This window comes from Callorhinus ursinus, unplaced genomic scaffold (assembly GCF_003265705.2).
Source record: "Callorhinus ursinus isolate GAN/ISIS: 27379988/994484 unplaced genomic scaffold, GSC_fseal_2.0 scaffold21, whole genome shotgun sequence".
Taxonomy (NCBI): domain Eukaryota; kingdom Metazoa; phylum Chordata; class Mammalia; order Carnivora; family Otariidae; genus Callorhinus; species Callorhinus ursinus.
In genome coordinates, this window is record NW_027397083.1 from 24,694,385 (window position 1) to 24,766,473 (window position 72,089).

Consider the following 72,089-nt stretch of genomic DNA (forward strand, 5'->3'; position numbering starts at 1 on the left):
ACTGAGTCTACCAATTCCAAATGATTATATCAGAATCCTTACCAATCCTAATCAAGCCCCTGCATGATAAAACAGGAGCCCTAGCAATAGCTTCATAAGTATCCCAAATTCACTCTCAACTTTCTGAGATGCTCCTAAGACCCTGTCACAGAGGTGACCCTTTTTACTGCTCAGAGTGATGCACTGAGCTTTACTTACCAAAAAATTATCTTGGTGGTATTTCTGGTAGCTAGCATTTGATGTATTACAAGATAGATCATTTAAGGAAAATTGAAGCAATATAAATTTAAAGAATGTCCAATTGAAATATGTTCTTTAAGAGTGGATTGATGCATCTTCATTGAATATGTATATCCAGAAACAATTAAGAAATGTTGAATAAAATATCTTTTATAAAAGTACATTGCTTTGGTAAAATTTTGAATAAAACTTGGTCAGTCTTAGAGAAATATATTTAGTGTTTGTTTCTACATATTTATATAATTAAAACCACTTAAGTCTATTTATAGACCTTTTTTTTTAAAGATTTATTCATTTATTTTGAGAGAGTGAGAATGAGAGAGAGACAGAGACAGAGAGAGCACATGAGAGCGGGGAGGGTCAGAGGGAGAAGCAGGCTCCTCGCCGAGCAGGGAGCCCGATGCGGGACTCGATCCCGGGCCTCCAGGATCATGACCTGAGCCGAAGGCAGTCGCTTAACCAACTGAGCCACCCAGGCGCCCTATTTATAGACTTTTCAAAATTAACTTATTTTCACACATTTGGGTTCTACAAAGGCAAGAAAGTGGTTTTGTTAAATGATGATGAAAATTAGCTCATTTCAGTGATAATAAAATGAAGGGTCTATAAAATTTTAAGTGTACACATAAAAGCAGAGAAGAATATTTGTGCCTACTCAAAAGACTTACTTAATTGAAATGAAGAAATTAAAATGTAAATGAAAGACATTTTCAACACAAAATACCGCAAAAATAAACTGCGAAGATGCAAGATAGCTCTTGCTGTTCCTCCAATTACTTTACACATTTCTGTTTTCAACATTATATTAGGTTCTGAGACTGCAGCAGTAGATAATAGTGTGTTAGAGGAAGGGGAAGGGAGTGATAGCAACAAAGATTGTTCTCCCAATAGTAGTAACAGAGCATCAGCCTTAATGTGGTCATTTGTTCTGAGCCCAGAAATTGTTAGGCACACAGTTGCAGGAACGAGAACAAAAATATCAAGGGAAGTTGAGATGCCACAGTGACCACATTAACCCCAAATGTGTAAAAATGCCTATGCTGGCTTATTGGGCCATTAGAACCTACTGAGGGTTCTAAGTCACTGAAGGAAAAGGATTTCGAAGGTTTTTATTTTTCTCAAAATGTTTGTTTTAGAGTCTCTCTGTACACATTCTCGTGTGGCTCTACCTCAGGTATATTTCATTTTAAATGACATTGCATATCATTAAAACTATACAAAATGAGACTCTTGTAAATATTCTGTGAGTGGTTAAAATTATTTCAGGATATTAAACCCATGATTTTGTCAAGGAACTGAACTGGTTTTGTCATTAACATGATGAAGCCGTTGTCTTCATTTTATGAGAATTCAAATGAGTCCTAGGAAAGCAAAATTTTATCTCAGGCAAATAGGTGATTTATCTTCTTTGTACAATACAGTGAATGTCACTAAAGTTGAGAAATTGTTTGGCCTTTATTGAAGGAAAATAATTATACAGTGCAAAATTATACAAATTGTGAACTAAAACTTTCCCCTAGATTCGCTGATTAAGTTTAATTCACACAAGGGAAATACCAACAGACATGAGCATTTTATATAGATTATATTGAAATTTCCTTTAGCTACTTAATTTCTTTAAAAGATTTTATTTATCTATTTGAGAGAGAATGAGAGAGAGCATGAGAGAGAAGAGGGTCAGAGTGAGAGGCAGACTCCCTGCTGAGCAGGGAGCCCGATGTGGGACTCGATCCCGGGACTCCAGGATCATGACCCGAGCCGAAGGCAGTCGCTTAACCAACTGAGCCACCCAGGCGCCCTAGCTACTTAATTTTTAAAAAGCTGAACTATATGAAGACAAATTGACATTACATGCCTCCATTTCTCCTGAGGTCACTCAAGTTCTTATTTTTAGAATGCAAATTGCAGCATTTGAATTCTGCTAAAAATGATCTAATACTACCCAAAATTTCAGATGTGACAAATGTGAGAAATGAGTGAACTGAACAATATTTAACTAGGCCAACAAACCCCAGTGCTTAATTGCTAGTGCATTGTTATGTTAATGATGAATCAGAGACTTATCATGCAAATAATAAATCCCAGTAAAATCAGGTCACATCTGTAACTGATGATTTGATAACCTGCCATATTAAAACCATTTTCTCTAATTTAAAGTTATTTCAGTGAGCCTAAACTTAATGGAAGGAAAAATTGATATCTCACACATCATCTTCATTTCGAGACTATTAAAATTGTACACATTGCAAAGAATTTGGTCTCAAATATGCAAAATGGAAAATGAAGTAGTGAAATTGCGCTCGTTTAAAGACATGACTAAGGCTTGTAAAACCGGGAATTTAGAGACACCTGGTGCCCTATTTCTAGGATCATATAAAAGAATTTAGAGGACATACTTTTTTTTTAAATCTAACTAATCTATTCACTTCCTTTTGCTTGTGCTCTCACTGCTGCTTATAGAGCCAAGTCCACAGAGATACCAGAAAATTAATGGTACCGTTGGGATTATTTTAGCCCTTTGAGTCTCTTTACAGTTAACTTTCCACTAGGTCATGTAACCTCACATCTGGAGAAAGATTTATTAATTTATGCACTTTTGCCAATATCTATACTTTTTTTAAATTGTATATCATGGTCCATGATGTTCAGTTTCCTTCAGATCCCTTAGGTTAGTTCTCATTAGAAATAAAAGTAATTAATAAATACTTTTTCTCATGAAGGGCAGTATTACAAGGTTTCAGGGATACTGTAAAAATTACACAATTAAGATTAACCTTGGCAATTTGAAAAACAGGTTTCAAGAACATAATAAGCTGTATTGTAATGACGAACAAATATCCAAAAATAATGACAAAGCAAGACAAATGGTGAATATGGTAAGGTGCAAAAGTATTAAATAATGAGTGAAATTACTTCATTTCTCCGGGTCCTTATGTTTAAGATCATTCAGTTGTACTAAATGTTTCCTAGAATTCCCTTGGTATATTAATTGGTTTTCAATTTGTCCCCCCAAATTAAACTTTTAATGAGACCAGCATTAACTTTAGATACCAGATTTGCTGGCTTTGAGTAGTTGTGTGTTTCATGGCGTCACATGCTGCTCCCGCTGTTTATATCCATTTCCTTTATAATTCAAAGAAAAGTAAAGAAAAATTAAAGTAGCTTCAGTTTTCTGTTAAACTGGATTACCATGAGAATCTATTTAGCTTTTACTTATAAACAGTAAGAAACATACATACATTTCTCTGGATTTAACTTTTCTGAGAGAAAATCAGGCTCTCAGAAAATTGTTGTTGCCACAGATTTAATCCGTTCTTAATTCTCCTATCACAGATGTATTTGTGGGAAGGGAAGTTTACCCCTTGGAAAAATAGAGGTTGTATTCATAAGTGTGTCGTTGCATGAATAAAGTAAGAAAAAGGATCTTTGCTTTGAAAATCCAGGAGTTCGAAGCAAAGACCCACCTTTAAAAAGTCAAATTGTTGCATTTATGTATTATTCATTACCAAACATAAAGAGAACACTAAATGATTGTAATAAAAATAAGGATGTCATCCTCAGGGAGAGAACCAAGCTGCTTATTAGATGACAAACTTCAGATGTAACGGAATGATTTTGTATTTCTGATTATTGTGTATTTTTATAAGAGTCTTGCTGTGTAATTCTTTAAAAATATTTATAAAAACAAAATACTTTGGAACATCTTGGTGGAATAGGAAATAATGTCTTTTGGAAGTTCTAATTCTATGTCCTAAAATCCTTGATCAATATTGTATTTTTCCTGGTTTTGTTAAAACCAATCAACTTAATAATAGCATTTAATCAAATATTGCATTAAGTAGCAGTTATATTGTGGGTTACACTAAGATTATCACAAGATTAATCTGTTAAAAATAGACTAACATATTCTGGCTATCCCAATAAAAATGTCCCTTTGTCATATTCCAGATGCTATGATGGACAGAGGAATGACTCAAGGACTTAGTCTCAGTTATATATATATGTGTGTATATATACACATATATATACACACATATATATATATGTTAGTAGGTTTCTTATGCCATTTTCCTGTTTTTTCCAGCTTTATTGAGATATAATTGATATGCAACATTGTCCAATTTTAATATGTACAATGTAGTGATTTGATATATGTATATTTTGTGAAATGATTACCACAATAAGGTTAGTTGGGGGTACAGGTATGTCTCTTTCTCACTCTCACTCTGTCTGTCTCTCTCTCTCTCACATACACACACACACATACGCTGGAAAATAAAAATTTAAAATCTTTAAAGGGTCAGAAAATATGGGAAAATTATGATAAATACAAAGACATGTATGGGAACATGGAAATTTAATAATGACCAAATAGAGTTCCAGAAAGTAAAAGCAGAGACAATAGAAGTAAAGATGTTATTAATGAAATAATACAAGAAAGCTTTTAACATTAAGTAAGAAGAAAATAAACAATGCTTTAAAAACAGTAACTTGAGAAATCATTGTATGAGCATATTATTTAGAGATATTGAGTTAACTATCAAAGAAGCAGAGGAGTTAAAAATGGTTACCTGGGAAAGCATGATTATTGGTGCTAGCAGTGAAAGGTCATAGGGAGGGGTAGGGACAGTTGTTTATTATAAACTATAAAGTAGGTCAGAGAGGAAAACCTTCTTCTGCCCTATGTTCCTTTTAGCGGGGCTTAAAATCAAATTGACATGAGACAGATTAACAGGAGAAAATCAAATTCAATAGGCATATGAATGGGGAATCCACACAGACAGGAGATTCCAAAGACATGAGGTAACATGAAGCTTATTTGAGCGAAGGAGAGGGGAGGGGCCTGAGGATAGAAAAGGGAGAATGACCATTAGTAAGAAGGTGAGAGGAGATATTTGGAAAAACAAGGTTGTTCAATTATGCAGGTAAGTTCCTTAGGTAAAGGAGAGTCTCTGTTAATAGTTCTCTTCCTGGGACAGACTCTCCTTTCCACTGTAAATTTAGGCAGTTGAGTGGGAGGCAGAAAGCTTTTCCTACATGGGCTGGGTTTTTATTTCTTTTAACTAAAAATAATCATTTTGCCAAAATAGCCCATCTTGGGGCTGCCTGCCCTGGGCCCTTATAAGTATTAATGCTTTATTAATCATGTGCAATTTTGTGTCAACTTAAAAACAGTGAGCATAAAAAGCACATGTGAGAACCAGAAAGATGCCCGGTTATCCTGCATACTCCCCGACTTTTGCGACTGCTAATCCAGGAACTAGAGAAGGGGTTGTTCAATAACTGAAACACCTCATTTTTACTTCCTTCCTTTAAGTCAGTTAGAGAAAAGTGAGCATCTGCTTTGCCTGGGTTCAAACCTTACCTCTGCCATAAGCTAACATCATAGTTTTATATAAATTACTTGTCCTCTTTGAGAGGTGTTTGTTATGATATAAATGGAATATAATAATATTGATCTCTGGGGTTATCTTTAAATTTGGGGTCATGTAAATTTGGGGTGATGGTTAATTTTATGTATCAACCTGACTGAGCCATGGGTTGTCTAGATAGCTGGTTAAACATTATTCCTGGATGTGCCTAAGGGTTTGTTTCCAGAAGAGATTAACATTTGAACTGGTGGGCTGAGTAAGGTATTTGGCTCATCCAATCTAAATGGGCCGGATAGAACAAAAAGGAAGAGGAAAGCTGAATTGACTGCCTGACTCTTAGAGAAGACCATCACTAAGTGTTAATGCTTATTAATACTATAGTAACTAATATCACCATACTCTTTATTTATGAGGTCATTAAAGAGACCTACATTTATTTGTATTCAATGAGTCGAGTGCTCAGTGTACAGTCAGCCACAACAAATCTAAGATTTCAACGACCTAAGTGGTGTGCATCTAGAGAACTAGGCAAACCAAAATGTGGCTAAAATGTGAGACTCAGTATCCCTAAGGACCAAAAGGGAGACTATATGAAATTCTAAAGTACTAAAATTTTTCCTCTGTGCACCTCCCATGACCTTGACCATCATAGCTCTTTCTCCCCATCCTTCATGCATTTTATTGTAAGCCTGTCTTCCATACTTCTTTAGATGAACACAAACTGCTCAGTCAACAGCTACTAAACCAAGCATAATTCCTCCCTCCTCCCCAAATAGATCAACAATGAGGATTCAAAAGAATATCTGTCTGAAGAAGAAGGGCAAAATTTTTATGGAATATTGGCAAGTGGACCAATCAAACCTAGCTAGTTTTCAGAATAATTGGTCAAAATCTGTTGGGAGAAGAGGGAGGAATTACTTTTGGCTTGATTCTCATTAAACAGTTTTTCCAAATGTTCACTGGAAAAAAAGATTTTGCAGTTTTGTTAGTTGCTATTTTCTTATATAATTTATGGAGGTTTTCTTTTTCAAATATTTTAAAATATAAAGAAAGCATGATCCAAAACTACAATAATCTTCAAAGCTTAATAGCTACCTTCTTCAAAATCCTATCTCTTATGTATATTTATATTATGTCACATTCTAAATGTTCCTTTCTTTTTATTCATTCAGCAAACAATTACTGGAGATCTGTGACCCCAGCAAATGTAAAAAGTCATATTTACGGCTCTCTAGTGAGGACAAAAAGATGCAAACAATCAGTTTCTTTCTTTTCTTTTCTTTTTTTTTTTTTTGGCCAATAATCAATTTCAATCCAAGGTCTTGCAGGGTGGGTAAGATGGGATGTAGGATTCAGTCCATTTCACAGTGACCAAGTGACTTAGACTCTCAAGTTAAAAGTAAGCTGGGGTAGACCTAATTTAAGCAGCATAAGATTAGGTATTTAAATGAATCTACGTGTGTATGTTAAACACATGTACACAGGCAGACGCAAGCACACGCATATACATGTATATTTCTAGCTCTCCTTTCCTGTTGGGACTACTCTAACTGAAGTCATAATCGTTTCTCTGGCTACTAACTGTGGAAAATAAATTAAAGGCCATGATCAGCTGTTGCAGATATAAGCACAATAAATAAGAAGCTGATTGTAATGCAAATATCCTTGCAAAAAGGCTGAGAATAATAGATGGCAGCATGACCTCTAGGATTTATTTCTACTGAAGAGCAAATCCTAGTAGTGCTCTCCTGCCTACCCTCTTTTGTCATACTAAACGGGATTAACCAAATTTCATTAGTCAGATTATATCAAATTTAAGGAAAGGAAGGAGGGAACGAAGGAATGAAGGAAGGAACAAAGGAAGAAAAAGAATGTATTCAGCATTTTTAATGGACTCCGATTTTAAACAGGCCATTTATAAAACCAAATGCAAATGCATTTATATCTTAGGACGTGCATATGTGTATCTATCCTCATCAATCTGTTTTTGTATCCAATTAAATTACTTAGCTAGAAATGAAAGAATTCCAGGTTCTTTTTATTCTGGATCATTAATCACCTGTTCTTTTAACTTAAGGAAATGAGATAATTCATAAAGACCAAAGAAAAATCTATTTCTCACACATCTATCTTTTGCATTTAATAATAAAAACTTTTAAATTTATTATAGCTGGAAACTTTTCCATAATTGGACAATCTGTTTAAAATTATACATGTGTATTATAAAGAAATCTGTATATTTATGTTCTCTCTGTATACACACGCACACACAAATAAAGAAGGGAAAAAGAAAGCCTCATGAGGAAAAAGAGAAAGGCGGGAAGGAAGGGAGGAGAGATGAAAGAGGGGGAGAGACCAGGTGTTTGAGTAGTACTGCTGAATGGGAGAGCGTGGCCACTGGCAGGCATTTTAGAGCTCATCTCATTTTGTAGAAAAGAAAATTGAAACTTTGAAGCTCAAATAGTTTGTGCAAGTGTAACCCAACCAACATTAGTTGGCGCCTTGGTGAGTCACAGATACACCAGGTGGAGTTGTTGCACAAAGTAAACTTTATTTTCAGCAAATAAGGAGATCACAGGGAATAGCATTCAAAGCTGTGACTCCTCAGGTGGGGGTGAATGGGCACCTTTTGTTTAGGGTTAGGATGAATATTTGGGTAGGGAAGCCTTGTCATTGTATGTAGAGGCGGGCACAAGGTCACCCATATGCCTTGAGGAAACATGCCTATATACATATACTTACTATACATTGCATGTTATGTAAGTGAGGCCGAGGGTCCTCCCTGGGTGGAGATTTTAATATGCTAATGAGGTAAAGGTAATTGCCGGTCACTCCAGGGGTCACTCCATAGTCCAGTTGAGTGGGGGGGCCATTAGCCCAGGGGGTCTGGGTGGTCTGGGTGGTCTGGGCCCACAAGAAGTCTTGCTCGGGCAGTCTCTATCATCTGAGGGGGGGTTTTGGGTTTCATTTGCCTGAGTAAATGTAAGACAAAGGTCAGTGAGTACAAGCAGGTGGGCAGTAACAGTCAGGTGTTGGTGTCTGGCTGGTGACACAGGACATGCGGTGAGTGGGTGGCAGGCCAGATGCAGTAGGTTTCTTTGTTTTGAGCATCCTATTCTGCATTCATGGAAATCGAAGTGACATCCTTGTATGTGCATTGGTTTGTTTTCGGGAGCGCTACTATTTAATTCCTGTCTACCCAGTCTGTATTTATCAATGGCTTAAGTCATCGGCAGTAATGTCAATTTGTTATTCTTCCACAAAGTCGAATGCCACATAGCTGTAAGAGCCACATTCTGACTTCAATTGGGGAAAAAAAAGTTACTAAATTTCTGTAACTTTGAAAAAAGGCTTTATTAGGCATTTCCCAAATATAAATCTGATTTTTTTTTTAAGTATCATAAATGATCAGTTTTGTCATTTTACATGCTTTCTATTCTGGAATCCCACTTAATTTTTAAACGTTTCTTTGTTTTTAAGCTCTATCTCCCTTTCCAGGAGCATTCCTTTCATTCTAAAAAAGATATTAGGTCTCCAAGATGTTGGGCCATCTGCACAAGAAAACATTTGCAAGCTCTCCCTTCTTCCTGACCAGTAAACCTATCCCTTGGGCAAAATTGTTATTACTAATCCTATTAACAGCAAATGTATTAAATAAAAACATGTATATGGCAAATGACAGCAGCAATTCCTTGAACTCAGTTATATCCTTTTCCAGATGGACAGACAGCTAATAAATGGTCTGTTCTTATATTTATTACCCTACAAATCACAATGAACTCATAAATAATTTAAATTTAAAATTCTTGGTGTAATAGATAAAATTAACGTTGATTGGCCCATGTGTTACTAATGCTACTAATATTAATATGGGTACTACCCAATTCTACTACAAGAACAGAAATGATTAAAAAACAAAAGCAGGGCAGATTCAAAAGATTCAGTGCTATATTTTATGCATGAAATAAAATAATAAATAAGTTGACTAAAATTTTGAGTTCTATGACATAAAACATTTTGACTCGCTTTATAAAAACATTTCTGTACATCCAAAGCATTTACATTTGAAAAACATGTTACAGGTTTCTTTTTATCTGCCCCAGGAAACTTGTGTTTTTATTATTAGCTGACTAAAAAGCAAAGTGGGTAGTATATAGTACTTACTTTATTTTTATTTTTTTTAAAGATTTTATTTATTTATTCGTCAGAGAAATAGAGAGTACAAGCAGGGGGAGTGGCAGGCAGAGGGAGAGGGAGAAGCAGGCTTCCTGCTGAGCAGTGAGCCCGATGTGGGACTCGATCCCAGGACCCTGGGATCATGACCTGAGCCGAAGGCAGTTGCTTAACTGACTGAGCCACCCAGGCGCCCCATAGTACTTACTTTAAAAGGAAAATAAATCATTTGAAGAGCATATTGACAAACTCAAACTTAAATTCTTTTTTTTTTTTTAAAGATTTTATTTATTTGAGAGAGAGAGAGAATGAAAGATAGAGAGCACAAGAGGGGGGAGGGTCAGAGGGAGAAGCAGACTCCCCGCTGAACAGGGAGCCCAATGCGGGACTCGATCCCGGGACTCCAGGATCATGACCTGAGCCGAAGGCAGTCGCTTAACCGACTGAGCCACCCAGGCGCCCTCAAACTTAAATTCTAATATCTTTTGAGATATCAGTCATTTAAAATTTATATCTTCTTTTCTTACTCTTTCTGCTTTTAATTTTTGTGAAAATCATATGTGCCAAATAATGACAATATGATAATAGGGAGTTTCTTTATTAGAGTGTTATGTCCTCCTTAAATTCTTCAAAATCGTATTTTCACATTGAAAGCAGCTCCCCCACTATTTGTATGGCCAGTTGCATTAAATTCACATATAACTACTCAGTATTAAGCCCAAAATATTTCCTATCTACTGAGGAATATCACCTCTTGCATTCATGCAGTGATTATTGGATCTATGTTTCTAAAGCTGACTTTATTTTCAGACTTAGGAATATACGAAAATACTCAAGATATTTAGGGAAAGCAATAGCAAAGAACTTGTACTTCTTTAAACCACTGTGGCCCAAAATGGGGTTTCTTCGTAAAATCGGCCTCACTAGTGCATTCGTGTGTAGAGTACCTTATAAACAGAGCCGGAGACTGCTAGTATCATTGTAGTGAGAGACAATACAATCAAGACAGATTTAGTATACTATCAAGCCAGAAGACTACAATTTCATGAGAATGTTTCCTGCCTTGTTATAAAATCCATTAGGAGAAATGTACTATCAGACAATTTATTTAAAAACATGGTAGCTAATGTTTGCTGGGTCCATATCACATATCAGGTTCTGTGTTACTTTCTATAAGCACATCATTTACTCCTCTGGGAAAGCCTAGTATAGGAATTTGTCATTTTATTGGTGCGGAATTGAGGCTCAGAGAGATGACTTGACTTGATCATGGCCAACAGCAGAAGCCTTCCAAGAGTTAGGATTTGAACTCAGACCTGAGTGTTAACTGTGAGGCTATTATTTTAATCCTCCTCTATATACTTGATATTTCCATTTTCTCAAAACATTTTTTCAAATCATGTTGCTCAGAAAAGCACTAACAACTTTCAGAAGTGAGAGAGAGAAAAAAACAAAAGGACATTCAGTGGAAGATAAATACATAATTTAATTATTTCTTTACTGTTTAGAGAGTAAACAACATTGGCCCTCAAGTTCACTAATAATTGGGTAGAATTCAAACTCCTAATTCATGCATTCTAGTCTTTCAAGTATTAGTACTCCCATTCATAAAGGTTATTGCAGAAATCATCCATTATCTAATCCAAGTGGTGCTCAGATCTCAAGCATATTTCCTCCCTCTCTTTGCTCATTCAATTGGCACTTTAATGGTTCATGCCTCTTTCATTTTGTCTGTGAAAACTGGATGGAAGAGACTCAGAAAGATGCACATACAGAGAAAACACAACTTTTATGTTTTAATTTTGATTTTAATAAGAGTGCTATTGTATAGTTTTCAAATCAAAATAACATCACATCATTTGTAATAAAAATTAGTAAATTCTGGCCCAATATTTCCAGCCTGCAGTTCCCACCGGAATTTGTTTCTAAAATACTAATACTATCCATATACAGCAAAACCAAAGTGGAAATGGAGAGAGGATTTACCGACTACTCTCACACCATAAATAAATATATCAATAGATAAATAATTGAATGAACAAAGAAACAAAATACACAATCAAAAAGAAACACTCACACTATCCAATAACCAATTTGATTCTTGTATTATTTACTCAAATGTGTGTAACAAGTGATGCACTGTGGAGAAGTCAAATTTTCTATTCTCTTAACAGAGGGAATAAGAATATAAGCAAGTAAGTAAATGGACCAGATAATTTCAGCAAATATATGTTATGAGGAAAATAAGATGATTGGAAGAGGGAGAAATAACATTTGGTATAAAAGTAGATAACAACACTGGAGTTGGTCCTTTTTCTATTCCTGGTCCGTATGCCTCCATCTGGGCTGGTGGAGGTTAGAATATACTAGATGGATAAAATCCTAATAGCAATAATAATAATAATTCACCTCCTATGTATACATTTCAAAAATGTATCACCTCATACTTTGCTTGACCTCTGACTTCTTTCTCTCTTTCCCATCTTCCTGCTCTAACTAAACTGTATATACTGTTTTTTACAAACTGTTTCTCTCGAAATAACTAGTCTTGGAGATGTTAATAGAATGCTATGATTCAGTAATTCTGTGAAACATTACCTGGTAAATCTCTATCCTAGAGTTAACATTGTACAACCTCACATTATGGGCGTGAGAAATCCTTCAGGGAAGATGCCCGTTTATATTTGTCTAACTTAACATTTCCCAGACTCTTTGACTCAATCCCTGTCTTGATCCCTGTTAATACTGTTTTGAGTTGGAAGACATCAACACAAAGACATCATAGCTTATTTTGCTTTTTATGAACTTCATTCTTTATACAGAAAGAGAGTTGATGGCATGAAAATGTTCTAAAATATTTGTAATGTTAAGAAGAAAAGCCTTGGAAATCTAAACTTACAAAGTGGAAGTAAATACTAAAGTTGCTATCACTACTTAAGTTGAAATTTCACAGTGTTTTGATGCATAAGCTTAAAAGTTGCCAAGAGAGCAAGTATAGATGTAAATATGCCTATTGCCTTCCAAAGTGTTTAATAAAGTTCGTGACTATATATGGAAGGCTACAAAAAACGGTAGCTGAGCACTGCGTAAGGCAAATGAATTAGCAAAGCCATTACTCTTTTTTCAACTTACGCTCTTCTTTTTCGTTGTGACAATTTACTCGCTTCCCTGTGATCAGTCTGCAATTTTCAGTCAGTACAGAAAGCTGGGTGAAAAAAACAGCAAATCCAAGACATAATAACTCCAAGCTGTTTTAGCTACAGTGTTAGAAATGTTAAGTAATTATGAATTGAAATTATAAAATGTAAGTATGCTTTCATTAGCAATTATTTTTCAGGGCAAGGAAAACAATCCGCCAAATAAAAATACATTATTGTTTGAGGCAGTGGCAGTGTAAACAGCTCCTAGCTCCGTATACAAATACAGCATCTGTGTTCAACAAATGTGTTTGAGATTTTGAAGTGGTTTTCTAATTAATAGTTTTCTGTTTGTTATAATAGCCAGAGCTTAGTCTTTCAAAGTGGTGATAGCACAATTTCGCAAACTAGAATAGTTTTCAAAGTGGTAAAATTTCTGATTCTTCCACAGTGCTTAACTCACAGTGTTTATTGATTATGGCAGATAGATTTTAATTGGAACTTAGGGAAAAAAAATCTTCGTCTTCATATACAAACAAAACAAAACAAAAAAGAACGAAAACACCTCATAGCTTTGTATGAGTTTTAGTTAACATCTACACAGCAAGTCTTTAAGTTAATTTTCTTGATCCCATATTTTTGAAATGCCCATGTTCTAAGAATGATATTCAAACAGAAATCAACACTACATAATTGCTTGTCCCCCAAGAATAATAACATTTCCATAATATGCCTAAGTAAACTTTTATCTACAAATCAATGAAATGATCATCTATCAGTATTCTTTAGAATCTCTTCATTATAATGAGGTATTACAAAATTTTAAAAGCTTATTTAACTCTGAATTATATACCTAATCACATATGCCAGTAGGACAGTTTTATTTTATTTTTTGTAACAAAAAACTATAATTTTTTAATCTCAAATATCAGTGTTCAGAAAAATGATAAATATTGAAAATATTAACAGTCAGTATATCTATATTTTGATTATATTTTCAATGTGAGACTTTACATAGAGTGCTAAATTCAAATTATGTTTGGTTCTTTTTCTCAGAATTTTTTAATTCTAGAAAATATAAAAATTACTTCCCTATTTTGAGAAACTTATAGTGGAAAGAGATGAGTCTAAAGAGAATAAAATGCCTGAATTATAACTCCATGTCAGCTTTTTAATATGTGTGTGATTTTGTCAAGTTTATTATTTTCCTGTCATTTCTGTGTCTTCATTTGTGACATGAAGATAATAATTCTTACTTCAAAGGATATTTATGGGAAGAAGATAGGGTTGATACATAACATTGCAAGGCACTTAATACATAAGAGGTGCTCAGTTAACCCTAGCTTCCTTTCTCTTCAAATGTATAATTTTGTAAATGAACTGCTTACAATTATTTTTTTCACATCCCTTTTTGCATGTTAATAGCTGCTTTGATCTTATTACCCGTTCTGGACAGTTACTGCAACTGTAAAATTACAAACCACTTAATCAATTCAGATAATCATCTGGATGATTTATCTATAAGATGCTACCAAAAACTTAACTAAATTTGACTTGATTTTTTTTTTTTTTTCTTAGCTAAAGGGCTAAAACCCTCTAGATATGATCCAGGATTCCAACATCACTGACTTGGCATTTGGACGAGATGAGACTCTAGGGCAGAATGGGCTTGCCTTTAGAAAGCTTGCACTAGACAGAACTCCACAGAACCAGTCTGGCCAGGAATCTTAAGTAGCTTCCATTCTTTTACTGTCAACTCAAATCCCACTTTTTTGTTTGTTTGTTTGTTTGTTTTCAATCCTAGATGGTGACAAAGAGGATGGCCCTAATCTACCACCACACCCTCCCCAAATCCTTGGTTGGAGGATTGGTGAGTAGTAAGTCTGGAAAGGTAAGCAGTAGCCAGAACATTAAGAATATAAAGGGTCTTATTTGTTATATTAAACAACACAGACTTTATAACGAAGAACAACCATAGTAAGGGTTACGAGCAACAGAGTTACATAATCCACATTGCATTTCAGGAAGTCCACTTTTTCATAGAGTAAGGAAAATGGTTTGATAAGGGTAATACTGGAGGCAGTGAGAGGTTATCACACTAATCCAGGGATTAATACCAGTTGCCTGCACATAGTGGCACCATATACAGAAAAAAAAAAAAAAAGTGTCACCAATTGAGGTAGTTCAGGCCAAACAGATAAGTAATTGTCTACATGGGAGTTTTTGAAAATCCTTGGCTTTTTAAAGAAAAATTCCTTGTTCCTTAACTGCGTTCTTCTGTGGGAATGAAGACTTCCCTGGGGGTAGAGCAATTAAGTTGAGACCATGATGATATAGCCCATACATTTAAGATGGTCGATCCCAAAGATCCCAGATTCCTAATACCAGTGCTGAACTGCTCCATCAGGGCTGGCTGCCTACTTTATGACTTCCGGTTATGTGAGACCAACTAAACCCTCACTTGTCTAAGTCACTGCAATTAAGTTTTTGTTACTTGTCGGCGAAATACTTTGATATAATCATCTAGGTGTTTGATGGTACCATTCCTTGATATGAGGTAGACAGAAGAGGAGCAAGGCCTAGCTTCGCTCTTGTATGTTATACCAGAACGAGCCCAAATACACTTTCCATGGATGCGTAATTTAGAAAGAAGAGTAATCAATGGTTTTTCAGTGCTGAGTTGGTTCATATCAGATCAGAGAGCTTAGTGTTAAAATATTTAGAAGTTTTGTGCATTAGTAGTTAAATGCAGTCATCATTAAAACTTATATTTTATTAAATTATATTAAGTCAAGGTAATAAATACTCCAAATGCATTACCTTCTAATTACTTTACTATATTTTACTGCTCTCTCTTGCAGTTACGTACATCTGTTGAATCTACATGGTGGATATATATAATGTGTTGCTCTACACCTCTTTCCAGGTCTATTCGGTGATGCCATATTGCTCACTTGAAATTGGCCAGGGAGGGAGTATTTGCACCATGGAAATCAGAAGAAACTACAAATCAGGGCTTGATTTATTGCTTTTTTGATTGTCTCAATTTAAGCTATGAAATGTTAATAACAGATTAAGCTAAAAATTATGTTGCATCTGTTAACATTACATTATGAGTAGCAAAAAATATTGAGAAAATATTGCTTCAGAATTTGAACACTATTATCCAATTCAGCAAAGTCACTCACATCATTGGCAAATGGGTGAATTTGTGGCATACATCTTCATTATTTCTTCGTTGTTTTGCTTTCTTCCTATTTGTTAATCAGAACAAAAACTTTACAGACTGAAATTTGATAAGTGTTGCAATCCACCTAGATTTTACAATTTCCCTTTTGGCTAGACAGTGTTCAAAGAATGAAATGCCTTCAGAACTATATTCTGTAAACAATAAAATGGCCTTCATTTACATTTGACAGTGTTGGGTAGAAAGGCTGACCTGAAGGTTTACTCTCCTTGGAAGTGGAAACTCATCTTTCTAGAACATATTCTTTCCCTGCATATTGTTAGGTTCTGTGGATTATAGAGCCCATGATGAATTTTTAATGCGTGTGCCCTGAAATCAATAATTTAATCAATTCTATTTACCAGATACCAATCTTGTCTTGAACTCACCACCTTTTTTGTCTGAGCCTGCACTTTGTTTATAGCTTCAATCTTTCAATATCGTATTCTATTTCTGCTGTACAATGTGAGGTTCTGAGAAGAGTTTGCCGATTTTTTTTTAATCTTGAAAGTGATAATATTTTTAAAATTGAAAAGGTAACAGAAGAGGACAGTAGAGATAGCAAGAGAGTGGCAGAAAGCATATCAAAGAGGAAATTATAGTAAGTATGTTTTAAGAAATAAAATCTAAAAGATTTTCTCTTATTTCATATTTCTCAAGTTAAATACAGTCACCAAATGAATATCCAGTTAATAAAGTAAAGGTGCCACACAGATAACAAAACATTATTTTTTTCTTGCATTTAGAATAAATATGATGCATTATAGTTACCATGATCACCTTCTAAATTTTTCAACTTGATATAGGTTGATAGCAATATTAACTTTCTTTGTGTAGAACTTTTCCAACATTTCTGACTGTTGGTATTCTTCTAATTCTTTGACGTTTATATCAAATCTGTAAGAGTTTTTCTGACATTTCAAATCAGCATCACTTATTTTTACTTTCTTTCACATAGCAGTTTCTGGTCTCAATTTCTTGGTAAATCTTGCCTTGTGTAATATTTCATTATATGTTTATCTGTCATGCTCATCAAGTAAGATATTTCTTCAAGGCAAAGATCATGTTTTTCTTTTGTGCCATCCTTCTTTTTTAATGAGTTCACTGGCTTGGACAAAGCTTGTTCATCTTCATATAATCCACAACACTGCATTATGCACATGCATAGTAATAGCACTGACAACACGTGGATAGAAGGAAGTAAAGTGCTTAATACAATAATCTGATATAACAGACTTCTAGATTGTTGATGCTGGTGTAGCTAATTCAATTAACAAACATTTATTGGGCCGTTACCATGTACCAAAGTCTTACAAGACACTGAGGTTTAGATGATTAACAGGATTGACCTGGTTCTTGCTCTAATTGATTTTGGAGTCAAACTGCCAAGACTGACTATGCTATTTTTTTACTGTTGCTTCCATAACAAAGTACTGCAAACTTAGGAGCCTAAACAATACAAATGTATTATGTTACAGTTCTCTAGGTCAGAAGTCTGACATGAGTCCCACTGGGCTAAACCCAAGGTGTTGACAGGGCTGCATTTCTTTCTGGAAGCAAGCAATATTAGCAACCGAATATTGACAAAAACAAGGAAACATGCAAACATAAAGGGAAGGGATCATAAGAAGAAGGCCCTACATTGAGTAGCATTGTCTCAAAGGAATAGTACTTGAAAACTGAGAAGCAACCAGCCATACAAAAAGCAAGGAAAAGAGGGTTGAAGGCAGAAGGAACAGCACTGATAAAAAGGTATAGGAAACAAATTGTCTATGCTAGAAACTAAAGTAAGAAAGACCTCAGGTAGTAGGAGTTACAGATTTCTATTAACATCTTACTTCTTAGTATGGTAAACTTGATATGAACCAAGCTGCACATGTGTAAAGCATGTAATGTTCTAAGTGTTAGCATGTGAAAACCCTTGGGACCATGTCTATCACCTCTCATGTACCTTTGTAATTCCTGTCTTCCACAAACCTCCTTTATTCCCAGGCAGTCACCAATGTGCATCTATCATAAGAAATTGGTTTGCATTTTCTAGAATTCTACCTAAATGGAGTCATACACAAAGAAATGGAAAAACGTTCCATGCTCATGGATTGGAAAAACAAATATTATTAAAATGTCTATGCTACGTAGAGCAATCTACACATTCAATGCAAACCCTATCAAAATGCCATTAACTTTTTTCACAGAGCTGGAACAAATAATCCTAAAATTTGTGTAGAACCAGAAAAGACACTGAATAGTCAAAAGAATGTTGAAAAAGAAAACCATAGCTGGTGACATCACAATTCCAGACTTCAAGCTCTATTACAAAGCTGTAATCAAGACCGTATGGTACTGGCATGAAAACAGACACATAGATCAAGAGAGAAGAGAGAGCCCAGAAATGGACCTTCAACTCTATGGTCAACTAATCTTCGACAAAGCAGGAAAGAATATCCAATGGAAAAAAGACAGTATCTTCAACAAATGGTGTCGGGAAACCTGGACAGCCTCATGCAGAAGAATGAAACTGGATCATTGTCTTATACCATAAACAAAAATAGACTCAAAATGGATGAAAAACCTAAACGTGAGACAGGAATCCATCAAAATCCTAGAGGAGAACACAGGCGGCAACCTCTTCGACCTTGGCCACAACAACTTCTTACTAGACACATTGCCAAAGGCAAGGGAAACAAAGGCAAAAATGAACCATTCGCACTTCATCAAGATAAAAAGCTTTTGCACAGCAAAGGAAACAGTCAACAAAACCAAAAGACAACCGACAGAATGGGAGAAGATATTTGCAAATGACATGTCAGATAAAGGGCTAGTATCCAAAATCTATAAAGAACTTACCAAACTCAACACCCAGAGAGCAAATAATCCAATCAAGAAATGGATGAAATGGCAGAAAACATGAACATTTCTCCAAAGAAGACATACAAATGACCAACAGACACATGAAAAAGTGCTCTACATCACCAGGCATCAGGGAAATACAAATCAAAACCACAATGAGATACCTCCTCTGACACCAGTCAGAATGGCTAAAATTAACAAGTCAGGAAACAACAGATGTTGGTGAGGATGTGGAGAAAGGGGAACCCTCTGACACTGTTGGTGGGAATGCAACTGGTGTAGCCACTCTGGAAAACAGTATGGAGGTTCCTCAAAAAGTTGAAAATAGAGCTCCCTTACAACCCAGCAATTGCACTACTAGGTATTTATCCCAAAGATACAAATGTAGTGATCCAAAGGGGCACCTGCACCCCAATGTTTATAGCAGCAATGTCCACAATAGCCAAACTGGGGAAAGAGCCTAGATGTCCATCAACAGATGAATGGATAAAGTGTGTGTATGTATATATAGATATATAGAGATACACACACGCACACACAATGGAATACTACTCAGCCATCAAAAAAATGAAAACTTGTCATTTTTAATGACATGCGTGGCACTAGATGGTATCATGCTAAGCGAAGTAAGTCAATCAGAGAAAGACAATTATCATATGATCTCACTGATATGTGGAATTTAAGAAACAAAACAGAGGATCAGGGGCAACTGGGTGGCTCAGTCGGTTGAGCATCTGCCTTCGGCTTGGGTCATGATCCCAAGGTCCTGGGATCAAGTCCTGGGTCGGGCTCCCTGCTCAGTGGGGAGCCTGCTTCTCCCTCTCCTCCCTGCTTATGCTCCCTCTTGCTATCTCTGTCTCTCTCTCTCAAATAAATAAATCAAATATTAAACAAACAAACAAACAAACAAAACAAAAACAGAAGATCATAGGGGAAGGGAGGAAAAAATAATACAAGATGAAATTGGAGAGGGAGACAAACCATAAGAGACTCTTAATCATAGGAAACAAAACTGAGGGTTGCTGGATGGGAGGGAAATGGGGGGATGGGGTAACTGGGTGATAGACATTAAGGAGGGCACGTGATGTAATGAACACTGGGTATTATATAAGACTGATGAATCACTGACCTCTACCTCTGAAACCTATAATACATTATATGTTAATTGATTGAATTTAATTTTTTAAAATGGGGAAAAATTTAAAAATAAATAAAATGGGGAAAAAATCTGAGTTGAATCCTAGTGAGACTAACACAAAAGTAATCTTTACCATCCAACATTAAGAGTTGTGTTGAGAGAGTGATTTTTTGTTAAAGAAACTTGGTAGGTATGGTGTAGTGGGGGAATGGAGGAGGAAAAGCCTGTGTGCCAGAGTATTTAAAATTATCATACTTTTTGTGGTAGTTTTAAAATGTGTATTGCTATCCAGGGTATTCTTTGTTTTTATATAATTATAAAGTTTTTAGTTGTATTGTGATTCTTAAATAATGAGAAAAATTAAAAAAAATAAATGGAGTCATATACTACATACTAATTTTTTTTTGTCTGGCTTCTTTTATTCAACATAATTATTTTGAGATTCATTCATGTCACCATGTGAATCAACAGTTTATTCTTTTTTGTTGTTCAATAGTCCCTTGATGTATGAGTATACATTGTTTATTCATTCAGCTGTTGCTGGAATGGGGCAGTTCCAGTTTACGGCTATTACCAGTAAAGCTGCTCTGAGAAAGCAATGGAATGAGCAAGATATGAAAAACAAGTAGGAGTTAGATTTTTTGTCGATGGAATTTAAAATTTTTATGGAATATACAAGGGGACTTGTCAATCAGTTGACTAGATATACTTGTCAAAAGGACAAGGGTAATATTACAAACAAAAATTTGAAAATTATTGGCATTAAATGGCAGTTAAAATGGTAAGAATGACGATGTCACTCAGGGAGAGTATAATAAGAGTGACAAAAAAAAGTGACAAAGTCCCCCAGTACATTTCCAAGAAACATTAGGATTTATTTTATTTATTTATTTATTTGAGAGAGAGAATGAGATAGAGAGAGAGAGCATGAGAAGGGAGAGGGTCCAAGGGAGAAGCAGACTCCCTGCTGAGCAGGGAGCCCGATGCGGGACTCGATCCCGGGACTCCAGGATCATGACCTGAGCCGAAGGCAGTCGCTTAACCAACTGAGTCACCCAGGCGCCCGAAACATTAGGATTTAAATAATTAACAGAAAAATAGAGACTTATGAAAAGGAGTAACAAATTTTTAAAAATTAAATTCACTTAACATATAATGTATTATTGGTTTCAGAGGTAGAGGTCAGTGATTCATCAGTCTTATTTAATACCCAGTGTTCATTACATCACATGCCCTCCTTTTTAATATTTTTTTAGTGGTCTTGTTATTTTTATTCCTAGTTGTAGTATAAATGTTCCCACCGCTGTGTAAGGGAGATTTTGTTGTTTTCCATTATAGACTAATCTATTTTTTTTTTTGTAAATTCACCTTGCTCTCACATCTCTCTCTTTCTCATCTTTCTAATAATAGAGATTCTCAGGTTTTCAAAATACTGAATAACATTATTACCAAATAACGAAGTGCTGTCTTTTTGACTATGTAAAGTGATTATTTTATATCCTCTTCTTAAAATATTAGTTGACCAACACAAAGATGACTAATAATGCTAATTATAGGTATTCTTGTTTTATTCATGCTGTTAATAAAGATAACATTAGCATTTTATCGTTAAGTATGACACATGCCGAGAAGCTTAGCTTATGAAACGTATTCATGTTTATACTGGTCACCTCTGAGATAGATTGAATTATCGTTCTCAGGTAGTCAGTCACTGCCCTTCCTATGAAAGTACTGTATTTTCTTGCCCGCTGTAATTTGACTTGCAGTGCCTCCTTGTGGAAGGAGTTATATCCCTGCTCCTGGGACAGCAGTCTTGATCATGTGGCTTGCTCTGGTAAATAGAGCATAAGCAGAAACCATAGCTTACCATGTCCAAGTAGAACGTCAGGCCCCTGCAGGATTTGCCAACATGCATTTTTCCCTCTGACATAGGAACAGTGTATTCATGATTAGGGCTGCTTCTTCATCCTGCATGATTAAATGCAGAGGATACATGAAGCAAAGTTGAAAAGAGAAATCTAGAAGTTGAATCACTGTGCTATATACTTGAAACTAATGTAACATTGTGTATCAAGTATAAGTGGGCTCCCTGCTCGTCGGGGAGTCAGCTTCTCCCTCTGACCCTCTTCCCTCTCGTGTGCTCTGTCTCTCATTCTCTCTCTCTCAAATAAATAAATAAAATCTTTAGGAAAAAAAAATAAATAAATCAGAAGCCATTGAAGGCTTTTGAGCAGAATAGTGACAAAAATAAAAATAAATAAAAAGAAACAAAGAAACAAAGACAGAGAAAAGAAAAGAGAGAAGTTGAAACACAGCCAAGCCACAGTATAATGGAATTTGAGAAAGAAATATTCTTTCATTGCCACCGAGATTTCAGAGTTCTTTGTAGCTACAATATATATCTTAGTGGAAGTTGACTGCTACAACTACTATTTCCATTTTATTTAAATTTTCGTGAAGAATAACTGGCAAATTTCATCAATGTTTTTCTGTATTTGTTCGTGAATTATATATTTTCATTCAATTTATTGATTGAATAGTTATGTTGATAATAAGTTAAATTAACCTTCAGGTATGAAATGTGTTGGAAGGCTTTTCTACTTTTCCTTGGCCTAATTAAGTATTTTACTTAGAATTGATAGAAAACACTGTGAATCTGTCAAAACTAACCTCCTGAGAAGAGGATACTAGATTCTTTTTTTTTAAGATTTTATTTATTTATTTGACAGAGAGAGACACAGCGAGAGAGAGAACACAAGCAGGGGGAGTGGGAGAGGGAGAAGCAGGCTTCCCGCGGAGCAGGGAACCTGATTCAGGGCTCAATCCCAGGACCCTGGCATCATGACCTGAGCTGAAGGCAGACACTTAACGACTGAGCCACCCAGGTGCCCCAGAGGATGCTAGATTATTATCTCCTTCCAAATTCCTAAAAAATAATGAAAAAAAATAGAAATATCTTGAAAACAATAAATAGAACACAGCAATGGCAAGTGTCTTAGTCAGCTCAGGTTGCTCAAACAGATTATCATAAAGTGGTGGTTTACACAACAGAATTTTATTTTCTCACAGTTCTGGAGGCTGGCAATCTAAGATCAAGGTAGCAGCATGGTTGGATTCAGGTAACAATTCCTCCCCAGGCTTGTACATGGTTGACTTGTACTGTGTTCTCACTTAATGGAGAGAAAGAGAGAAAGAGAGTGAGAGAGAGAGAGGTCTTCCTCTTCTTATCGAGGCACTAATCCCATCATGAGAGCCCCACCTCATCACCTTATGTAACACTTCCCAAAGACTCCATCTCCAAATACTAATGATTAAATTAAAAAGGAAAGGAGGATTGTTGAAAAAATTTTATGAGTTCCAGGAATGTACCGTAAATGGAAGCACTAAATAGAATCAGAGGAACTAGGAGAGAATCAAGCAAGAAGGTGAATTTCTGGAGTCTCTTTCTAAGCAAGAGCAGAGAATAAGGGATCTCAGGCTAGAAAGGCAGTGTTGTGTTGCATTTGGCAACATTTGTGAGAATCAGGAAGATTCCACACTTTGAATACAGCACTGAACACAACCACTAGCTATTATGCACTTCTCCTTTCTTAGTCTGAAAATTAGATAGAATTCACAACATTAGATACTCTCCCTAAGAGCACACAACGAAGAATATTCAAACAATTGAGGAATCTCAACACATAAATAAGTAAGAAAAAAATCTCTGCAAAAGGTAAAATTGGTACCGAAAGAAACATTTAATGGCATGAGCAGTATTGGATTTTACCCCAACAATGGTAATAGTAGCAATAGTCATCATAGTAGTGATGGCTAAATTTTTTTTTTCCTGTGTTGGGCCCTTGCAAGTCCTTTACAGGTATTAATTTTATATGGATTATTTAATTATCCTAGAGAGGTAAGAGATATACCACATCCATGAAATCATCAGCAATGAGACAAAAAGTAAAAATTCCCAAAAGGAAAATTTTAACTTCAATTAATTTATTTATTTTAAAGATGTTATTTATTTGAGAGAGAGAGATAGGGAGAGAGAGCATGGGTGTGGTTGGGGAGGAGAGGGAGAAGCAGAGTCCCCAGTGTGCAGAGAGCCCAGTGTGGGGCTTGATCCTAGGACCCTGCGATCATGACCTGAGCCTAAGGCAGATGCTTAACCAACTGAGCCACCCAGGCACCCAGGAAAATTGTAATTTAAAATTAAAAAAAATGGAAACTCTCTGCATATATAAGCCGATTAGAGTGGACAAGATGAAGAACAAATGAGAGATCTAGAGCTTCCTGAGGATTGATACCAGAATGCACTAAAGGAGAAAGAAAGTAGAGTATCAAAGAAGGTTTAAGAACTATGGAGAATAGCTGCTTTTCTAGTTTAATGTGCTAAGCAAACCTCATGTTTACTATAACATTGTTGCTGGAAACTGAATCTCACTTGTGAATTTTTACATTTAAAAATTGCATTTATTTTACAGTCCCAGAAACTTTTGACATGTATGCCTGTGTACGGTATATGTTCGAGTACGGTCTCAATAAGAGTTTTAATTTCCTCTGAAAGTGATCTTTCAACTCTTCAAGCAGTCTTCTGTCAAAGAGACCCCTTGGTCTCTACGTACCTGCCAGTCTTTCGTCATCAGGGATGGAGTCTTTTCTGGGAATTTGTTGCTGTTGTTCATTGTTTTCTTGGGTTTTTGCCTAGTCCTGATTGTAAAGGATTTAGTATTCCCTCGACCTCAGAACAGATCAGGCCATGACGCGCTATGGCAAACCTGGAGGCAGTGGGTGACACAGCCATCTCTACTTCTGTGACTCATGAATGAGTTCTCAGAAAGGGATCAGACAGTTACACCATTATCCTTCCGCTTAGGAATGGAAAAGAGCTTCTTGGCACTCAGGTTTCTGGGAGTGCAAGCTACTATTTCTTTCCCAGTGTAGGGTCAGCAGCAACCTCTGACGCCAGTCCTTTGACTCATCACCCAGAGGGACTGGCAAAGGGGCAGAATTAAATACAGTCACCCTGGACATATTCTGGGGGTCAGCAGGTATAATCCCACTCTAAGGGACTGCCTTCTGAGGCCTCCTCAGGGATTTGCAGTTTTTATCTGAGACATAGCAGAAGCAAGATCAGTCCCCTGTGCTGCTGGCCTTTGGCTTGACCTAGACTTGCACCTCCTGTCACCCATGAGAACCCTCAGCCTCAAGTCCACTGATGCTTCCACGAGCTTCCCTTCTTCCAGGTGGTAGCTTTCCAGAGTGGGATTGAAAAGGGAGAGCAGAGATGTCATTTTAAAACCATTATCTTCCCAATCTTCCCTGAATTTTCTAGAAACTTTTTACAAGTGATTTATGTTTTTCTCCATCATATAAAAAATATTGTATGCACCCAATGTATCCTTTAGAAGGTTATCTTTCTCAGGGCGCCTGGGTAGCTCAGTCGGTTAAATGTCTGCCTTCAGCTCAGGTCATGATCCCGGGGTCCTGGGATGGAGCCTTGTGTCAGGCTCCCTGCTCAGTGGGGAGCCTGCTTCTCCCTCTGCCTCTTTATCTCCCCACCTCTCTCTCTCTCTCTGTCTCAAATAAATAAATAAAATCTTTAAAAAAGTTATCTTTCTCAATATTATCATTTTTACTATAGTGGTTATGATGAAAGCATCATTATGTAGATCTTCCCTAGAGTATTTGCCCCAGTCCAACTCAAGAGAAAATAGAAAATTCCTGACTATATTTTTAAATTAACTTCCTTTACCTGGCTTTAGTGTCTAGAAAGCAGTTGCCTGAAGTTCTTGAGAAGTGGAAGTGAGATAAATGAGTAAGAGCTAAAGAAATAATCTTAATTGGTTGCCTGGGTGGCTCAGTTGGTTAAGCGACTGCCTTCGGCTCAGGTCATGGTCCCGGAGTCCGGGGATCGAGTCCCACGTTGGGCTCCCTGCTCGGCGAGGAGCCTGCTTCTCCCTGTAACCCTCCCCTCTCTCATGTACTCTCCCTCTCTCTCATTCTCACTCTCTCAAAATAAATAAATTAATATTTAAAAAATAAAGAAATAATCTAATTAAAACTAAGGCTAACTGAAGTTGTTTATTTCTTAGATTTCTTACTATACAATGGCTTTTCATTGTGTTAAAATATATAACATACTCATGGGGATGGAAAGCTGATCGGTTCTTGCATTTTGTTCATAAAAACGGTAAAAGGGATATAGGATTTGAAGCAAAGATCCTAAACTACAAGACTAATCTCTATCATACCCTTGCAGTTTTACTGATAGTTTTCACATATTCTTCATTAAGCACGTAAGTGAACTAGTTAGGTTATATGACTTCATGTTACAATTTCTGTATTTCAGTGTAGGTAGTCTTTTTACTCATAGGCACCATTATTTTCCTATTCAATAGTTTATTTATTCTTTGAATTAGTTTCAGAAAATCAAATGCAATATTTTAGTTTTTGAATTTTTTATTGCAAGTAGTTATTGTATACCAAGAAGATTAAAATAATATGAAGTTTAATTTGTTTCAAAAATTCATGCTTTCAAAAAACAACTAAAACTTTTATAATGTCTTTACCTCTTCACTTTTTACTTGGAATTATTTCCAAGCATATTTTAAAAAATTATATTGACAGTCACATTAGTGATAAGGTGGTTCAGTGCTTCTTATAATTTATCATACATAAGGATCACCTAAGGATATTGATAATGTAGATTCTAATTCAGTAGGTCTGACATGGGCTTGAGATTCAGTGATTCTAACCAGGTCCCAGGAGATTCTTATTCTACTAATTGTCATATCATATAATGAATAACAAGGATTGATTTAGTTCAGTGATTCTCAACCTTGGCTATACACTCAGATTGCCAGGGGAATTTTTTAATTGGATCTTAGGTGCACAGGAATAAATTAAAAATAACCCTTGGTTCAAGACATGATAATATCATCAATCCAATCTTGGTTCATTATTATTATTTTATTCCTGAACTCAACACTCTACTTAAGGACTAAAACATTATTTATTATCTGTACTTATATATGTAGTGCCTCCTTTACCCAAATTCGTCAAAGTCCTCAAGCGAACCACCATTTTGAATTTTGTGCATATCGCTCTTCTGCTGTTTTTTTCTTTTTATACACACACACACACACACACACAAATATACACACACCCCTAAACATTAATTGTTTAATTTTACCGAGTTTAAACTTAAATGGGTAATCATATTAAATATCATCTCTAGGTTCTTGGATTTATTTATTCAATTTTCGGCTTTAAACTTTCACCCATGTTGTCATGTGTGACACTAGCTCATTCTTTTGTACGGCTGTATAATAATTACTATGTAAATATAACACAATTTGTTTGTCCCTTCTCTTGCTAGCTTGTAGATTGTGTCTGGACAGTTTTTGCTATTAAATTAGTTAAATATTAAATAAACTGCTATGAGTATTTTTTTAAATTTTTTAAAAAGATTTTATTTATTTGACACAGAGAGAGAGACAGCGAGAGAGGGAACACAAGCAGGGGAAGTGGGAGAGGGAGAAGCAGGCTTCCCGTGGAGCAGGGAGCCCGATGCGGGGTTCAATCCCAGGACCCTGGGATCATGACCTGAGCCGAAGGCAGATGCCCAACGACTGAGCCACCCAGGCACCCCTGCTATGAATAATGAAAACATCTATGTATACATTTCTTAGGAGTTGAATGGATAAATCTTAGAATGTATGCATGTTCAACTTTAAAAGGTAATGCCAAATTATTTTCCAAAGTGGATGATAAACTTATACTACAAACGAAAAGTATAACACAGTTGAACTATAGACTATTCAACACTCATTTTTTATATTATTTAATCCTAATTAATCCCATTGAGAAATTTAAAAGTTGAATCATTATGATCTCACTTAGCATTTCTCTAGCTTAGGGCGAGATTAAATATCTCATTTTGCGTTTCTTTAAAGATATGTTAATTTTATAACTGCTTTTGTTTGCACTTTTCTTATGAAGCTTTACCTCATATATTTGTGACATTAGTTCTTTGTAAATGATAGATGTAGCAAATACTTCTTGTTTATGGCTTGGATTTGTAGTTGCTTTAAGGTATCTTTTGAAAAAAATGTTCTTAACTTTAATGTAGTCAAACACATCAATAATTTTTATTAGCCCTTTTTCATCTTATTTAAGAAATTATTTTATTACTCATTTAAATTTCAATATCAATTTGTGAAGTTCTCCCAAAATGCCGTCGACATCTTTATTCAGATAGCATTCAGTCTATTAATTATTTGGGGGACAATTGATAATAATGATTGATTCAGTCAGATTAAACTAAGGTTTGCCTAAGAAGTAAGGATATCTACACCACAGTTTTCGTTCTTTGCTATAGACTCAGATAGCTCTTCAGAGCTACTGACCTCTGCCAGGGATTCAGGATTCCAGGCTGCATTGATCGTCTGTCACTTCAACCTCAGATGAGATTTCAAGGCTTGTCAGAGTAGGAAAATATAACTGAATCAAATGAGAATAGAAAATTGAACACCTCTGTTTGAGCATTTGTTCCCCAAAATGATACATGTCACTACTTGTCTTTCAGAATATCTGGTCACATGAATCTATCCACCTTTAAGGGGAAAGAAAAAATAGTATTCTGTATATCCAGTAACTGGCAGACAAAGGAAATATTAATGAGCACTAATATTATTTGATAACATGATATTACGATATAAATACATGTAGTTATGACCATTAATTTGATTTCCTTGAATGTCATTTAGTAAGTTAATTCAGAATTTCTGCAGATTTGGGCTAGGCATTGATATTCTTACAAAGCTCCCCATTGAAATGTATAATGAGAATTAAAAAATACTAGAGGAGATATGTAAGTAGGAGCTCCATGAACCCTCATCTCAGCAAAAAAAAAAAAAAAAAAAAAACCATAAATAATGAAAATTAAAACAAGGACAACAAAACCCACAACATTTAAAGTCTCTGAAAATTGCCCTATTTGTATACAGCAAATAAAGACACATTTATTCAAGAAAAATACTGAATCTCGTTAACAAGAGGATGTTATGGTATTTGAGCCCCAGCATGCTTTCTCTTCCCTGGCTCATTGTAATGTAGGTTCCGCTCTGAGCAGAAGTTGACAACGCCCTCTTCTTCTAGCTACTAGTCAGAAGCCATAGTAACTCCCCAGGAAGGACATCCTGCCATCATTTCTCATCCTCCCCTTCTTGTTTTAGAAGCTACATTTCAGGCAAGTAAGAGCAAGAGTTTGGGGGCTCCCTACCTCCATTCTGCCCCCACTGGTAGAGTGGAGGCTCTACCTTAGTCCACTGGGAATACTTGGGCCCCTATTGCCCTTTCTTCAGCTTGCTTATAGGGTGTAGGTCCCCCACCAAGAGCAGTAAGCCAAGAAAACCAGACACTACTGCTCCTGCCCAGGTCCCTGTTTTGTAAAGCAAGAGTATCAATACACAAGAAAAAGCCCACTGTCTCTGTCTCCAACTCCAGAGTAGTGACAGAGATTTGCCAGGAGGTGGAGGCTGACCTTACGGACAAAGAGAATCAAAGCTTTCCCCAGGGAATGGATTTTATTTGCAACAGAGTGTTGGAAATTGAAATCTAAAGCTGTTTTCAGAAACAGTGGCCATGCTGGAGTAAAGCCATTAAGAGGAAGTTGGTAGCTTCATGAAAAGGCATTAAACCCAACTAAATGATCAGTAGGACCAAGGAAAGAAACAACTAAGAACCCACCTCGAGTTTGAAAAACAAAAGACAAAAACAAGCAAACAAAAACAAAAAAGAATACCTAAATAACAGGTCTCAAAAATCATCACAGCAAAGCAGCCCAGATTTAATGGGATCAGAACGCAGAACCATTTATGCCTCCAGGGCACTGGAGAAACCAGTAGAACAATCAGCTGGCAGGGAGTGGAGGCTAACAGCTGGGAATAATACTAACAGAGGTAGACATCTTAATGAGGAGATCAGGGAAAGAGAATCAAAGGGAGGCCTGCTGAACCCACTTTTGTCCCAGGATGACTGTGTACACAACCAAGGCTGCACCCTCTGGGGAATGACCTCAGAGACTGCACAGTGTGTCGGGAACAGACTTCACTAAAATAGTCCAGCAAAGCCACGAATCAAATCGGCAAACAAACAAAAACAAGCCCAGAGGACAGGAGTATCTGTATCCAGAGTTGCTATAGTGTATTATGAAAAATGGCCAGGGTGGTCAAGTCCAAGGAAAAAAAACAGGCAAGAGAAAGCAGTGTTTCATCGAATAGAGATCAGAGAGGAATCCTTATGTGCATATGATGATGGAGCCACAAGTTCTAAGAACCTTGACCACTTAGCTGCCATAGTGGGGACACTTGCCCTATAGAGTCATCTGGACCCATAGAGGCCTTTACACACACCGAAAATAAATCCTTGTTTGCATTTGGTATTTTGTGCTTATTTAATATGGCATAACAGCCTATAATAATTAATGCAACACTGATTAAAATAGAGCAAGGAAAAAACCAAAAATATTTGATAACAAAAGTAGAAAATGTCTTACTCTCTTTTATATGATTAACATGAATGCATAGAAATTATGATTATGATCATCCAGAGGATTTAAATGTATACAGGAAAGTATTTAAATTCTTGTTCTGCTTAATAGTATTAAATTTGGGATTGTTTTCTTATTCCATTATTTGTTTGTGCATGAGAGACATTTCCCAAGGATACATGGTTTGTCAGTTTACTGACCCATCCATCATCTATAGGATCATCATAAGCAGCACCTGTGACTTCATTTAGTATACATTAAATCTGTTTATTTGTTATTGCATTCATTGATTTGATTAATTTGTTCATTTATTCATTTACTCATTCAACAGTCTTGATTGATCATCATCCATATCTCAGATGCCATGTAAGTCCTGAGAATAGAAATATAACAACAAATTAACTACTATTTATTGAATCCCTTCTTTGTATTTGATATAATTTGAATGTAATTATCACAAATTATAGAATCAACCGAATTACTGTTTTGATTTGTTGGGTAAGGAATCTAAGGCTCAAGAATTAAAGTGACTTGCATAAATTCACACAGCCAACAAAGGGCAGAAGTAATATTCAAAACATGTCTGAACCTAAATTCCATGCCCTTTTTTTATGCTTATAAAGTCATACAACGCTGATTGCAGAGGACAATGGTCCAGGATTGCACCTGTTGTCTTAGTACAATTAGTAGTAGCACTGCCTTTGATCAAAACTGGCCTGGTTTGGAAGATAAAATATGTGATCACCTGGCATGTTACACTATCACTGTCATTTGTCACAGGGTAAAAAAAGAGAGCTAAAAGAGTTTAGAGCTATTCTAAAGAGTTATTAAGTGTCAAAATGAATAGCAAGCTTGAGAGCTTCCTACCTCATCTTTGTACTTTGTAGCAAACCCTGTTAACCAAAAAAATCAATATAGGAAATTTAAAAAAATTTCCTGTGCAGAAATTCATTGACAAATAATATCCACAAAATCAAAAAATGAGCAATTTTGCTATTGAAAATACACACAGTCTGGTGTGTTAAATTATTTATGGTTTTCCCTATCTTATTTTTACACTGAATTATGCAGGAGTTCCCAGATGCTGAGGTCATATGGATAAGTAGAATGCATAGAATATTTACTGCAAAGAGGAATATTCCTGCTAAATAAACACAATCAGTCCTTGGACATGGCACTTGTGACTTTATGGGCCAATAAATGGATCAAGAATGCAGCAAAGTGGAATTTATTCACTGAATACAAAGATCACTCAGAGGGTCAGTTTTTTCGATTACACCTCAATTCCATAGTCCTACAAGATTAATTAGTGATTTATAGAGAAAAACAGACATGTACATAGTTGTATCACTGAGATATTGGAAGTTATTTCATTTGGAAGTAGATCCAATAGTTAGTCTTCCCCTTAGAAGATACACAGTGCAGGTTGTATTCCAGGAAAAAAAGTATCCTATTCTAGGAACCCATATTGTAATGACTTCTTTTTTTTTTTTTAAAGATTTTATTTATTTGAGAGAGAGAGAATGAGAGATAGAGAGCATGAGAGGGAAGAGGGTCAGAGGGAGAAGCAGACTCCCTGCTGAGCAGGGAGCCCGATGCGGGACTCGATCCCGGGACTCCAGGATCATGACCTGAGCCGAAGGCAGTTGCTTAACCAACTGAGCCACCCAGGCGCCCTATTGTAATGACTTCTAATCCCTTTCCTTTAAACAACACAAAATGCAAAAAACAAAAATAGAAAACACAAAAATAATAAGATCATACCAGATACTGATATCATGAGATAATATACTGAACACTGGTGAATTAACTACAATTTCCTACTTTGTAATTAAAAGAATTACATAATAGAGAATATGATAAAAGGTAGGGAAAACCTCTTAAGATAATTTTTTTTTAAATTTATATTTGATACATATGCCAATTCTCTTTATATCTAGCCTAAAGACACATATGAAAGAAAATTATATAACTTGATCTTTTAGAATTTATGATTACCTTTCTTAATAGTAATCACAATCTAAAAAATGTTCACAGTTCTTCTAGATAAATGAATAGATAAACAAATGAATGAAAGTCCGAATTCTCTAGTGTAAAAGCACAGACCAATCTGGGTTCTAATCTTTGATTTTCTTTTTTATTTTTTTGAAAGATTTTCTTTATTTATTTGACAGAGGGAGAGAGAGAGGGAGCGCAGAAGCAGGGGGACCAGCACGGAGAGGGTGAAGCAGGCTCCCTGCTGAGCAGAGAGCCCAACTTGGGGCTCATGACCTGAGCCCAAGGCAGATGCTTAACCAGCTGAGCCGCCCAGGCACCCCTTAATCTTTGATCTTCTAAATATTAGTTACATCACCTGGGGATTTTTTTGTTTAGTAGCTTAAACTATCAGTTTTTTTCATTTATAGAATGAGGATAATATTTTCCTTTCAGAGCTGTTCGAAACATGGAAGGTAATTCAAGTAAAATACTTAATACAATTCCTGGCACACAACAAATGCTAAATAAAATTTTTGTTTTATTATTAGTAAATTAATTTTTTGAGTAATGTCTGTGTCCAAGAAATGATATTAGACATTATAGGAAACTAATCAATAAAGCATGCATATATCATTTGGGTGTCAATTTGCCAGAGAGTTGATATAATGTTAATTTAATCCTTATAATTTCAAGGACTATCATAGCTGCCCAAATTAGGTTTCAGAGAAAGTTCTCCAGATTGTAATTATTAAGTATGGGAGGCATAATGTGAACCTAAATTAAGTTTGAAGTAATGGTCTTTCTTTTCAGTTTACCTTCTGCTGCCCATAGGGGAGACAAAGATTTAGACGACATTCAATGTGTCCTCAAGAGATTTTGAATTTAGTTAAGCTGAGAGACCATATACACAAAATATTATACTTACAACAAATGTAACCTGCTTCATAAAATCGATGAAAATAAAATGCTATAAGGAATTATAGCAAAAAATATTATAATGTTTGGTTGGAAGGGTGTTATTTATTAAAACACACTTTTTCAATTGCCTTCTATGTAAAAGAAACTCTGTTAGATTTTAGAAACCCATCAATAGGCCAAAATACTCATATGAAGCTGCATTCTACTGAACATAAGCATACTAATAAAAAAGATAACTTCAAGTTATGATAATTCTTATAGAGAGAGGGAACAAGGTGATATAAAAAGCAACTGTGTAAAATGACAGGGAGTTAGCAGCTTACTTTAAAAAGGGTGGAGGTCAAGAAACTGACTCTTAACTATAGAGAACAAACTGAGGGTTACCAGAGGGGAGGTCGGTGGGGGCATGGGTGAAACAGGTGATGGCGATTAAGGAGTGCACTTGTCGTGATGAGCACCCAGTGATGTACAGAATTGCTGAATCACTGTATTGTACACCTGAAACTAGTATTACACTGTATGTTAACTAACTGGACTTAAAATTAAAATTTAAAAAAGAATGAAAAGGGTGGTTGGAGAAGATCTCTCTGGAAGTGTATTAGAGCAAAGACTTAATAATGCATACACCTGGTGGAAGAGAATTCTAGGCAGAGGGAAAAGAAGTTCAAAAACCCTCATGAAAAAAAAAATCTATTTCAGAATAGAAAGAGACTGAGCATAATTTGACTGTAGCAAACATAGCGGAGGGAAGAGAGATGGCATGCTGAGCCATTTTTCCAAGACCTTCCCAGCCATTCTAAATTGAGGTATTAATCTATGAAATGGAAGGATAATAAGGTGGAGAAAAACAAGAGTTAGTCTGATGTTTAAAAAGTCAGGCTGGTTGTTGTATGAAGAATGGACTGGGGGTGTGTGTCAGAAAGTAATCCCCAAGTGAATGCTGTTTATGTCAAAGAGGAGAAACACGGTGGGGACTTGGACCTCAACACTATTGGAAATGGAGAGGGTTGGGTGGATCTGAGGTGGTTGGTGATATATTTTGGAGGTTAAATAACTATAGCACTTGCTGATGGACTCGTGGAAAGGGCCAAATGGAGGGATACTCAAATATGATACTTGGGGTTTACCTTGAGCATTTAAGTAGAGACTTTTAGCAGCTTCATGAGATACTTGACGTTTATTTTCAATCTAGAAAAGGGAATGTGGTCAAATGAGATGTTGCTATTGCAGCAGAAAGGACGGGATGAATTGAAGACATCTGGGCAAAAGGTGGAGGGTGTGGTTGAAAATTAAGCAAGACATTTTTCCATTAATCACTATAAAATGCCTTATGAGGAGGTAAATGGTAAATTTATTCACTCTTCTGGTACTAAAGGGTTAGTTCCCAGGGAGTTTTGTTTTTTGTTTTGTATTTTTTCATGAGAGCTCCTCACTTTCAAAAACAACCACAATCATCTATTTGCTCCATTGCTCAGATATTTGTCCATTAACACTAATACTTATAACAGTTATTGTTAACTCATAAGATGCCAATTACTGTACTAAGCACATTAAAACAATAAGCAAACAAGCTTACAAAATTAATAACCCAAGGTACATAGTAGAACTGATATATTTTTAAAAGATTTTACTTAAGGGGGCGCCTGGGTGGTTCAGATGGTTAAGTGTCTGCCTTTGGCTCAGGTCATGATCCCGGAGTCCTGGGATCGAGTCCCACATCGGGCTCCTGGCTCAGCGTGGAGCCCGCCTCTGCCTCTCCCCCTGCTCATGCTCTCTCTCTCTCTCTCTCTCTCTGTATCTCTGTGTCTGAAATGAAAAAATAAAATTAAAAAAAAAGATTTTACTTATTCATTTGAGACACAGAGATACAGAAAAAGAGAGAGAGAGCGAGCATGAGCTGGGTGAGAGGCAGAGGGAGAGGGAGAAGCAGGCTCCCTGCTGAGCCAGGAGCCGGACCTGGGGCTTGATCCCAGGACCCTGGGATCATGACCTGAGTCAAAGGCAAATGCTTAACCATCTGAGCCACCCAGGCACCCCTAGAACTGATATTTTGATCTTACAATCCAACTTTTTCATTACTGTATTTAATAAGAACAAAATACTGTATAGTCTATTGTTTGGAACAGACTGGCAGCAGGATTAAGAAAGTTAGGGCATCTTAGAAAAAAGACTGCTGAAAAAGATTCTAGTTATGATAACTAAGTGCAATCATGGGTAGGTTAATTAGCTCAGTTGTGCTGATTGTTTCACAAGGTTTATTTATACCAAAACTTCAAGTTTTTCACCTTAAATATACACAGTTTTTGTCAGTTACACCTCAGTAAAGCTGTATAGGAAAAAAAAAAAACTTTTTTTAAAAGATTTTATTTATTTATTTGACAGAGAGAGACACAGAGAGAGAGGGAACACAAGCAGGGGGAGTGGGAGGGAGAGACACAGGTTCCCATCGAGCAGGGAGCCTGATGAGGGGCTCAATCCCAGGACCCTGGGATCGTGACCTGAGCTGAAGAGAGACGCTTAACCAGCTGAGCCACCCAGGCGCCCCAAGGAAAAAAAAAGAAACTTAAAAAAAAAAGAAACTATGTGTATGTCTAGGAGAAAAATGAGGGGATGAACATACCGAGAAGGAGAGAAGTCTAAAGAAAACAGATATATGCCAGAAGACAAGATACAAGACTTGTACACAAGCAGGATTTGAGATTCAGCCCTGATTAATATCACGTCTTAGCATCATGACCCAGAATTTACTCAACCTCAGAAGGTGGTATCTAATCTCTAAGCCAAACTGAATGATTCTGGCTGGTTTACTATTCTAACCTTCATTTCAGTCTGAGGATTTGTATGCATATACCCTCTGCCTCTGTACACAGCTTTTCAAAGAAAAAGAAGCTTGTCTGTTAACAATGAAAAATAAGTGCATTACCATGAAGTCCTTTGAAGTTCAGGTTGAGCACCCCTCCAATGAGCTAGAGCTTTCCCGAAGCTATATAAATGTGAGACGCAAAGGGCTGGAACACCCAGCTGGGTGGCTTTGCCATGTAGTAAAGCGCAAGAAATCTCTCACATGCTAGGTAATTAATATAATCATTTTTTGTGTCCTTAAGGTGGAGAGGCATCCTGCTAATTGGTTATTTTGATGCAGGATGAACTGCTGCTTACATATGCACAAATGCAATTACAAAGAACATGTTTCGTTAGAATTTAACAGGAAGGACGATATACAAAAGAATCTCACAAAATAAAATCAAAACTATTGATTTTTTAAAAATCAACATTATTATTGATTTTATTGCTTTTCCCTTCTTCCTGGAAATTGATCCATTTGTTAATCATAACCAATACCAACACAAAAAATAGACTGATTTTTCAAAAGTCTTCTGATGTTGCTATTAGAGAAATTGGTATCTTGGGAATTATGAAACCTGATTTCTCACGCTAAATAAATTTGCAAACGAATTAAGTGACCATTTTAAGTTCTTTTCTCTTTCTGTGCCTCAATCATCATGTTTTTCTTCTTGTTTTTGTTCTTCTTGTTCTTCTTGTTCTTCTTTTTGTTCTTCTTGTTCTTCTTGTTCTTGTTCTTGTTCTTCTTCTTCTTGTTCTTGTTCTTTTTGTTCTTCTTCTCCTCCTCCTCCTCCTCCTTCTTTTCCTGGTGGCATAATGGAAAGAGTGAGAATCAGCTCTGGAAATCAGACTGCGATGTTTCTAAGAAGATATCAACAACATTTTCATCTGAACAGGTCCAAGGCCAGCAGAAAGCAACATCTCTAAGAGGATACAATCAAAACAACAACTCTTCCCGAGTAACTGCTGTTTCCTCACTTTCTTTCTTCCTCCTGAGCAACAATTACCGAACCAGCCCTGCTTCTTGACAGTACTCAATCCAGAGCTGGTCTCTGCTGCCCTACTCCCTCTTTAGAAGTATTAAGCCCCAACTCACACAGTAAAACCCAGTTTCTTCTACTGGAATACAATAATTCCTCTAAAATGTCTTGTTCTCCCTTGCGACAGTAAATTAATTGTGCCTCTCTGTCCCTGTCTCTGTCTCTCGCCTTCTCTCCCTTCCTTTCTTTCCTGCTTTCTTTTTTCTTTTTCCAGACATAGTCCTGGATACCATTGATCAACAGGCTTTAAAATATTCTATTCTAACAATTTTATTTGTATTGGCAGAGAAAAGCGAAAATTAATAAGTAAATAGTAATATTGCTACCAGCATGCTTTGAAAGATTATACAGGGTAATGATATTTCACTTTCCTGTTCTGACCAGAATAGCTTTAAAGAGAGAATGATCAGCAAACAGTGATTATTGCCTACTATAAAATATGCTTTGAAATTATGTTTGTCCCATCAGACACCATATTCACCTATATTCTTTCAATCTAACTGTTCCACCTCTTTTTCTCTTCCACTCCTTTTGCTCTATTATAGATTCAAAGGGGAATGTGATATTTTTTAAGAGACACAGGTGTATGTCCACATTAAATAACCATGATGGCATTGACCTGGTTTAATTATAGTGGCAAATAATCTATATCATATACACTTAGATTATAAAATTGTCATATAATATAATAAGACTGATTTGATGTTTGTCTTATAACAAATCTGTAGGCATATAACAAAAGTGAGTGGCAAAGTGCTGTAATATGCTTTACAGAATATTTCAAATACACTTATCATTGTATGATCAAAGTCAATGCATGTTATTACTAATGTTCCTTTACTACAGATTGCTTTCTTAATATCTATCTATCTATCATCTATCTATTTATCTATCATCTATCTATCTATTCTCTCTCCCTCTTACCTCTCTCAAATGCTGTTCCTCCAGAACTTTGATCTGACCCTCCAGTCCTTGATAGACAACCACCTTTGCCTGAGTCTCCTCTGTGATGAACGCTCCCCACATCTTCTTATCTGTGCTAAGACCTGACTTTCTCCCTAGGGCACAACTTCACATCAAGCTTTCTGTTAAGGAAACAGCCTCACTTCAGGGATCCCATTGGAGGTTTTGATTCTTTCTGACCTCACATTTTTTTTTTAAAGAAAAAAGGAGCTCTAACCCCTTTTATTTTCTCTAAGATCAAACAGAAAACAAACATCAACTCTGTTATACACTAACATTTTCAAAGTACATCATTTGTACAAGAGAAGGACTAAACAAAAATGTGTTTACAGAGATCCAAACGAAGTGAGGGCTGGCACCTCGACTCACACAGCCTTCCGATGGTACTCAGGAGGAGCCACTTCATAATCGCTGGCACTAAACCAGGTTGCCGAATCCTTTGCCAGGTATTTTAGGAAATCATGAAGATAATTTAGCAACAATGTAAGGCTTTTCTCATCCAGAAGAGTATAGACCAATATCTCTCCGATTCGTACAAATAATCTCAGTAGATGTGGTGCTCCATACACCTGGGACATGGGTGCACCTGGGTGATCCGGTAGGATCTCCGCATACTGTGGTCTCTCAAATTTGTAGAGTAGCTGAATGCCCAACATCACATTGAAGTATTCCTTTATTCCTGCCACAACCTCATTAATAGCATACTCCTTATTATCTGTGTTTCCTCGAGATTTCTTGTAATTTGCATAGTCCTCTAGAATGGAATCCACATTCTTCTTGGCAGGAAGATAAAAAAGCTGTTTTTGTTGGGTAATTAAGTCCCAATCATCGACAAGCCATGGTTTTAGCTCTTCAGGAATCTTCACTTTCACTTCAACTCTGTTCATGAATGTTTCCTCATTCTCCACAGTGGGATCCACGCGGGCCCTTTTCTTGTGAGGAGGCGGAGGGGTCTCACTGGTGCTGCCACCGTCCCCATCTCCAGGTGTTTTCTCTTTGTTCTTTTTGGTTTTCACTTCAACATTTTTCTGTCGCAGACCAGATGTCTTCTTTCCTGGGCCAACCCCTCTCATCTTCCCCTCTGCATACTGCTCCTGATTGGCTTTTTGGAGTTCTCGCTGCTTCTGCAGATTGGTATCCACGTATTTGAGTACTCTGCTTTCTGGAACCCATTCATCCCAATTTTTATTCCAGCCACTGTAATGTATAAAGTATTTCACTTGTTTGTCCTTTATGGCAACCTTTACACACTTTGCTTCATAAAGAAGAGGCCTAATCTAAATGTGGGGCTCCCAACTGCCACTTCTTAAATAGCACTGCTGTGTTTTTTAGCTGTCAATACAGAACGGAGCTGGGATGTGAATCCAGGTCTGCTTCATTCTGGAGATCAGCTTGTTAACCACCGTGTATGGCCCTTAGACAGGCTCAGTGTCACGGGCATATGACCTGAGCAACGGCACAAGCCCTCTGCTCAGAAGGGCGCAGCACTTGGCATAATGTTCTGTTGAAGCATTATTGATCGTTTCTGAACAAGGGTCTCACATTTTCATTTTGCACTGGGCCCCACAATGTAGGTGTCTGCTTCTAACTCAGGTGATGCTATAGTAAGACCGAACTGACTATGGTGCCTCACATTTTCATATAGGCCATTTCTATATGCTGTTTCTCAGTCTTTTAAAACTCACTCTACCTTACCTGCTCCCACCCCTCCTCTATGGAACGCATGGGTTCTCCAGGAATCCTGGTCTCGGGGAAGTTTTCTATACTGAGCTCCTATAGCCCCATGCACCTGCCCGTCAGATCACCAGCCATCCTAGCTAAAATTTATAGTGGAAAGTGTATTTCTGTGTTCTTATCACTGCCTCTAAACTATAATTCCCTCTAAAATAAAGATCATATCATATTTATCATTGTATTGAGAATGTGTAGCACATTAACTAATGAAGCAGCACTCAATTCATTTTATAAAAACAGATATGAACTATTTTAGAGCTTTGATTCTTCAGTTCTGGATTGTAACTTGCCTTAGGGATTACAAAGTTTCTTAAATTAATGATAGCCTTTGAAGATTGAATAAAAACTATTATACAGACATCTTGGTCTATGCTTTGCTGTGTCAAATGACATTGCTGCTCAATGAATTTCCATTGTTTGCAAAGTTCTCAAAGACATCTAAAGCAAATTTTAATGACATTTTAATATATTATTTAAATTCTAATAGAAATCAGAAATGTGAGTTTATAAGCAAGGAAAAGGATTCCAAGCAGGGAGAAAAATATGAGAAAAGTATGTGTCTTGTTTGATGAATATGAATGGTCTAGTTTGGCTAGGGACATCCTGTGTTGGTGAGACCATATAAAGGTTACTAATTACCTGGTAACATTAAGCCCCATAATTCTTCCCTCACAACTGACAGATGAGCTCCCTTCCAGTGTGTGTGGAAAGCGGCCAAAATACTCTTAATTGAAAAGGGGGCTGAATTTATTTTTTGTTAATTTTTTTGTCTTTTTTAAATTGAAAAATAATTGACATAAAATATTATATTAATTTCATGTGTATAACACAATTATTCGATATTTACATACATTACAAAATGGTCACCAGCATAAGTCCAGTTACCCTCTGTCCTCATACAAATTTATTATAGTATTATTGACTACATTTCCTATGTTGTACATTACATGCCAATGTCTTATTTATTTCATAATTGGAAGATTGTACCTCTTAATCCCCTTCAGGTATTTGACCCATCTCTCATCCCCCTTTACAACCATCAGTTTGCTCTCTGTATCTGTATGTTTTATTTGTTCCTTGTTTTGGGGTTTTTGTTTTCTTTCGTTTGTTTGTTTGTTTGTTTTTTTAGATTTCACATATAAGTGGAATCATAAAGTATTTGTCTTTGTCTGACTTACTTCACTTAGCATGACCTTCTAGGTCCATCTATGATGTTGCAAATGGCCAGATTTTTGTTCCTTTTTATGGCTGAGCAATATCCTTGTATATATGAGGATGTATGTGCTTACATCTTCTTTATCCATTCATCTGTCTACGGATACAAAAGTGCTTTTGTATCTTGGCTATTGTAGATAATGCTGCAATAAACATAGGGGTGCAGAGGTCTTTTCAAAGTAGTGTTTTCATTTTCTTCAGATAGACCTAGAAGTGGAATTGCTGGATCGTATGGGGGTTCTATTTTTAATTTTTTTGAGAAACCTCGATACTGTGTTCCATAGTGGCTGCCCCAATTTGCATTCCCCCCAACAGTGCAAGAATGTTCCCTTTTCTCTGTATCCTCGCCAATACTTGTTATTTATCTTTTTGATTCCAGCCATTCTGACAGGTGTAAGGTGATATTCCAATGTGGTTTTGATTTGCATTTCCCTGATGATTAGGGATGTTGAGCATCTTTTCATGTGTCTGTGGCCATCTGTATGTCTTCTTTGAAAAAATGTTTATTCAGGTCCTCTGTCCATTTTTTATTTTTTTTAAGCTTTATTTATTTAAAAGAAAGAGAGAAGGAGGAGGGACAGAGGGAGAGGTAGAGAGAATCTCAAACACACTCCATGCTGAGCACAGATCCTGATGTGGGGCTCAATCCCACGACCCTGAGCCGAAACCAAGAGTTGGACGCCCAATCAACTGAACCACTCAGGCACCCCTCTTCTGTCTGTTTTTAAATCAGATTGTTAGTTTTTTGATATTGAGTTGTAAAAGTTCTTTATATATTTTGGGTGTTAACCCAAAAACAGCATTAACTTTGGATATCCCAGCTTGCTGAACTTAGCTCCTCTGTCAGGGATTTAGCTGGAGTCTTTCCCTTTGGCTCATTAAGAAGGTTCCTGTGTGCTTGCATCTACCCCGGATCCCATTTTGTTTGAGATTATATAACTGTTCAACAGGATGACATGTTATTTATTCACCTGCCTAAGCTGTCTTTTTAATACTTTTTTTAAATGGAAGAAGAAAAATCATACCTAAGGTAAACAACAATCTATGTCCAGTGAAGATGTTTAGCAATTGCACAAGATAATACTTTATCTTTCATGGTGTGTTGTAAAGAAAATAAGAAAGTAAATGGTGGGGAAGTGATTTGGGATTGAGAATATTGTTTGTTTTACTTAGCACATAGTTGCATAGCCGATATGGTCTTTAACTTTTCCACACAGACCTGTTTAACCACTTCCTCATGATTCCATTATATTTCAATTGCTCAAAGATATATGTCACAGGAAAAAATAAGTATTTTTGATTTGGGGAGCTTTGGCCTTAATTAGTTTTCATTTGTTTTTCTGTTTGAGTGAAATTTGTGTCTGGAAAATTGATGAAAAGGTAAGAAAAAAAAACAACCCTCTTATCTCCCTCCCTCCTTTCTGTAAATATTTAGTATTTATATGTTGCTAGTCAGGCCACTGGAGAAACAGACTTAAATATAGTTTCCCTCACATTCTAGTAATTTGTAAATAAATTATCATAATTTAATGTGATAATTGTAATGGAAGAGTCACCTTCTAAAAGAAGGGGAATTTTCATTTCAGATAAAGACATTAGTTTACAAACATTGCATAAAAAATTATCTCAAAGATTAGCAGATCAAGACAATAAACATTTATTATCCAACCCAGTTTCTGAAGGTCAGGAATCCAGGAAGAGCTTAGTTGTATAGTTTTAGCTCAGTGTCTGTAAGCGAGGGCTACAATCATCTCAACACTTGGCTGGCTTCTTCCAAGCTTACTTATGTGGTTCTTGGCAGGCCTCAGTTCCTTACTGACTACTGGCAAGATGCTTCAGTAACCTGCCTTATGAACATCATCCACTATTGGAGCTATTCCAAACATGCCAGCTTCCTTTTCTCAGAGGAAGTGTTGAGAAAGAGACAGAGAGACGGGGAGAGAGAGAGAGAGAGAGAGAGAGACTAAGAGAGAAGCTTCAATCCCTTTTATAACTTAATAGCATAAATTCTATACCATCACTTTTGCCATATGCTACTGGTTACAGAGGACAACTTTAGTACAGTATGGGATGTGAATTCACAAGGATGTGAATACCAAAAGCAGGGATCATTGGAACCATTTTGGAGTCTGGCCATAATGATACACGTTCCTTTCACATTCAACACACACTCCCTTGCAATGCCCGAAATCTTGTCATTAAGTGACGCCTAAAACAAGGTTCAGATGAGACTCCTGGTATATAGCTCATCAAGTATGACTACTTCAGCATATGTCCCTTCAACTTGTGAAACTAACAAAAGTGATCTTCCACAGACACACTTAACATGTAATCATAGGACAGGCATAAAATAATTACCATAGCCATTACTGTTAAAAGGGGGAGAAAATGGGAGCTATCAAGGAGTCATTGGTCCATAGCAATTCTGAAATCAGTTTTGGCAAATGTTGGACATTTCTTGATTAGGTCTCAAGTACCAGGAAATATTCTTGATGACTCTTGGTGCTGCTTTCTGGATTCTTAATTCCACCCTAAATCATCCTTCTGTTTTTATGAAAGGTAATACATTCTTGCATCTGAGTAGATTTCCTCAGTTTGATTCCTGCCAGAAGTATTTTGGGAGTCTAAAGACCTCTTTTCTATTTTTTACTGTTTCTTTTCCTTTTCAGTCCAAGTTGGCAATGTTTCTGAATATATAAATTCTTTAAAAAGCTTTGTGGGTCCTCTGTAGATCATATCAAGGTGCACTCTATATGGAAAAAGCCAAACCATACATCATTTCAAGATGAGCTCTTCTTCACTTTTGGCTTCTGCTGAGAAGGTTGAGTGACAAAGTCCTGTGACTTTGTGAGAAGTTCTGTTGTTTGCTAGGCAGAAACTAAGAAACACACCCTTAATCTCTTTAGAAGACTTTTTGTCTAAAGCACTACGTTAGATCTTTCTGAGGATTGTATAGTCACATTGTATAAGAAATGATTGTATAGTCACATTGATATGACCTGCCATATCAGTAAGGTTTTCCAGTGGTCTGAAGCATAGGCAATTCATTTTTAGCTCATAGTTTTGTAGCCTTTTATGAAATTATACTTATTTCCTGGACAGGGACATGAACTTCATGTTTTACAAATAAATGAGTACTATTGTTGGAAAATATCCATATAAAATCAAGGCATTTTATTATACTCAAAAATAAAAAAAGTCCTCACAATTTTCTGCCCAATGACTTGGACTTTTTTTCTTCAGAACTTGCAATTAGATTTTGCATTTCCCATCTGTAAATCATATGCAAGATGATTAATAGTAGAAAGATATAAATTTTGAATATTAAAGCACTTTTTTAAAGCCTTGATGGTAAAAACATTGTAGATGTTGGACTCATAGAACTTCCCTTCTAGATAGACAATGATGGATTTATGAAAATGGAGCATAGATATACAAAAGGAAGGTCAGTATACAAAATAGCTGACGGTAAGAAATACAGTGTCTCAACTGATTTAACCTTTAGTACTCATTTGCTCTTTCCTTGTTTATATCATTTGGCTTTAGTCCCACATATACCACAATCAGTCTATCTCCTCCAGATTTTGTCATTTTTCACTCATTATTTAACTAATTATCCAACTGTTACCATATTTTTAAATCCACTCTGACTTCCTGAAACCAATGTGAGTATCTTCTTCACACTTTTACATCATTTTGAACCTCATGTCATGCCTGATTTGGGTTGTAGCCTTTTATCTTAATTCTAAGAGCATTCATTAATGTTACTTCACAGATCAGATAAAATAAAATAGGGTACTATAGGACCAATTGCCCATTCTACTCACAGACATGCATGGGGACTTTATTGCATTCATGATCTGAAATATCTTTCACTACTTACAACATTACCACCTAGCTCAAAATCAGCCTGGAGCCTTGTGCTTCCCAGAAGGAGTTCTGTTTTGCCCAGCTGCTCTCCAAATTAATCTGTCCATGACAAGGTTGCTTTGCTCAAGTTTTTCAGCTGAGTGAAAGAATATAGAGCTTTGTGACAAATTTTTTTAAAACAGGTAATTTTACATATACTTTGAGAGTCAACTGTATTTTTTTGTCCTTCACTTTGCCCATTTTTATGAGGAATGCTGAAGCTAACGACCAAATTTCTACCACAACATCTAGACATATTAGGACCCAATAGTTACTTTATGACTAGTAATCTAACTGAAATTTGATAAAATTGTATTGGAAAGGTGGAGAAATCACATTATTTTGTGAATCATTTCAAAGTGAGGCTAAGAACATAAAACAAGGCTTGCTCTTATATTAACACAGAGCTTCAAACTTGGGTGCTTGAAGTGTTTTAATAAAATATATGTTTGTCTTTTATGTAGGTCATATGATGGTCACCACGTGCTATTGGTTCTAGAGGAAAAATCAAGAGCTTAATTGGCAATGGACTAATTTTCCTGCATTGAGTTAAAAACAAACAAAAGTTCTCTTAGTGCATCATTACAGTTTATTTTCTTCATTACACAGAGCATATATGCCCTGTCTAACTTTGCTCTGCTCTGTCACTCCCCAGCTTGACAAGCTTCAGTGGCTCCACATTCTTACTGAGTTAAGGTATATGAACCTTAACATAATAAATTAATTCTCCCCTGCACTGTGGTGCACAGGTAGACTGCATTTCACACTCTTTTCCAATTTGGTATGGCCATGTGACTCAGTTTTAGCTTGATAGAATATGTGGGGGAGTGATAAAGCCCTGAATAACCACATGAAAGAGAATGGCTTTGACAATCTAAACTCTTCCAGAGGGTAGAAAAAAAGGAACATCTGAGAAGACATACAGAAGCATTGTAAATATAAGGAAGAACTCTGATCATGAAGTTTTTCCAAAAGTAGAAATGACTCCTCTATGGAGAAATTACCTTTTCATGTTGGAAAGTGTTCAGGCAAAATCTAAATGGCTATTCCTCAAATATATTAGGAGTCTCCTGCTTCCAGGGAAGGACAGTAACAAATTAACTCTAAGTTCTTTTATGGTTCTATCTTCTGATAGAACATATCTTTGTTCAAGGAAATTATCAATCTCCAGCAAATGCTACTCTCAGTCCTCTCCTCTAGCCAGAGCCTCTAGTTCATCCTCTGCTTTTGCTGGTTATGTGCCTCTTAGGCTATTCAACTCTCTAAGTAGTGTTTGATGATTTTGTATTGAGTGCTTCTTCTGATGTATTTGTGTAAAGCTTGTTGAAGAGTCATTGATCTCTGCAAAATGCCCCATTCATCCAGTACAGCTAAATATCTGACATATATGGTTCTCTATAAGACTTTCATTAAGTTTGAAGATGCTGGCCAATTCCATTCCTGGTGAGGGCCTGCTTCCTGGCTTGCAGACAGTAGCCTTCTACTGTATCCTCACACATTGAAGAGAGAGCTCTTACCCCACTTTCTCTTCTTATACAGGCCAGCATGAGGGCCCCATCTTCATGACTTCATCTAAACCTAATTATCTCCAAAGGTCCCATCTCCAAATAATGTCTCATTATGGGTTAGGGATTCAACATATGAATTTTGTGAGAATATAATTCAGTTCATAGAAGAAACCATACAAGACCAATCTATAAGCTTATTCCATAATGAAATTATCATCATAGCAACAATTAAACTGTTCCAAGCTTGTGCAGCCTAACTAGTCTGTCTGGTCTTAATTATTCCCAGGGTTACAATGAACAATGTCTACTCAAATAGAATTTCTGTTATTCCAAGAGAAGATTTAATCTTCAAATGATGCATATTAAAAATTATAGCATCTCTTGTAAACCTTGAAAATGTGAGAACAAAATTTCAAGTATTTTTACATGTCCTTCCCCATCTATACTCAACAAAGCATCCAAAATTATTCTATTAAAATTTAAATGTTATGACATCTCTGCTCTATACCTTCCAGAGGCTTCTTATCATCTATAGATTAAAATTAAAATTCTATACCATAACTTACAAATTCACTGTGATCAGATTCTGTCTATTTCTTTGTTTCCATTTTTTCCTACACTCCACCAAGGCTCTGAAGCCCACACTGGCCTCCTTACTGTTCCTCAAACATCCAACCATCTTATATTCCAGGGTCCTCATACTTTGTACTTCCTCTTTTGGGAAAGCTCTGTCCTCAAGCATTTCATTCAGAGCTAAGTCATAGTGTTCCCATTTGGAGGAAATGGTTACTAGCTGAATTCCAGCCAAACATAAAATCAAGCCTGTGCCTTGGATTCTAGAAAGGTGAAATGAATCTCATCTCTGTGGCTCTTAAGATCCTGACTTGCAAGTTCGAAGAGGACGGCAAACATATATGGTGAAATAGTTGCAAAAAGAAAAACCAAAGACATATTCAAAGTAGGAAGATCAGTTGTTTGAGTCCTGAGATGGAGAGAGGGCTTTCAGCGAAGAAGTCCAAGTGACAAGTAGCATTTTCTTAGTGAGTTTATTACTGTTCAAGGTATACTCCTGGCTAGGGTTCCCCTATACCCCCCCCCACACACACAATTTCGTTGTACTGGGGCATGGGGATATTCAAAATAGTAATGAGAAGATTCCCTATTGAGTGAAAAATTAAAGCAAGATCAGGAATGGGTAGATATTATAAACGTTGATTTCTGAATTGGCTACTTCCTTCCACTGATACCTTGTTTCTTTAAGCAAATTAATTCAGATGGCTGTTTTACCTGGTTTAATAAACTTTCTCCCTTATCTCATTATATGTTGATTATACTAAACTCTCAGAGATCAATTTTATTTCCCTTATATCCAAAATCTTATTTCCAAGTTCCACTAGAAGCGTTCTCTCCCTCCAAAGGGCAAAATAAAACATCAAGTCCAATCCCACAGACACCCTAGTACAAATGAGATTAAGCCAAATAATGGCTTCATTATTTTTGCCTTGAGGGAATTCCTATCAATCTCTCCAATAGATACTTGTATTAGAGCAAAGAAAGTTCAGTACATTTTTATTATTTTCTCTTCTCTAATACATTTAAAATAAATTTGTAGTGAGAATGAAAATAACTTGGAACCTCTACTAAAGTGACTGGATTGCATTACCAGTGTGACTATTTATAAAAACACAAAAACCACTTCAATTTCAATGGCAGTTTTTTGAGAAAATAAACCAAGTACTTGTCTTCTTGCTTTGTCTCTGCATCTTCAACTACAGTGAAGCATGAGAACATTTACTTCTTTATTACTTCAAAAATAATTTCTTTTTTAAAATTTTATAAAATGTTGTGCCTCAGGGTTCCTGATCAAGGCTGAAATACCCAGAGTAAAACTCCAGATTAAATCATTTCATATACCATGTAATAATGATTTACTTTATAGCTGCTATGTGTTAAATACAATGTCAAGCCCAGGGTTTCATAAAAGAGCTTACAAGTTAGTGAAAGAGGCATACACAAATACAGTGACATTAGAGAGGCATTATAATGTAGGACATAGTATCTCGGGTGGAGGGGGAGACTAATGTGAGACAGGAAAATGTTGTAGAAGAGGAAATATTCATGGTAACTGAGGTTTTGATAACAATGGGGAAGAAAGCAGGAAAGGGATTTCCTGGTCCAGGATCCAACATATGTGAAGGCACAGAAGAGGGAACCATAATGACATACTCGTAACATAATCATTTAATCATTTGTTTTAAACACTTTCAAATAGCAAGAATTCTATTTGAAACACAGTCAATAGAAGTCCATTGATCATTCACTCCCTGTAAGAAGAGAGATCTAAGGAATTCACAGGAGGAATAGGAGATTTGCAACTGGTTCCACAAGTTTTTCCTCCACTGAGTTGAATGCCAAATGTCAGAGAGAAGGACTTGGTCTCCCTTGGTCATCTTGCCGCGGAGAAACTGGGTGGTAGGACACATTCCCAGGAGCAAACCTCGGGATTCTTAAATTACTTGTTTTGATATATGTTTAAATCCTTACTCCAAGGTAGTTTCAGTATAACAATGTAGGAGGCAATCGGTTTTTTGAAATTATCTCATCACTTTAGGTCTTTTTAGACCCTAATTTCCTAGACAAGGAGGTTAGCCTTACTAAGCCCCAGATTCTTCATCTATAAAGTAAAATTACCATAGTTTGTCAGTCTAGGCCAGGGCTGAATTTAAGACATTCCGTTACTTTGTTTTGACTAAGAAATGGAAAACAGCATGTTTATATTAATTCATAATCTTTTCGTTTCATTAATTATGTTGTTTTATATGCAGGTAGAAAGAATTCTTTTAGCCTGGAGTCTTATCAGTATCATTCTTAGATTTACAAAAAAAAAAAAAAAACCTAGAAAATATAAGCAATATAAATCAGCTAATCATTTCTAAAAACCTATTGGCATTTAGAACCTAATTTTTCTGAATTATACTTTTGTTCATAGACACAGATGTCCTTACCTATTCTCCCAATGTCATCCTTTCTGCCATCAAGGTCATTGGAATTGCAGCATTTTCTGAAAGTAATTCATTTTTTAAAATGGCATGGGATCTTCAGTTGCCTTGAGATTATGTAAAGCTAGCCTATTTTTTTTTTGACTCTACTTTTAGGTCTGTTAATAATACATTATCTAATCCTCAGCGTGAAAGTGATTTAGAGTTCTGAAATTAGTCAACCAGTGTTTCCCAAAGTGTGTTACATAGAATACTGATCAATTATTAAAGGATTAAGGATTAAATAGATTTGAGAAAGGCATCAGGCTGTATCCTTTGACATTGTAGATTAAACGTTGCCATGTTGTAGGCTTACCTAAGTCCTGAGATAAAAATTGAAATTCTTTTATACTAACATTTCTCAAATTTAGTTGTCCAAAACGCCTTGTTTTGTGTTGTGATGTGTGTTGCATTGGAATGTTTAAGTGAACACTAGTAAAGTCAGGGCCTATGGAAGTTCCTCAGGATTCCATGATCTGAAAATTCTCTACTTAAGATCATCATATGTAAGCTTTTTTTTTTTTTTTTTTTTTAACCTGGTGCTTCATTTTCTCATGGCCCTGGAGGGGACTGAATCATGAGCATGAGCACAATCTATCAAGAGCAGAGATGAAAGAGCCCCACCAGTATGTTTCTAACACGACTCTTGATGTCCAGGCAGCATCTGAGACAGGAAGTCCTGGGGGCCAGTGGAAAAGGAAAAGATCTAACTAAAACTACCGAACAGTGAAATACATAAAATCAATTCTTGTTATATTCAACATACACAGAAGAAAATAAAATTCTACTATTTGAGCATGCTTCTCCAGGACAAACTTGTTCCATGTTCAAAGGCTGTTAAATGATCTGTTAAGCTATTTATTACTGGGGCGGGTAGTATCATCTATGTAAACATATGGGTTTAGACATCTACTGATCCTGGTTTCAAGTCCTGGACCTTTAACTTACTTGTGGTATTTGATACTGAACAAAATAGTTAAACTTTTTGAGCTTTAGTTTCTTATCTGTATAATGGAGTCGATTATAATACCCCGATTTAAAGACAAAAATTAAATTACTAAATCCACATAAAATGATTAGCTCCATCTTGGTGCATCTTTGGTTTTTCATAGTGATAGCTATTGTCATTTCCTATTTTTTTTTAAAGTCCAGTTGGTTAACATGCAGTGTTAAATTAGTGTCAGGTGTACAATAGAGTGACTCAACAATACTGCAAGCTTTTAACTTGGTTATGTGATGTGTTTTTGTGGAAAGAATCTATTTCCACTCAGCCGTTCAACAAGTCTTCAGTTAGAGTACTACTGTTGGGAATTTGTTGGCAAATTAAAAGTTGTATGGCCCCTGCTTTTTTTTTTTTAATTATTATGTTATGTTAATCACTATACATTACATCATTAGTTTTTGATGTAGGGTTCCATGATTCATTGTTTGTGTATAACACCCAGTGCTCCATGCAGTACGTGCCGTCTTTAATACCCATCACCGGGCTAACCCATCCCTCAACCCCCCCTCCCTTCTAGAACCCTCAGTTTGTTTCTCAGAGGCCCCTGCTTTTTTTGAGCTTAGATGGTACCTTGCTATTTCTTTGTGTTCAGATATATTTTCTTCGTGTTTACCTTCTTTATTTTTTTAATTTATATATTGTGAAGACTTAGCAATGCACAAAAGGTGATAGAAATTTGATCTCCCTTTCTTAAAATGTCAGGGGAAGAATGGTGAACTACAGGCTTCTTTTGGAAGAGAAGATATGGAGTGATATCAGTTCACCTTGAACTCATTACCAGAAGTGTTAAGTAGCATGTATTTAGATATAAAATATGACCACTGTAAATGTTAAAAATTAAGCATCATGTTGCTTATAATGTTCAAAACCAAACACAACACATATATAAACACATTACTGAAATTATTACAGCATGAAGGGGATCCTTTATAGATATTATTACTAATTTGAAATGAGTAGAACACTATATCAGTCTGCTTGAGCTGCTATGACAAAATTCCACAGACTGGTTAGCTGAAACAAGAACAATTTCTTTTTTATAGTTCTGGAGGCTGGGAAATCCAAGCTCAAGGTACTAGACAATTTTCTTTCTGGTGAGAGCCCTCTTCCTGGCTTGTAAATGGCTGCCTTCCCTCTATGTCCTCACATGGCAAGAGAGAAACCTCTGAAGTCTCTTCAGACATCTGTTTGTAAACCTCTGATGTCTCTTCCACTTCTAGCAGCTTGCATCAGCCCTACTGGATGAAGGCCCCACCTTTGTGACCTCATTTAACCTTAGGTACTTCCAATAGACCCACTCTCCAAATACAGTCATCTTGGGAATCAGGGACTCAACATATGGATTTGGGGGTGACACTATTCAGTCCATTGCAAATTGGTATGGACAATTGGTATTCCTTTACTTTGTGCACTATTTTTAAAATTATTTTTATTAGTGAAAGTACTTAAAATTCTGGTAGGCAGAATAATAATCCTCTAATGATTTCTACCCCCTAATACCTAGAACCTGTGGATACATTACCTTACATGGAAAAAAGGCAGTTTGGAGATATGATTAAGGTTCTGGACACCTTTAAAATGGAGATATTGTAGATTATCTAAATGGGATCAATCTAATCCTTTGAATCCCTGAACGCAGAGATTTCTTAGCAGCAGTCTTTCAGAGGAAGATGTGACTATGGAATAGTGACCAGAGAGATGCAACTTTGAGAGCTTTAAAGATGCAGAAATGTGGCCTGAGCCAAGGTATCCGAGAGGCCTTTATTTGCAAACTTCTCCAAGACTCTAACATCCAGAAAGTCTCTTAGAGAGGACACACGCTGCCACTGTAATCTGCAAAGAGCCTATGTTTATCCCTTAAGGGACCAATTTATTTTCCTGTGCTGCCTCAGCAACTTTGGCCTTTCAAGATATCATAAATTTTTGGGCTTTTCTTCCAAACCCAGTATCATAAAAGACACATACTAAGAATGAAAAAATAATATTTTGTCTCCTAGAGTAAAGAGAACATTGGTTGTCATTTGAAATGTTGTGTTTAACAGATAAAAAATTGATGTAATTCTTTAAATTGTGGAACAACTTTGACTTTACTCCTATACCAGACAATGGGAAATCTATGGTAAGACCTTAAGTCTGATTGTTACTACTCTCAATGCAATGCTAAAACATAAACACACACACAGACACACACACATACCCCCCAGAAAGCAACAATAACAAAAACCAAAATCAACATAAAAAAATATTTGGGGTGACTGTCATGTGACTCTTGATCTCAGGGTTGTAAGTTTGAGCCCCATGTTGGGTGTAGAGATTACTTTACAATCTTTAAAAAATATTTAATAATTAAAGCTAAGAGAATAGTTTTATTTTGGATCAAGAAATTTTATAAGTTCAGTTATATAACGAATTCAGGTAAAAACGATTTTAGCATTTTGGTAAAGGTTGCTTTCCAAAATAAAGAAGTTAAATGTGAGGAATTAAATAAATTTTCCTTGCTTAATTCTAACAAGAAACCTTCATTTCAGTGCAATATAACTTGTGGTGAAAGGTTATCAAATGCATGATATGATTTATAATGACTTTTTTGTCTGCTTTTTGCTGTAAACCAAGATTGATTCATTACCAAATGTCAGGGTGTTAGTGAGGACATGTGTAAAAGAAATAAACACATTAAGACCTCTAAAATTGAGGTTGCTTATGTAAGAACCTTACTTTCTTGAGCCTCTGTGAATCATGAAAGGGTGGGCACAAAGTCTTCCATAGGAGCCCCTGAATGTCAAGTGTTTTCAGTAATCACTATCAGAAAACAATTCCAGAGGACCCCTGGGTGGCTCAGTGGGTAAAGCATCCATCCGCCTTCGGCTCAGGTCTTGATCCCAGGGTCCTAGGATCAAGTTCTGCATCAGGCTCCTTGCTCAGTGGGGAGCCTGCTTCTCCCTCTGCCTTCAGCACCCCCTGCTTGTACTCTCTCTCTCTGACAAGTAAATAAATAAATAAATCTTAAAAAAGAAAAAAATTCCAGGCACTTTCACTGCTGAAAGGTTTATGTCATTTTAATATTATTAATTCAATAGAAATGCACTGTCTAGTGAAAGTAATCAATACTACATAATATTAACCTGAGAACAGAAGAAAAACCACACAAAATTCACATTAGGTTATACCCAAGATCCTTTGCTAAATTCATATTTAAAAATAAAGTATTTTATTACCTAGCATTTTATAACCCAGAACAATCTTCATTAACCAATATTTATTTTTTTCTTGAATAAAAGAAGTAGAAGCGATTAAATTATCTGTTTCTTTGGTTTTTGTATGCAGATACTATTTGGTCCTTATGTTTAAAATAATTCATACAATCTCTTTTAATTTATATTTTAAAAATTACTGATAGGGCGCCTGGGTGGCTCAGATGGTTAAGCATCTGCCTTCTGCTCAGGTCATGATCCCAGGGTCCTGGGATCGAGTCCCACATTGGGCTCCCTGCTCCTTGGGAGCCTGCTTTTCCCTCTGCTTCTCTCTCTCTCTCCCCCTCTCTCTCTCCCTCTGTCTCTCATGAATAAATAAATAAAATATTTTAAACAATTACTGATAAAATTACGTGTGTATCGTCCACCTGCTACCTATTTTCTATTTATTCAGTGAGTTCTTTGATCAGTTTTTCTTCTTTTCTTGACCTCTTCGGATTTAATTTGGTGTATTTATATTAACCCACTATTGTTTTGTTACCGATAATGCTGTGTTTGTGAAATAAAGATTTTTTTCAGCTAAGTGAACTTTGACAATTTGTCACCAGCAGATATGTACTATAAGAGCTGATAAAGGAAGCTCTTTAGGCCAAAGGAAAATAGCACCAGATGTAATCTGAAATCTACAGGAAGAAGTAAAGAGCAATAGGAATGCTAAATATATTGGTAATTGCAAAAGGTCACTTTTCTTTATTTTCTTACACTCCTTGCAAGACAATTAACTGTAGTTTAAAAAGTGGTAATGTATTATGGGGCTTTTTAATATATGTGGAATTAAAATATATGACAGCAACACAAAGGGTCAGAGGATGTGTAAATACATTGTCCTATTGTCAATTCCTTATATTTTAATGTGAACTGTCATAATATTAATTCAAGGTTGATTCTGGAAAGTTTAGAACACGTACTATAAATCCAGAAGCAGATACACACACACACACACACACACACACACACACACACGTGATCTCTCTCTGTCTCAAATAAATAAATAAATAAATAAAATCTTAAAAAAAAGAATTTCTACAATCCAAAAGTCAAATATAGTTAAGATCAAGATATTGGAAAATGCTTATAGTAAATAAATGTTACATAGAGTAAAAGCATTATAAATAAGAAGGCAATAGAAAAGATAAAATAGAAAGACATAATTTTGCTTTTTGTATTCTTTCTCTGCTTTGGTCTTAACTATACAATGTAACTGCAGCTATCCTACTAACTATACATTTGAGGACTTTGGTCATCAACATTGATTTTATATGCTTAATGGGGGTATAATACTTGATAAGGTACCTTACTCTGTTCCTCTTTACTGGCACAGTACACCATTTTACAGCTGGCTTCGTAAGTTTGGGCTAATAAAGATTCTCAAGTACCCTATCTTTGAAGGATTTCCCTTGGTTCTTAGAAGCACCCTTGGCTAAGAAGATAGCAGCCCATGGCCAGGGAATATCTGATGAGTATTAAAAAGGCTTTCATCCTATACCTCAAGGGTATGTGTGCCAGGGGGTCCATGCTTTAAAAAAGACCACAGAGACCACATCCTGTCTTGGGAGATAATGTAACAAGCATGCATTAATAAACAACCAAGTCTGAATGCACATTGACAATGTAGATGTGACTATATCATGATTGCAGCTATAATAATAAGGCAATTATGTTTTAAGATGCCTCACTTTAAGAAATACTAGATTATAAAAACAATTATTTCTATGTGGGCAAAACATCTGAATAGGAATAACAAAATTTTCCCACAGAAATGTTTGCAATAAATTGGATTTAAAAAAAAAAACTTTAAATGAGTAATAAGTTGAAGTATCATTCAGCAAATATACATCTGTTACCTTAACATTTCACTCAATATTCAAGACTTTTCCTATTCTTCTCTATCTCCAGATAGCCCTTCTTTCTACCTTAAACATCCTATCATCTTTCTACCTTTGTTGAAGCCAATGAAACAAAGTAGCAGAAGAACTATATCCCTGTGCATGCTACTCAAGTTTATATACACTTGTAACTAAGTATTCCATGATGTATAATCTATGATTGTCCACTTAATAAATAAAGGGGATTGTTTCCTAATGTATATTGTAATCTTGATAAAATTATAACACCAAATGTAACTAGTAAGTTAAACAACATGATGATCTCATGGGTTTTCACGCACACTAATCATAAAATAATCTAATATAAAGAAGAACACATTCGTTAAAATTAGAAATAAAGAAACCATCTTTGAATAGTCCTAACACTTGTAAATATAACCTACACAAAGTAAACTGCAATTTGGAAAAAAAACAAAAAACAAACCATAATAAAAATTTATGAACATTTAAATGTATTGCTAAAAGAAATACGAAAGAAATATATTTTCTACGTAAGTATTAAGAATTTATGCAAGGAGGTCCTGGGTGGCTCAGTTGATTAAGCAATTAAGTGTCTGCCTTCGGCTCAGGTCATGATCTAAGGATCTTGGGACAGAGCCCCACATTGGGCTCCTTATTCAGCGGGGAGTCTGCTTCTCCCTCTCCCTCTGACCCTCCTCCCCACTTGTGATCTCTCTCTCTCTCTGTCTCAAATAAATAAATAAATAAAATCTTAAAAAAAAGAATTTCTACAATCCAAAAGTCAAATATTGTTAAGATCAAGATATTAGAAAATGCTTATAGTAAATAAATATTACATAGAGTAAAATTATGTTTACAAATAGTTTAGGCAAATCATTTAAAATACATTAAAACCAAGCTATATAAATATGAAAGGATATGAAACAGAAACTTCAGGAAACCCCCAATACACACACATGTTTATAACCATTATCTTTAATATTAAAAAGTGATATGAATGAAAACAACATATCATTTTATCTACCCGATTTTATATATACAATGATGTGACTGAACTTGCATTTTTGTCTTTAAAAATATTGAATTAGGCTCAGTATTTATTGTGAAGTAAATGGCTGGAAAAGGGCATGACTGGGATCAGTAAGGCCAATTAGATGCAGAACTTTTACTGGCTTAGTGTAGGGTGTGAAAGCAGAGATTGAAACCAGTGCATGTCTCCAGGTTCATTCCGTAGAACTTTGTATAATGGGAACAGGATGAGGGAGGGGTCAGAGATGATTCTCAGATTTTTAGCTGTTGCCACCTACTGAGAGAGGAAACACTGAGAAAGAACCAGATTCAGTAATTTGTGTTTTTATATTTTCCAAGTGGCTCCACAGGGAATGTATATACTTATTAAGTAATAAATGTTAAAGACAAAAATGAAATATTAAAGACAAATGTTCCTATCTTTTCATTTTCCTCTTACTCTCCATATGTGTATATATTTTGTTCCTAACTGAAAACATACCTATTTGCTTGACACTATAGTTAGGACATTTCATTTTGGGTAAAATATTTTTAAGCTACCCATTAATTTAACCAAAACACATGGGGTTATAACATTTTAAAATCCAATTTTGAGTTTCTGATGAAAGTTAAATTTAATCAATTCTCCTAAAATGTCTAATAAATATAAAGTCTATTCTAATTCATACTCTTTATAAAGGAGGCCACTTTTATGAACCACATATAATTATAGTGATGATAATAAAAATAGCAAATGATACTTTCTACATTAGCACATTAATTATAATGAAGCACAGCTATTTTTCAAATACAATTTTAAAGTATGAATTCACATTAGTACTAATTTTTATTTCACTTCTGTATATCTCTGTCTATCCAGCCAAAATTATGTTCCATTGTTCACAAAATTATGTGTTTTCAGATTTGGTGTGATAAGGTGACTGTGTACAAAGAGTTTTCTACTAGAAAAGAGTATATCAGGGGTGCCACAAGGAAAGGGTCAGCAGAAAAATGAGCACTCTGTGCTCAGCGGGGTGTCTGTTAGTCCCTCTCCCGGTCCCTCCCCCCATTCGCATGCACTCTCTTTCTCTCTCTAAAATAAATAAATAAAATCTTTTTTAAAAAAGAGCACATCAGAGGCGCCTGGGTGGCTCAGTTGGTTAAACATCTGCCTTCTGCTCAGGTCTTGATCCCAAGGTCCTGGGATGGAGCCAATGTGGAGTCGGGCTCCTGTCTCAGCGGGGCGTCTGCTCCTCCTCCATTTGGCCCTCGGCCTACTGCTCTGCCTGCTTGTGTCCCCCTGGCTCGCTGGAACACGCGTATGCTCTCTCTGTCAAATAAATAAAATCTTAAAAATTTTTTTTTAAAAAAAGAGCATATCAGAATACTAACTCTGTTATAGCTAGATTAGCAAGGAGAGAAGTTATTTTGCCATTTAGGGCCTCTGTTTCCACATTTGTTCTAGATTATGTATTCTCAATGAGGTTATATTGCCCCCAAGAGCATAAAAATTATTTCTGGGGAGCCAAAAGCACCTTGCTCTTTTTATGTATAAAACACAGATGTGCATCTAGTATATAAACTGATATACTATGTGTGATGTTAAAATTTCATTGGTGCACAGTTAGAAAATAGTAAGTCTAAAATAGCTTCTTTGGAGGGAGATAATAAACAAAAGGTTGAGAAACACTGTTCCAGACTATCCATAATATCTCTTCTATCTCTTACTCATTTTGTTTGTGAGTCTCTGAAACAGAGTCATTAAAGATTTTCATAGCTGCATAAAAGTCTTATTTAATTATTTGTTTTATTTTTCAGGACCACCTTCATGTGTAGGAAGAGATGAAAAGTTATTTTTGCAATAATTTATCTTCTAGAGACACTCTTGAGTATTATCTACTTGGATGTTCCAAACTCAGTATTATTTCCCTTCAGTTTATATTTTTAATCTGCCTACATCTGAATTTACTGAGAGTTGTTGTTGACATCTTAAAGGCATTAAAAACAAAACGGAATCAAGAGCAGATTATCATGAGGGATAGAGGACAAGATGGTGAACAAGAACCACAACAAATAGAGCAATGGTCAGAGAATTTGCTCTTGTAAATGTGCCTTTCTATGGATTTTGGGGTTATTGTGCTATATCCCGACCGATATTTATCTTTTCCTGCAAAGCCTACTAGGGAATTGCAAGTTGTAAAGAAGGAGCCATATTTCGTCCTAACCAAAGGGCTAACGTAGTTCTTAGGCAGAGCCCAGGACTATAGAACACTCAGTAAGTAGGCAGGAGAGAGGGTTCAGCTAGTCTCTTTCCTGGTTCTAGATCAGTGGCCTACAAAGTGGAGAATGAGGAGAAAATTTTAAAACTTCTATTTATAGACATTTTTTTTAATTTTAAAAAGTGCCTGTATTGGTCATGGTTCTTCAAAGAAGCAGAACCAATAGGTTATCTATCTGTATCTATCATCTATCTATTATATCTATCTATCTATCTATCTATCTATCTATCTATCTATCTATCTATCTATGTAGATAGATAAAATAAGGAATTTGCTCATCTAATTATGGAGGCTAAGTCTCAGGAACTGCAGTCAACACATTGGAGACCCAGGAAAGAAGATGGTGTGGTTCCAATCTGAGTCTGAGTATGAAGGCAGAAGATGGATGCCTCAGCTCTAATCTGGTCAGGCAGAGAAAGGTTATTCTCCCTATTTGTTCAGACTTTTGTTCTATTCAAGCCTTTATCTAATTGGATGGGGTCCACCCACACTGAGGAAGGCAATCCGCTTGACTCAGTCTAAATCAAATGTCAACCTCATCCAGAAATACCCTCAAAGACACACTTAGAACAATCCTTAACCAAATATCTGAGCATCCTCTGGCTTGGTTAGGTTGACACATAAAATTAACTATCACAGTGCCTGTGGCATTATTAAAATATTATATTATTGGAAGTTCCATATATTAACTCTCTTGCCTTTTCTGTTTTTTTTCCCTAATAATCTATGATTTAAAGATGTGGAATCAACAGCCTTTTTTTTTTTCCATTCTGAGAGGAAGAATATTTTGTGTCTATAACCCCCTTTTCATAAGAAGCATATCAATTGGTAATTTTAAGGTGGAATTGTCCCTAAAAATACAGTTGAAAATCTTTCCAATAAGTCATTCCCCCTTTATATCTATTTAATACAACTATTTTATTAGGGGACAAGGTTGCAGTTAGTAACTTTGTCCTAAATCGGCAAAGAAGAGTGTTGTTATCTGACAGATGTTGGATGGCATATGTAATACAAATCCAAAGTGTCCATTTAATCCTTAGAGAGGTGCTTCCTCCCATGAGCCCTGGGCTATGATTGATCTTAGAAACCACCATCTGCTTAACAGTGTTAATACTGAGTTTGAGTGATGGATAATAGTATGCAGACGGGAGTACTTTGGCAGATAAAAATCATCTCTGGGGTTTGCATAGAATTCAACAGTGGTACCTAATGATCATGTTGGTTTTACTCTTTGAGTCTGACTTAAATTGAAAAGAATTTGATTTAAATACATATTTTTTAACTTATATGGGACAACATTGAGCAATGGTTTCTTTTTTAAAAAATATATATTTAACGCAAAACAATGCAAAGTCACTGTAAGCCCCTGAAACAATATAGATCCTTTTGTTTGCATTCTGTAGCTCACTTCCATGAAGTAACCACTGTTAATGGTTATTCTTCCTGATTTTTTTCTCCTATATACACACACATACACACGCATTATAATGAAGCTATATTTTTTAAAGCAGTTCTTTTAAAAGAAGGTCTCATACTATAAATTGTTCTGTAAAATTTTTTCACTTTGTTATAAAACACATTTCTATATTTACACATATAAATCCACCTTACATATTTTAATCGGTGCTTCATTATTTGAGAAATCAAATTGTGTTCTTTGAGTGACCTAGGACCTATAATGAGGCTTCTCATCCCCACTTTAATGGAGAAGCCCTGCTTTTAGCTGCTTTATATCCTAGGGTGCCACACCATATGAAATTCACATAAAGAAAGGATTCTATTGCCAAAAGCAGTTTGTAAACCTAGGGTCACTAAAATAACATTATTGATCAGAACATTGATTTTTTAAAATACTCTGATTTTAGACATTTCACCTGTTTGCATTTGAATACATACCTTCTTACTTAATTTTTTACAAGAAATGCATTTCTCAATAACAGGAGATAAAGTCATATTGAGACCTCTTTTTTTTTCTTTAACGTGGAATGCTGGCTCATTTCTTCATCTCCTGTAAGTTTCTGTTCAACGTCACCTTTTCAACAATGCTGTTGTAATCACCAAACTTAAAAAGGTAACTCCCCCCTAATATTCTAGAACCCTCACTCTTTTCTTTTTTCCTTTTTTCTCTTTTTGCAACAGTAGTCATAATCACATAATTTACTACCTTATGTATTACATCATTGCCTGTCTATTCTCATTAAAATGCAACTACATAAGAAAAAAATCATGTGTCTCTTTTACTTACTGATATATAAACAACACTAGTAAGAGTACCTGTTATATAACAGTCCATTCTATTATATCCATGATGGATAGATATTTATTCACCAATATATTATTCAATACATAATTGGGCAAATAAACAAATAAAAAAGTGAGTTTGATGGTTTCTTTCTTAGTCCTGGATGTGGCTTGAAGCAAGATTAAAATATATTTTAGTGGTTATGGGGGTGAAAAATTCACCCTAGCTTTGGGGTTGTTTCATTATTCTAATTAAGTTCAGAATCTTTGGAATGTGGACTTTTTGGTGGTTTTCCTTTTTTTTTTTTTTTTAAGATTTTATTTATTCACTTGAGAGAGAGAGAAAGAGAGAGCATGAGAGGGAAGAGGGTCAGAGGGAGAAGCAGACTCCCCGCCGAGCGGGGAGCCCGATGCGGGACTCGATCCCGGGATTCCAAGATCACGACCTGAGCCGAAGGCAGTCGCCCAACCAACTGAGCCACCCAGGCGCCCTTTTTGGTGGTTTTCAAAAGGAGCTGTACAAGCAGTTAATATTAGCAACCTGCTTTTCAAAGCTCAGAGCAGGATTACTTTAGGACACTGCTCATCTTCCCCTCTGGGGGCAAACCAAAGCCCTGGTTAACCATAAGTGTGGCGCTCAAAGCCAAAAATATAAGAAACAACAAAATGTAAGGAATCTGGTGGGGGAGGTTAAAATTCCTCCTGCCTTTCTGCATTTCTACCTTGATTCGTAAACTAGAGATTTCCACCATCTTGGAAATACTGGGGAGGAGACTAAATTTTCTCTGCTTATTTACTCTTCTTACTTGATTGGCAACATTTAGAAAATTATCCTCACAAATGTGCTCTACCCTTTCTTTGGGTCTCTGATAGGGATCTGTCCTTTCTTTAGGCTGAGTCCATTCTCCACTTGTCCATGAGATGAGGCCACTCTATGATGTCTTTCACTTCCAGAGAGGCTGCAGATATTTTGGGTGTTCTGTATGTCAGTGGGAGAATGATTGCAATTCGGTAGAGATACTGCAAAATGCACATTTTGTAACCAAGTCCAAGCTGGGTTCTCTAGCTCAATTTTAGTAACGAATACTTTGATTTCTCTCTACTTGTCTGCGTGTTTTTAAATTGGAATCCCTCAGAACACCAGAAAAACTCTTTCTAGGAAAAAATAAAACTTTCATACATATAATAAAAGATTTCATGTATGTTTTCCACGTGAAATACAGTGAAACAATTTTAAGGTCTATTATATTTCTGGATTTCCATAATGAACCAGTTTTACTAGGAAAGGACACATTGGAATTTTTGGACAAAATTTATATCATCTTAGATTTTAAAGCAAAGAGTAGAACACACATCTTCCAGTAAAAATCTGAAATACAGGTTAATTACAAGCCATGAAAATGCATTTAGCATTCTGAACTGAAGACAATGTAGAAACAGTACTGGGATTCTGAGCATCTGTAGCCCATCCCACAGACGGTGGCTGGCTAGACTTCTGACACTCTTGCCATTACACAGCTCTCTTCCTGTGGTAATCTCAAGGTTCTGTGTCTCTACACACTGAATTCATTCATGTAAATGACTGACTTAAAGAAAGGGAACTTTTGACTATTATGTTAGTAAGAAATATGAAGAAGATGAAACAGAAAATTATGAGCTAATCACCTGTTCCGCTGTCTGAGCAGCGAGGACATTTTTACAGCCTTAATGAGGTTTAGCTCTGGTTGTTTTTGTTTTATTGTTGCTCTGGTTTTTGTTTGTTTTGTCTTGTCTTGCTTGTTCAATGTTGTCTTCTTTACCTTATTAGAAATTTGGAACTGCTTGATTGAAACACCTATCCATTTTGGTTAAAGTGCTCCCATAACTGTTTTTCTAACTGCGTTATCTTTTGTTCATGGTCTACTGTACAGATCAATATTCAGAAAGGTCAAGACAGTGTCTTTTTCTAGGTCAGGCAACGCAGAAAGCCGACATAATACTGGAAATGTTGTTCATCATAAATTTCTAATATTAGAAGCCTCAGTGATGCTCTTGACCTTTGTTAAGATAATTGGTACCAACTGTACAAACAGAACACATGTTAATTACTGGTCTGAAACTGGCTAAAACTGCACAGCAATATCACATTTATTATGATTAATTAGTTGACCAGAGCAACCGTTTGAAAAGAATAGCTATTTTTTTACTTTGCTTAAACTTTTGTCTTCATGGCTCAATGGTCTTAAAAGAGTAGTTGTCAAGGCAACTGTGCAGAGCATCTGCTAAGTAAATAGCGTAGTTTCAAATGTGTGAAAGCAAATGAGAAATCCGATTGACTTGTATCTATCTACATCATGGTTAAAAGTGGCTGCTGATGGCAGCATTCTTGTTATTGGGTAAGAAGCACTCTATGCCTTTGGGGAGGGTATGTGCTATGGTGAGTGCTGTGAATTGTGCAAGACTGTTGAATCACAGATCTGTACTTCTGAAACAAATAATGCAATATATGTTAAGAAAAAAAGAAGAAGAAGATAGCAGGAGGGGAAGAATGAAGGGGAGTAAGTCGGAGGGGGAGATGAACCATGAGAGACGATGGACTCTGAAAAACAAACTGAGGTTTCTAGAGGGGAGGGGGGTGGGGGGATGGGTTAGCCTGGTGATGGGTATTAAAGAGGGCACGTTCTGCGTGGAGCACTGGGTGTTATGCACAAACAATGAATCATGGAACACTACATCAAAAACTAATGATGTAATGTATGGTGATTAACATAACAATAAAAAATTTTAAAAAAAGAAGCACTCTATGCATATGAACAAAACATGCGAAACTGCATTCTCACTTCCATACCTGTATATCTGCTATACTTTCACTTGGAAATACTTTATTCAATGGTATCAAGTTACCTCCAAAGCTTTTCTTTCTCTAGGAAAACACTCTGTACCCAAAAAGGCCAGCTTAAATGACATCTTCCCAGGGGTCTTTATGCCTTTTTGGCATTTGAGTAAAATTTTTTAACATTGTTACTGTAATTCTTAGTACATTGCTTTATACGAAGATTAATGATGTTTATTTTTCCCAAGAGTCTAAATATTCTTTGAGACTTCTCTATTTCTCATGCACAGCACAATGCTAGCCCAGAACAGGTGTCAGTTGGCAATTTGATACAAAACCGCATTGTTACTCTTATGAAGTCTCCAGATGTTGTATTCAAAAACATATTCAGTTACCCTACTCTTATTCCAGATGTAGGAGAGATTTACAGAGCAATAACTGTGCTGAACTTACCTGTAGGGGATGATTAGGTTTTACTGAAATTTTAAAATTCCTAAGAGTAGATAGCAGTAAAAAAAGAAGGTATTGGTTGGATAAATCAAGGAGGGAGTGTTAGATTGAAGTGAGATGGCTCTTGAGAGAGGGATTCGCAAATGTGGGGCCAAAAGGGTACAAAATGTTATTAAATTATTAGGAAGAAATTGGTTTTCTCGTATTTTACATTGCTCTTATTTGGTGTCCTTTATAATTTAGGACTGTATTTTAATGACATATGAAACATTACAGCAGTTAAAATGCATACACTTTTGATACTATGCTCTGATGACTGTAAGATCATGTTAGAACCTGAGCATAGGTAGTCACACGTTAAAGACAATAGCGAATTTTTATTTCTGTAATATTCAGTAGGGATGAGATGAGGTTAGTCAAATATTTCCAGGTGTTAATCATTTGCTTTTATTTTATTCTTTTTATAATTTATTTTATTTAGAGTTATCAAAAACTATTTATAGATGATGTTCCTTAAAACTATCATTCTACATCGTATGGTCATAATTATTTTGCAGACAAAATATTTCTTGATCTTTTAAAAATAAGGACATTAAAAAATACCTCAATTCTTAATGCATGCTGTTAACATTTGTTTACAAATGTAAAAAGAGTAATTTTGCTTTTATGAAATGAAGTCTTAAAAGCTAGATACATAATTATTTGCAGAACCATATTTTTCTCTTTGAAATTTTAAATTCCTAATTGTTCAACCCTGATGATTACTTATAACTATTTTAAATAGAATAAATTATTCAAATATTCATATTTTGTATTTATTTGGTTAATTTTCACACATTAAGGTAACTGTAACATAGCCTTTTCAAATTATCTCAATTAGTACTAAATTGATTATTGCTTTTCCGTATGCTGCTGATCAACATATACTGCTAGGGGCATCTGCCTTCGGCTCTGGTCATGATCTGATGGTCCTGGGATTGAGCCCCGCATCGGGCTCCCTGCTCAGTGGGAAGCTTGCTTCTCCCTCTCCCACTCCACCTGCTTGTGTTCCTGCTCTCGCTGTATCTCTCTCTGTCAAATAAATAAATAAAATCTTTAAAAAAATATATACTGCTAAATATATATATACTGCTAATTACATGGTACCTAAATGCAATAGATCTGGGATTTTGTTTGTAAAATCCTAATAAGCACTTATTCTAATATGGATCTATCAGTAGATAAAAGCTATCATTTTGACATGAAGTTTTAGACTTAAATGTGCATTTCTTTCTTAAAACCTTAATGTTGCAATTATATTTTCTCTGCATCAATCATATCACCCAGTGTGTTTTGTTTACCATATTTAACCTGGATATTTAAGACTATTACCAGTGATGAAGTGAGTTTTCTCCATCAGAAAATAATTCATGTGTCTGAAAAAAAAAGAATTCATGTGTCCAAAATTGATTTTTCTTCAAAAATATGAACTGCCTCTAGCATATTGTTTGTCATTCACAAATGAATAAAATATCAAGGGAGATGTAGTGACAAGATCCTGTTATGCCTTTGGTTATTTTCTGGGTGAGAATGGTAACCTCTGAAGGCTACTTATATTGAATTCTGTCCCATTCAGCTTAGGACATACAAGAAAACGTCCAGTATATTTAGCTTATATATTCAGGGCATCCATGGGTACAATTATCTGAAGTTCATAACGTGTATTCGTTTCTCTGAAGTGGATGATGTATATTTCCTGTCATCTCCTTTAAAACCTACAGAGAGTTGTTCTGTCTTTTATGAGCAGCAGGACATCAGGATATTAAAAGTGTCATTGTTCATTTCAACAGCAACTTAGCTAACTGGTCCTGTTCATGTCATTGTCAGCTTGAATGTAACTCATTGAAGTTACTCTCTACTACTTATTGACTGAGTATACTGACATGATGTAAAGAGGCTGAAGAAAAGAATTACAGGGAAATTCTTGGATCACTCATAGCTGGCTGTATTGACAGATTGAAGAACTGGATCACATTAGCAATTCTATTTTAGTAAATCATTCTAGATTTATTTATTTATTTATTTATTTATTTATTTATAAAAGATTTTATTTATTTATTTGACACAGAGAGAGACAGCGAGAGAGGGAACACAAGCAGGGCGTGTGGGAGAGGGAGAAGCAGGCTTCCCGCAGAGCAGGGAGCCCACGGAACTCGATCCCAGGACCCTGGGATCATGACCTGAGCTTGAAGGCAGACGCTCAATGACTGAGCCACCCAAGCACCCCAGTCATGCTAGATTTAGATGGTACTTTTATATGTTTACTATATTTACTCATTTAAACTCAGAATAGGGAAGAAATGATCATATCATCCATTTTTCTATTTCCTTGAGAAGTTCCAGCATTTTTTGTTATTTTTTTGTTTTCTCAGCCTCTGTTTGGATGACTTCAGGGGGTAGGGGTGGAGGGATATGAGCACAAATTCTCAGTTCCTTCTTGGTTTGAATGTCCTAGTTTTAATAAATGATGACATGTACTGGGGCAAAGGTCTTGCCTATGTCTTATTGGCTATTTCAAACTGAGAAACATGTAACTATATATTATATATATCCACACTTTTTTTTTCAAATTCAAATATATCACAGTCATTAAGATTATGGGCCCTACCTCCAGAATGCTTCAGTTCTAATCTGGATTTATCGTTTACTAGCTATGATTATGTGGATTTAGAGAAAACATGTGACAAAATTCAACATTGTTTCCAAAACTATCAACAATAGGAACAGGATGAACTTTCCTCCAGTAAATGGCATCTTAAAAACAAAAATATCTAATATCACACTTCATAATAAGAGACAGTGTTTCCCTCTAAGTTCAGAGACAAGGCAAGGATGCCTTTTCTAATTATTTCTTTTGTTGGACTAGAGACCTGCATGTAAAATCTAAAGCTATGAAATTTCTAGAAAAGAAATAATTGGAGAATATCTTCACAATCATAAGCAAGCTAAGATTTAATAATGAGAAAAGGGAAAACACTAAGAATTTTTTAAGATAAATTATAATTTGAACTTTTGCAAAAGAAAAACATTTGCTCGGGGAGACCTACCATTAAGAAAATAAACAGCCAAGCCATAGTGAAAGAAAACATTCACAAACATACATTTAAGAACAGACTTGGTTCTACTACCCGGTAATAAAAAAGATAAAAATGAGAAACAAATTTGAACTGACATTTCAGAAAGGAAGATGTATAAATGTCCAGTAAGCAGAAGATTTCATGCTCAACATCATTAGTCATCAAAGAACTGCAAAGTTTTAAAATCACATCCACCCACATAACTAAAATAAAAAATATTAGTGACACCAAATGTTGGAGATGCTGCAGAGCCAGGGTGGAAAAATATGGTCCATGGGTCAAATCCATTTGTCGCCTTTTTTTAATAAAGTTCTATAGAACCCAGCCATGCCCATTCATTTGTGCATGTTCTGTGGATGCTTCCACTCTGCAATAGCAGAACTGAGTAATTACAACAGAGACTGTATGGATATTTACTTGACAGCCCTTTATAGAAAAACATTGCTGACCCAAGATATTATATTATCAGAACCCTCATAATGATCTCGTTGTTGTTTAGAAAGTAAAAAGCGACAAACAACTTGGAAAACGATTTTATAATTTCTTAAAAAGCTATATTTACCCTAAAACTCAGCAATGTACCACCTAGCATTTATTCAAGATGAAAACACATATCCACATTAAACTCTGTGCAAGAATGATCATTAAAAAGTTATTCATTTTATCCAAAAACTACAAATAGTCCAGGTATCCATCAACAGGAGATTGGAAAAACATTGCGGTATATTCATACAATAGAATACATCTCAGCAACACAAAAGAACAAACTACTGATATATGTAGCAATCTCAAAAACCTAATGCTGTGTGAAAAAAGCAAACACAAAATAGAATGTGTATTTATATAAATCCTAGAAAAAGCAAATTCACACATGGTGATAGAATTCACTGCTTTGTTATGGGGATGCATTACCTTGCAAAGGGCACAGGGTAACTCTTTGGAGCGATGGAAATATTCTGTTTTATTAGTGGTAAAGATTATACAAATTGAAGCATTTGTGGAAATGGATTAAATTGTATGCTTAAAATTGGATCCTTTTACTTAAAGTTTTCATACCTAAAAAAATTACTTAGTTACATGGCTATTCTAGCCAGATTGAGAATGATGTTTTCTAGCTGGGTATTTGAATGCCTAGTTTAAACTTTATTACTATTAAAAGGGGGAGAATTAATTCAGACAGATAATAGTTTGCGCCACAATTATATGTGGTAATGGGCTAGAAGGAGTCCGAATGCTGATATGGTAGAGAAACATACAGGAAATTCAAGCTATTGATAATTATCCAGTTATTAGATTAAAACATGAGTTATGGAAGTTTGGTAGAATATAAACTAAAATAAAATGTAATAATAATTTACAAAAGAGATAAAAAGAGTATAAATTAAGCAAAGATTAAGAAGAAATATGTCACATAAAATAAACATATCCAGAGCATATTGAAATCCTTAAATTAGGAGCACCTGGGTGGCTCAGTCGTTAAGCATCTGCCTTCCACTCAGGTCATGATCCCAGGGTCCTGGGATCGAGCCCCACACCGGGCTCCCTGCTCTGCGGGAAGCCTGCTTCTCCCTCTCCCACTCCCCCTGCTTGTTCTCTCTCTCTCTCTCTCTCTCTCTCTCTCTCTCTCTCGCTGTGTCTCTCTCTGTCAAATAAATAAATAAAATCTTTAAAAAAATGCTTAAATTAATCTAAAGGTTTTAAAATGTTAAGTTAAAACATAGTAATATACTCTTTCTTATCTTTCATATTTTCAACAATTGAGAGATTGATAATACCTAGTAAAAAATGCCATGAAGGGGCAGGTATAAGCTGACAACTTCCATGATGAAACAGTTCTGAATTCAATAGGAACCCCATTAAGATGGGACTGATCTATGGGTTTCTATGAAGTTATAAGTCACTCCTATTACTCTTGGGTTGTACCTCTCATGGATCATTTCTAAATCTGTGGTTCATTTTCATCACAATTTGCCATCTGGTCTCAGTTGTTACTGAGGGTAACTAAAGCAAAGGTCTGTGACCACACTTGGGACAAAGCAGTAGAGAGGAGAATGTTCAGGTACTTCAGGAGACAATTGCATTGAAAAGAGTAGGGGCCTGTGGAGAGATTGAGTGGTGGTCGTTTGGAGCTGAAGACCCCATATCCAGGACCAGTTTGTGACAGATGACAGCATATTCCCGTTAATCTAATGTATACTTAGCAGGTATTGCAGGAACAAATAAGTAAATTGCGAAGCAAGACTTCCTACAGTAGAGCAGGATAAAAAACCGAATTATTATTATTATTTCCTGTGTTAATATAAACTGTGGCTGGTATTAAAATGATTAAAGGGATGATTCATCTTACAATGGTAGATTTTACAATTATAACCCAAAGGCAAAAAAACATTAAGTTCAGCAACTGAAGCACAAACAAGAGAGTTGAAAATATCTTTCCAAATTAATTTTCTATTTTGTGAGAAGAGAAATGGCAAATATGCATGTATCAAATGCCATGGACTCTGAAAGGATTTTCAGTGAGTAAGGGATGACACTGCACTTTGCATCTGAGCCGGTTGGTTTTCTTCACCACCCCCATGGGTTTGTGACTCAAGGATCTGAAGTGCCCTGCATTGGTTCCAGAAGTGGGACGGGAGTTTACTAAACCGCTGGATGCTTGTCTGAAACCGCTTAGATGCACAGAACTGTGAAAGCAGTAAGCTGTCACACCCTCAGTATGTGTTCTGCCCAGCTGCACTCGAGTGGTTTCCTTGGTTGGAATTTTCTGACAAATCAAAGTCTTGGATTCTTCTATCTGCAGCTGCAACGAGCTTTTGGAAAATAACTTGTTTGTCCTCCTGGGTTCCTTTTACTCTTGCAAATAGTGCTGGTAAGAAACCTCAACCAGAGAAAGTTCAATAGTACTTAATATTTAGAAATACTGTTAAAAATAGACACAGAAATGGAAAAAAGATTTCAGTGGTGTTAACTTAGAAAGGAGACTAACGTGTTTACGGTCGGCCAGAATAGGAATGATATAAGATAAACTACCTGTGGGTGTGCCCTTGATTCATTTATCTTATAAAAAAGCTTATTAACTCAGGATTGTACTAAAGCAGAAATTTTAGAGGCTTTGCTTTCTGCTTCTCTGCTTAACACATGCCATACACTACTTCCAGATCATTTAACTTTATGGTTTAATTGCATAGCACCTGCCGTCACTACAATCCATTTAATTGCCACTGTAATTAATTTGCCTTTAATGAAGATAAGTAAAAATAGATATCTCTTCTAATTTTTTACTACCTTCTGTCTCTCCAAGATTTTCATAATTTTTAAACTCCTCTATATATTCAATAGGATAACTACTATGAAAACTGATCTCTGGCTGCTTAGTCATCAAATATTTATTGAACATCTATTTTGGAATATATCAGAAAAATAGTCCATCATTTATTTTTGATTTTTTGAGAAGCAGCATAGATATTAAGCTGATTTTATAGAATATGGATGATGAATACATGACTGGCAAGCCTCTACTCCTCATCCTTACACCCAGGGCAGAAATCTCTAACATAAACAAACACTTGCCCCTTCCCTGATGGACGGCCACCCCGTCTGTCACTTACTAGTATCTAGCCAAACTGGTGGGAAGGAAAAAGACAATTTCTGTCCTTTCATAGTCATTGGATTATTGTGGCATGATTAAAAAGAATGTAGTCTTCTACATACTACAGAGACAGGAGTTTTAATTTTTTATAGAGTCTCTGAAATATTCTGGAAGCTAGTCTAACAAATCCCCTGATCAGATCTGACTTTGGGGACTATATTTTGGACTATTATAATAGAAACTGTTAATATATCAAAGCTGACACCTATCACACTTTTTTAAAGTTAAATAGTAGGAAGGTAGTATTTGTACACACACACACGTATATATTGTCGATATATATTACGTACGTATGCATATATAAGCACATGTGTGTATTTGTGTATTAACAATTTTCAAAGCTCCTCTCTGCCTATAAGTATATTTCACTCTCTCTTCATAGAAGACTGCAGTCACGTGGCACTTCCTCAGAGAGGAGTCACTTCTTTTTCTTTTCTTTTTTTTTAATTTTATTTATTTATTTGTCAGAGAGAGAGAGAGCATAAGCGGAGGGGAACAGAAGGCAGAGGGAGAAGCAGGCTCCCTGCTGAGCAAGGAGCCCAATGTGGGACTCGATCCCAGGATCTTGTGGGATCATGACCTGCACTGAAGGCAGACGCTTGCTTAACCGA

General features: G+C 35.9%; 1 pseudogene; it reads right to left on the bottom strand.

The window, feature by feature from the left end:
- Nucleotides 1-38,652: 38,652 nt before the first annotated feature.
- On the bottom strand, nucleotides 38,653-39,625 carry LOC112829614 (mortality factor 4-like protein 1 pseudogene; annotated as a pseudogene).
- Nucleotides 39,626-72,089: the final 32,464 nt, after the last annotated feature.